General features: G+C 35.5%; 1 protein-coding gene, 1 long non-coding RNA gene and 1 other non-coding gene across 3 annotated transcripts; 1 reads left to right on the top strand and 2 right to left on the bottom strand.

The window, feature by feature from the left end:
* Positions 1 to 34,034: 34,034 nt before the first annotated feature.
* Positions 34,035 to 38,091, top strand: CSN2 (casein beta). Its single transcript, XM_045881784.1, has 6 exons — positions 34,035 to 34,085; positions 34,802 to 34,828; positions 34,943 to 34,969; positions 36,033 to 36,056; positions 36,153 to 36,197; positions 37,480 to 38,091. The coding sequence occupies exons 1-6, from the start codon at positions 34,035 to 34,037 to the stop codon at positions 38,089 to 38,091; spliced, it is 786 nt and encodes a 261-aa protein (XP_045737740.1).
* Positions 38,092 to 49,174: 11,083 nt separating this feature from the next.
* On the bottom strand, positions 49,175 to 52,232 carry LOC135362952 (uncharacterized). Its single transcript, XR_010408473.1, has 4 exons — positions 52,188 to 52,232; positions 50,827 to 50,984; positions 50,178 to 50,219; positions 49,175 to 49,350 (listed from the first exon to the last, which is right to left on the bottom strand). It is a non-coding gene; the product is annotated as an uncharacterized LOC135362952 (long non-coding RNA).
* A 5,919-nt stretch (positions 52,233 to 58,151) lies between these two features.
* Positions 58,152 to 63,063, bottom strand: LOC129045940 (uncharacterized). The gene is made up of 6 exons (XR_010408472.1): positions 62,978 to 63,063; positions 61,503 to 61,565; positions 59,933 to 59,965; positions 59,443 to 59,463; positions 58,992 to 59,030; positions 58,152 to 58,176 (listed from the first exon to the last, which is right to left on the bottom strand). It is a non-coding gene; the product is annotated as an uncharacterized LOC129045940 (transcript).
* Positions 63,064 to 72,089: the final 9,026 nt, after the last annotated feature.

The raw sequence follows: 72,089 nt of genomic DNA, 5'->3' as shown, positions 1-72,089 counted from the left end.
TCTGCCTTCGGCTCAGGTCATGATCCCAGGGTCCTGGGATCGAGCTCCACATCGGGCTCCCTGCTCGGCGGGGAGCCTGCTTCTCCCTCTCCCACTCCCCCTGCTTGTGTTCCTGCTCTCACTATGTCTCTCTCTGTCAAATAAATAAATAAAATCTTAAAAAAAAAAGAAATATTAAGGATATATTTCATTAAGAAAAATGTTAAATAAATGAATTTCTTATCTCATTTAACATGGTCAAGTTAACTTAGCCTAATGAGTTCATCACCCTCCAAAAGAATCAGAAGGTGGGAACTTACCACCTTCTATGTGTTTTTAACAGCCTCTTTTCTCCAATAGGCATATATTATACTGAATAGAATTAGAAGTTTAAGTATTCTTTAGGTCAAGGCAATTTTTTGCCAGACATAGATACTTAAGTTCTGGTTTCTTCAGGATGACATTATGAGTTTCCTTTTAAATAGTACTAGTGCACAAGACTTTTTGGTCTTTTACCAGTGCATCATAAAATAAATAAAATCACTATGTATTTTATCATTCATTGTATAGATATGTTTCAGAGATATGCTCTCCAAATCTCCCCAAAGAGATTCATTCTCCTTCTAGAATAAATACTCAGAGACAAAAATATAAAATATGTTTGTACTATACCACTTTATCAGGAAAATACTTAACATAATTTTTTCTACGCCAAGCAAATTTCTGTTAAAATGAAGAACAGATATAAATTTTAACATATGCTTTCTTTTTTTTATTATGTTCAATTAGCCAACATATAGTACATCATTAGTTTTTGATATAGTGTTCAACGATTCATTAGTTACATATAATACCCAGTGTTCATCACAACATGTGCCCCCCTCAATACCCATCACCCTGTTACCCCATCCCTCCACCCCTTCCCTTCTGTAACCCTCAGTTTGGTTCCCAGAGTCCAGAGTCTCCCTCTCTGTTTTCTTCCCATTCAGTTTTCCCTTCCTTCCCCTGTGGTCCTCTGCTCTATTCCTTATGTTCCACATATGAGTGAAACCATATGATAATTGTCTTTCTCTGCTTAACTTATTTCACTTTACATAATCCCCTCCAGGTCTCTCCATGTCGATGCAAATGGTAGGTATTCATCCTCTCTGAAGGCTAAGTAATATTCCATTAATACATGCTTTCTGATCAAGTTTTCCAGTGAATGGAAATATGTCTTACCTCATTAGATGAATCAGCTCCCTTGCAAAAAAAAAAAAAAAAAAAGAAAAAGAAAAAATTAGTGAACATCTTTATTTTATAACTCCAAATTGAATGTAAAAATGCATTAGTTGCCACATTTATGATTAAACAAAATAGAGGGAAAGTCTTAGTAACTGATACTCTAGTTTTTTTGTTTAATGACATCATTAAAAGAACTGAAGAGTAAGTTTTTTCTATAAACTTGCTACATTTTTTTAAATTAATTAATTTTTTATTATTATGTTCAATTAGCCAGCATACAGTACATCATTAGTTTTTGATATAGTGTTCAACGATTCATTAGTTGCGTATAACACCCAGGGCTCATCACCACATGTGCCCTCCTTAATACCTGTCACACAATGACCCCACCCCCTCCTAACCCCCTCCCATCTGCAACCCTCAGTTTGGCTCCCGGAGTCTGGAGTCTCTCATGGCTTCTCTCCCTCTCTGATTTCTTCCCATTCAGTTTTCCCTTGAAGGGAGGGTAAACTTGCTACATTTTAATAGCAATTCACTCTGGCACAAATTATTTTGTGTGTGTGAAAGGGAAGAAATGTAGCATGTGTGAACTGGAGTGAAGTTCAAAAGCTAAGCTTTGGAATTCTTCAAAACAGATATTTTTTATATGGATATGTTTTAAGGTGTTCAAAAGCTACTCACATTCAAATATTTATGTGGTAGTAGAATCTGGTATTATGTTTTTCTCTCTTCTTAGATTTTTATTGTTTCCACTTCTATCTTTTTATTAAAAATAATGTGATAAACTGTGTTAACCAATATTTTTTGAACCATCCCCTAGAACTTGAAGGATTAGCTAAAGTATTATTATATATCTTGATGAATTTCTCAGTAACTGAACAGTAAGAATATCAAAGTGAAAGAGACTATTAGTGTTAACAGAGTAATAAACAAATCATGGGCAGGAGGTAAAAGAGGAAGAAACAGCTTCAGAGACATCGAATTTTACCTGGTGACACACAGGTAAGGGACAATACAGGCAGGAGCTCCTGACATTTGCTTGGACTAGAGCTTATAATATTGAAGTGCCTCTCAATCTCACACCTTTATGGAACGCTTCTACCAATTTTATTTTTACATTAAAATAATTACAATTGAGTGTTTGTGTGTGTTTACTATGTGTGTGTACCCAGGATTTATTCTAAATCCCTAATGAACTTATTTAGGTTAATTCAAGGAAAATGTCCATATAAAAACATTAAAATCTATAAAGCCATGTTTGTGAAAATGCAAACATAGGCCAGAAAACAAGAAATAAGGAGAATTTTTCGATAACTACTGAGAACATATTGTTAAAAGCTTCCTGATATACTTATGATCAAGGCAACCATGAGAGCCATGATAAAGGCAAAGACAAAGATTTTCGTATTTGGCTGAGTCCCGTGAAAGCATATGTGAAAATCAGTAGCACATTCATTTCTGCATTTGCAAGTCAAACATTTACTGACCAACTACATTCCAAAGCCTTGGGAAATGTACAGGAAGACAAAGACAATGAAAACACATTGCCTGACATCAGGGAACTTAGGGACCTACAATGATAGGGGACATTGCTAAGTAAAGACAAGTGCTGTGATTTGGAAATTGGAAAGCGCTATAGAAACACCCAAAAGGGACATCTTGAAGAGACCAAGAGGATGGGGACATTAAAGTAAAGCAAAACCTAAAGTTGTGCTAGATTATATAGGATAAGTAAGGAGAGGTGTTGGGAGCCAGCCGAGAAACACAAAGGAAGGGGAGGATAGCATGCTGGAAGTGACATCCTTCAGCATGTAAGGAGGACAGTGATGGAGTCAGGCTGGCTGGCCCTTTAGGTTGTTGTGAGATTATGGGGCCCACAGAATGACATTATGAGAGTTAAGGCAAAGTGTAAAAAAATGTTTGTAAGATAGAATGACAAACAACAGGGACCGGTTTTATAACAGTGTGTGAAAATGAGCCACGTTTCAGGGTTGGGAATGGTGTAGATGATGTGACCCTGATATTAGAAAATGAATGATAGTTGGCAGAGAAAAATCAAATTGAAAAGAAGTTTCAGGGAAAATATCTGTAGATATGTTGACAAATTGAATCAACAAAAGTGATTTAGTCTTGCAAATTATCTTCTTCAACCAAATTAACATAATCTGGACTCTTTGACATGTATTTGTAATTCTTTCTATGCAAATGAACCCAATTTTATTGCTGTTGAAAAGAAATAAAGCAGATTATTCATTTCTGAATTGACAGCATATAAGTAGAAACATTTTCAAACTATAAGGTAAATATTAGGTAAAAGCATTTTTTTCTTAGCCACCAGGTTTGATAGAGCTATACAGTAACAACTTATGTGTAGAGAACAAGACTGTTCTTCTGCTAAATAACTCTAAATCTTTAACATATGAAGAAGAACTCAGGGCTGATGGCATTTTCCTTGTTCTTTTCTGCTTATTTCGCCTCATTGGCTTAAACTGAGGAGTGTGGCGTTCGACAAATCATGAAAATTAAATATTTCTTGGGGCACGTGGGTGGCTCAATCGGTTAAGTGTCTGACTTTGGCTCAGGTCAGGATCCGGGGTTCTGGAATTGAGCCCTGCCTCGGGCTCCTTGCTCAGCGGAGAGTCTGCTCCTCCCTCTGCCCCCCACCCCACTCGTGCTCTCTCTCTCTCTCGCTCTCTCTCTCAAACAAATAAATAAAATCTTTTAAAAAATTATATATTTCTGGGTTAACTTTTTCTATCATCTACTAGTTAAAGCAAATATTCAGTCATGTTATGATACAAAATCAGATGTAGCTTTTAGTGTTGTTTATACCTGGCATTTTCTTGAGAGTAGAGGATTGAGAGAAATTCACAGTAAGTGGTCTTTGATTGATAGATAGATAGATAGATAGATAGATTGACTGACTGATTTAGGGCTTTGAAAAAATATTTCCGGAAGAACACAATAATAAAATTTTGAAATAGTAAAAACTTTTTTCTCAGCCAAATTACAAATAAAATAACATGTCATAAAAAATGAAATATTACAACAAAATATATATATAATAATTTAGCAATTCTGTACATTACGGGTGCTTATCATGATAAATGTATTCTTAGTTTTCTTCACCTTTTTCACTCATTCCCCCACCCATCTCCCATCTGGGAACCATCAGTTAGTTCTCTATAATTAAGAGTCTGTTTTTAAATTTTTGAAATAATATACACATTTGCAAACAGTTTACGCTACTCAAGAGATCATTTTCTTATAAAATTTAAACTAAACCTTAAATTAAAGGTAAAAGTAATTCTTAACAAAGTCGATGTGACATATTTGGTCAAGGAAATAAAAAGGCTTTTAGAAAATCCCACCAGCAGAGATGATGGAGCACATCTCTTCCATTTTGCACATCATTCTCTTTGTACCATGATTGCTGTTAATTCAGAGGCACTGAAATCCTGAACTCACCTTCAAATCACCACCATCAGGTCATTACTTCTTTAAATTGTTTCTTTATGAGGTATTTTTAATAAGTATTATACATTTTATAGATGTTATTCAACTTATCCTAAGAAACAAAAGATTAGAATCAGATCATATTTGATTGTCCATGAATACATTACCTTTTATCCAAGATGAGACTCAAAAATCAGAGAACTCAAAATTCTGAAGCCTTAGGAGATGATGAGATTTTCCTGAGGAGTGATGTATTTAATACACTGAATTCCTCCATTTGTTTTTCCAAATCATGTCAATTGTGAAATCATATTACAGAACTGAAAGTAATGCCCAAAATCTGTCCCCACAGAAACCAAGATAAACTGAACATGGTGATTTTACAATAGAAGATTGGAAAGCATATGACCAGGAAACAAATGGACCCATCAAATCAAAAGGCATATATGCATAAGACAAAGGGAAATGTATGGTAGAGTAAACCAAGCAGAGAAGTGAATTGAAATGGAAAAATGTTTCTGTAGAACACCATCCATCCTTTTACAACAAATGCATGTCCAAGATGGAACAACTCTATGCCAAAAACGATACCATCTTATTAAAAGTTTATCTGTGTTTAGTAAGTGGTAATAACTAGCATAATAAAATAGGAGTTATCATTTATTTCAAGTATTTTTCCTACAAATTGTTAAAATGTGTTTTTATTCTATCGACTATGGGATATTTTAAGTCTTAATGTATGTTGGCCAAAATTGTGTAATCTTTTGAGTACTGTATGATAAAATAATTCTTATTTTCATATCAAATGACCTTAGAAGCTCAGCACTATACATAGTAGCTGGAGGCATATATTTTGGAATTTAATTTACTTCCTTTGATTCTTTAGAGGCTCATGTTCCTCAGTGGAAGCCATGAGTTTATATCATTACCTTAGAAGGAAAAACTGTTTTCACTTATCCCTAGTCAAAATTTATAAAAATTCACCTCTTTGCCACTAGTTGGTTAATTCAATGTGCTCAGAACTGAATATCAGAAAATCATTAGAGTTTTGCTAAATTTTATGTGGTAGTCTATTGTTACTCAAAATACGATGTGTGGGACTGTAAGAATCAGCATCACCTGAGAGCTTGTTGGAAAAACAAATTTATAGGCCCTCTTTCCAGACTCACTGCATCAGAATCTCAGATGTGCACTAGGAATCTCATCTTAACAGTATCTCCAGGTGATTAATTGTGTACCATAAATTTTTAAAACCCACATAACAGACTCATAAATGTATTATTTTTCTATACATTTGACCCCATAAATAAAACTTAAGGTTTAATTTTTAACAGGTGTTTTAAGAAAATATTTATTTATATTTAAGGTAGACCTTCTATGCTATATTTGAATAACCCCATTAGAAATTATTGTTATTCTCTGGGTAGTATACAAAGTATTATAAGAGTTTTATTAAGGCAAAAAAAGAATTAAAGTGAAATTCAATTAAATCAATTGTTATATTTTTCATTGATTTCTAAGCCTTGCAGATATAAAGTCTCTTCTCAATTGCAAAAATATCCAATCTCTAGTATATTCTCAGTGGAAAAAAGATGTATAGAGTTTAGTAAATATAGAAAGTCTGATTTCTAAAAATAAGCCCTGCTTACTCATTTTGGAATTTTCATATGACTTCCTTCCTTTTGTCTTCTCCCCCCTCCATTTCTCACTTACTTTCTTCCCTCACTTATGTATTTATGGATTCTTTTAAGCAGTGTTACTAGGCACTATTCTAATAGACCTATGAGATTCATAGCCTCAAATAAAATGCTCCAAACCTGCTACCAAATAACACTAGCAACAAAAATAAACTGCCAGGTAATGAAAATAAATAGATGTTAAAATACACATTTAAATATACATAATAAGGGGAGCCTGGATGGTTCAGTGAGTTAAGCATCCAATTCTTGTTTTCTACTCAGGGCATGATCTCAGGATGGTGGGATCAAGCCCCGGGTCGGGCTCCATGCTCAGTGTGGAGTCTGTTTGTTCCTCTCCCTCTGTCCCTCCCATACTCATGTTCTCTCTCTCTAAAATAGATAAAGTCTTTAAAATAAATAAATAAATAAACAAACACATTTAAAACTTACAATTGGGGGGCACCTGGGCAGCTTAGTCCGTCGAGTATCTGACTGTTGTTCTCAGCTCAGGTCTTGATCTCAGGGTCATGGGTTCAATCCCCATGTTGGGCTCCACACTGGGCATGGAGCCTACTTAAATAAATAAATAAATAAATAAATAAATAAATAAATAAATAAATAAAACTTACAGTTAAAACATATCTTAGGTTTAGAAACCAAATATAGGCATTATTCCACTCATCACTTTCTGCTTCAACATGATAAGAAGCATGGGGACAGTGAGAAACAAGAAGGTGGACTCTAAGCACAGAATAGCCTTCTTGTGTTAGTTATGTTGCCCTCCTCCAGGGACAGTAGGTCATTTTAGAATATTGATGACCAGAACATGTCCTGATATTTTATAGTTAAGTAAAACAGATATCATTTCCTCTATTACCAACTGTACTGTTTGAAAATGCCAGGTTTACATTTACAAGGGAAATATCAATAAAGTGCTATTGCTATATCACAAGTGTGGCATTAAATTGGTGGCATAAGCGTGCAAACAGTGAATTGGTATTTATATTGGTATTTTTGCTGGATTTTCCTGCTCCTTCTCTTCCTTTTCCTCTTATTATTTCTCTTCCTTCTCCTTCATTTGTCTTACAATAAAAACATGGTTTACAGTCTACGGCATATCCATGATGTTTATTTATTTAACTAAAAAAACATTTTTGTTGTATTCCTGTGTGAATTACTAAAATAAAAAATACTGCAACAAACAAATATAGAACAATATACGACTGCTTTCTAGATAACATCAAACCTCCGGGGCATTGGGAAAACAGTGATAATCTCCTATTCTTGCCCTTAGGGGTTCACCTTATGTTATGAATGTCTGTTTCCCCCCCAAATTCCTATGTTGAAGCCTTACTCCTGAATATGTTGTATTAGAAAGTAGGGACCTTGGGAGGCAAATTAGGTTTACAATCGTTCATGAGGGTAAAGCCCCCATGATGGGATTAGTATTCTTATAAGAAAAAAAAGAGACCCTAGAGCTTCTGTGAAGATATGGGAAGAAGGCAGGTAGCTACCTGCCAGTCAGGAAGAGGGCCTGCATCAAGAACCCAACCATGCTGCCACCCTGTTGTCAAACTTACCAAGCTCCACCCAGTTTATGGTATTTTGTTATAGCAGCTTTAGCTGACTGAGACATCTTGTCATTTGCAAAACAGACAAGGTAAAAGATGACTGCTGATGGAAAAGTCCAGGAAAGTGTTTAATATGGTATTCTAAATTTGGGAGGAAAAGGTCTAGAGTGGAACTAAAGATTTAAGAATAATCTGATGATTGGTTACAATGAAAACTACGAAAATTGAAGAGGTCCTATAGGAAAAAGTGAGAGAGATAGGTCACTGGTCATTTGGAAACAGATGTAAAACCTTTTAAGTGAAATTACAAAGTGTAATCGAAATGAAATTTACCAGTTCGTTTAGGTAGTGCTTTTCTCAGTCAGCTCAATCTTCTGTGAAGAGTAAAAAAGCACACGCTACAAAAACACACAAGAAGGTATTACATAATATTGAACTAATTTTATTGAATGAAAAAGAATTATCTCAATGACTCTTCAGATTCCTTAGGTAAAGAAGATAAGGAACAACTTTACTTCATTGATATATTAGTATTTGCAAGAAAATACTTTTCAAAATACTGTGTCAATTATCAGAAGCCATTCCACTCAGAAATAAAGGCCTAATTTACCCAACAGAGGCATTTACTAAGAATTAAATATATTAAAATCTTCATTACATGAGCCCTTACTCTGGATTGAGAAAATGACACTGAACTTTGTTTTAAAGTCAGAATAAATTTTGCATTGTTTAGACAATGTTTAATAGCTGTGGGGGCAGGTAGGTGAAATAAAGGAGCAAAAGGAGGTATGGAGCAGCTGAAATGCATGTCCTTTCCAAGGTGACAACTTCTAGCCATATATGGCCACAGACTCTCAGATTAAGGCCTCCAAATTAGAGGAAAGGTAAAGTGTGTTCACTAATTTCTATACAGGAAGCCCTTAGACACAGACCACAGATTTTGGGCCAGTCCTGGAACCCCCTTTCCAATGGTGTTCAACCACCTGGCTACTTCTCCTCCAGGTGTTTGTGTAAGTGGCCTAACTACTAACCCGCTCCTTCATTCAATAGTAAGAAAGTGTCCCAGTGAAGGCAATTTGGGCACAAACTCAAAGTCAGAGTTTAGATACCTATTGCCAAAGAGCAGAGAATAAAACAAACATGGAATATGAAATCCTGAGAATATAGCTCCAATAGCCAATTTCAGCCCTCCAATCAACTCTGATTCTGTGTATATGGCTTAAATAGCTTCTGTCTTACTGCTTCCTGATTGCAAGTTTGGTTTAGCTGAAAATTAGCAACGTGGTACCACACAAAAACAGGCAATAAGTACTCTCTGTTTATTGGTCTTTGACTTTGAAGAAGTCTTACCTCAGTAGACGAGCTGCTAGAAGTTTCCTTAAAGAATTTTTTTAAAAATTAAAATCAGGCGCCAGGGGATATTGAAATCTTAGCATTATTTGTTAACTATCATGGGGACTTGAAGTTTCTCTCATGTTATAAACATAATTGTTAGTGTAAAAAGCAAAAGGAAAGATTGAATTCATATTTTTAGCTCAGAAAAGCAACACAATCTGTTTACTTGGTTCTTGATTATTAATTGCTTTTGGAAAGGAAGGGAGAAGAAATAATAAACACCTTAGTTTTAGTGAAAGAACTATAACTGAAGGAATTCAGGACAATTGAGAAAGGATGTATTTGGTGGGGAGAGGCAGGGAGTAATTTCATTTTTAAGACAATTTAAAAATCTAGCTTATTAACAATACTATAAATATTACAAATAGATTTTAAGAATATAAATTATCTATAGTCTTCTAAAATATTTTCACAAACAGAAATGCCTTAACATATCATCTATCTTTTTTTGGGTTCCCTTAAAAAAAAAACAAAAGAAAAACTAGACCTAGTATTCTTATAGCATTTTTATAGAGTGCATCTTTTTATCACAGAGAGAAAAATTAATTCTTTTTAAAAAGAACTTCATTACTATTTGTGATGGCAGAAATTTTGTCAGTTTGTGCACTGTTGTATCTTCAGAGCATTAGAATAATGTCCGGCATGGAGCATATGCTCTATAAATATTTGTTATGTGAACAAACAAATTTACAAGATGATTTTAGGCAGCATATGAATAAAAGGATTTTTAAAAATTTTTATGTTAATATGTATTAGAAAAATATTCATATAACTACCTTCTAAACCTGTGACTCAGGTTATGATTACATAGTTACTATTTAAAATAAACTGTTTAAAGAATACTAAGTTAAAAATTTTCATTAAATATAGCCTAGGTAAGAAATGCATACAGCAAACATTTGAAATGCCGAGTTGGGGTAACAGAAGCTTACAATAATGCAGCCCACTCAATGACAAGATCGCCATTGCTTTAGAGAATTTGAGAAGTTAAATGACTAGTGGAGCTATGCAGGAATAAACCTCCATTAATTGAATTATTCAAAGAATTAAACCAAAAGGAAGTGATTTGGGGGGGTGTCCTCATAGCTAAAAAATGTACCTGTTTTAAGTTTATCCCTATTATTTAGATGCCAGACTATACTAAAAAGAAAAAACTTAATTTTCAATTGGTATGTATATATTTAAAAAGATTATGCATATATCTACATACAATAATTTATGTAAATACATACATTGGTACTATGGCCAAAAATAAGCATATCATCTTGGTTCTTCCCAATTGTAAGAATAGTTTTAGATCACAGGCTCTTAACTTATAGATGTTCAGACTTCTATGCAGTTCTGATGAACACACTGGTTTTTTATTCCTTAGGAAAAAATGCAGATATTTACAAAAGAGAAAAGTATTTAACAGCTTTTATTAATTCTGGAGTGGAATTCATCTGGGGTAGAAGTCATCTCCAGAATTAGAATTAGAAAAATCTCAGTTAAAAAATATGACTTTGTCTTAGAGCTGAGTCAGCAAACTTTTCCTATAAAGGGCTAGACAATAAATAGGTCATACTTTGTAGGACATATAGTGTCTGTCCCGTACTCAATTCCGCTGTCATAGCCACAAAAGCCAAGCCATCACAGACAACATGTAAAAGAATAGGCAAGGCTATGTGCCCATAAAACTTTGTTTATAGACACTGAAATTTGAATACCATATGCTTTCACATCTCACACAATCTTATCTTTCTTTTGACATTTTTCAACAATTTAAATAATGTTTTTTAAAAAACATATTTTTGTGGGTCAGAATAATAGGCTATAGCTACTACCCCCTGCCTTACATTTTATGGCAAATGTGTAAGAAGTAAACACAAAGTCTAAATCTATGGAGCAGATGGGGAAAAAAAAGGGAAAGAAGAATGAAGGCCAAGTGGCTGTGTGTCCTGTACACATACATTTTCTGACCCTGTTATCCAAATGATTAATAAGGATTTGTTTCCTGGAAGAATCAAGACTCTTATCCCAGCCTACAGATGTTCTGTTCAATATGCATAACATCCTTGACTGAATAATATTGTTGCTCAGCCTTTCTTTTTTTTTAAAAAAATATATTTTTAAAGATTTTATTTTTTGACAGAGAGAGACACAGTGAGAGAGGGAACACAAGCAGGGGGAGTGGGAGAGGGAGAAGCAGGCTTCCCACCGAGCAGGAAGCCCTATGTGGGGCTCGATCCCAGGACCTTGGGACCATGACCTGAGCCGAAGGCAGACGCTTAATGACTGAGCCACCCAAGCACCCTATTACTCAACCTTTCTGACAATAAATTAAAGACAACAATACCTAAAGTAAAGTAAAAAGAATAAATTAAATGTGACAAAAACTCTTGGTTTTTGAATTTGCTTTGTCTTTTATACATTTTACCCTTTATGTTAATTTAAAACCAGCTAAAATGAGAATAATATTTTTAATTTATGTTATAATGGTATGAGTCAAGGTGTTGTACCTCATGGAATGTGGAGTGAATGTCCCTCTGAAAAGAAAAGAAAGAAAAATCAGTTTATTGGTGTAACTCTGGGTTTAAGAGCAAACTATCATATACAGAAATGCTAGGATAGTATTCTTCAGTATAAAACAAAACTGTAGGTAGGAAGACACAAAACTGTGACCAAAAGAGTACAGAATTGAGAAAAAAAGTGAAGGTGGTGACCTTTAGCAATCTTTTAGAGAGGTTTTGCTGTGACAAGATTTTCCTTAGGGAAAATAACTTTATGACTTACTTTCTCATTATTTTCCATATATCCAAAAGAAACACAAAACCACGATCATTATCTGGAAACTCCAGGTAAAACATTTTGCCTATTTCATGTAAATTTGACCATACTATAAAGTCCGTGTTTTTAATACCATGAAGTCAATTTTTTCCTCTGTAACTAACTTGTTATATTCTGAAGAGCTGACTCACTCTCTTCTCAGGCTGAGCTACAGTGAGAATAATTACAGCTCTTTTTGCAAAAATCAGCAGGAACTATGGGAGGAAATTTTTTATTTTTCCTCAAATTTGTTTTCCTCTATCTTAGAGATAATGCATTTAAGCATAAAAAATGAGACCAATCCTTCAATGATATTGGAATTAACTCTTTAATGAAACCAGAAAGACAGGAGTCTTGTTTTACATTTTGTCTCTGTTTACAAGATATATTTAACATGATGGCTTGAGTGAAAACATCACTATTATTAAATGACCTCCAAAAAATTAAGGGGGAAAATTTTGAGGATTTTGACAGAGCACAAACTGATCTGCTACATTTAGAAGCATGCATTGTTGGCATACCCTATACAAATTTGCTCTACTCTGTGACAATTGAGCATTGAATCTCACAGAATGTAGTATCTGTTACTTGGTGCCAGAAAATTGTATTTAATGAACTTCTTTATCTCATTAGAGAAGGGGACCTCTATGTTCTACTAGACAGAAATAAAAAAGAAAAAAAATTAATTTTTTGGTTTATTCATAAAGCCAAACTGAATCTCTTTGGGTTTTGTTTTATTTTTATTTAATGGGAAAGACCTTCACAATATTTTACCAGGGAAACATTAATTGATGTGTGTTCATTTACAAAGTTGTCTACTATATAAATATTCAAAATTCTATATTTGGAGTAAATCCAATTCTCCTTAATACATTTTTTACTTTTTGCAATTGTTTGGGCCTTCGGAATTTTAATGAAGTCAATTAACTTGTCATGTATTTTATTTTTTTTAAAAGATTTTATTTATTTATTTGACAGAGAGAGAAACACAGCGAAAGAGGAAACACAAGCAGGGGGAGTGGGAGAGGGAGAAGCAGACTCGCTGCTGAGCAGACAGCCTGATGCCGGGCTCGATCCCAGGACCCTGGAATCATGACCTGAGCTGAAGGCAGAAGCTTAATGATTGAGCCACCCAGGCACCCCTGACATATTTTAAATAGAGAATGGTATGTGTGTAAATGTGCCATAAGACACTAAACTACTTTATATATAATAGTAACTTCTTCAGGGGAAAAACATGTTTCATTTAGTTTTATCATTTATGTTCCAGTTAATAATATTTAGTAACTATCTCCTCTCATACAAAAGTCAAAATTGAAAGCTGAAATAATTTTCTTGATGTGAATACTTGATATACAAATCCAACATTAAGTTCTTAGAAAATGATGGCAAAAGTAGTTTTTACTTCCCATTATCTTATACATGCTAGTGGCTTCATTTTATTCTAAGCTGAGTAAAAAATGTCATGACCAGAAGTGATGGAGGCCAATACTGGAATGAAAAGAAAGAAGAGAATGGTTAAAGCATAACAGAGGGGAGAAAAGAGTAAACCAACAGATTGATGTGAAAGCAATTACTAATACTTCTTTCTTGAAAGATCGATTACTAATACTTCTTTCTTTTTTTTTTTTAAGTAATCTCTACACCCAACATGGGGCTCAAACTCATGACTGTAAAATCAAGAGTTGGATTCTCTACTGACTGAGCCAGCCACACACTCTTAATACATTTTTCTTTTTATCCAAATTGTTTATGTATGGAATGCAAATCCTGCATGTTAATTATTTATTTATTTATTTATTTTTAAAGATTTTATTTATTTATTTGACAGAGAGATAGACAGAAGAGCACAAGCAGAGGGAGTGGCAGAGGGAGAGGGAGAAGCAGGCTCTGCACTGAGCAGGGAACCCGATGTGGGACTCGATCCCAGGACCCTGAGATCATGACCTGAGCCGAAGGCAGACGCTTAATCATCTGAGCCACCCAGGTGCCCCTGCATGTTAATTTTGAATTGGCTGTAAATTTAAGGAAGTGCCACAGCCCTTCAAAATGTATGTATGGGTTACAGAATGCATGAGGAACAAAGGCTCTGAGCAACATGAAACCTTGTCAAGATAATGAGTGAGCAGCTGAGGTGGGAGAAGGGGAGCATGTTCCTTGTTGGTTAAGGGACTGAGCTGCTCCTATAATCTTTAGATGATAATGAATGGAGTGATTTATTACATTGATAGAGTTTTTTATGTATAAAGCAATTTCATATCTCTTACCTAGTTAAATACTCAATGATTTGTATAAATTTCTCACATCTGAGAAAAATAAAGCTCAGAGAAATTGAAGTATTTTCATTAGGCCACATGGCTAGTAAATTGCAAAGTTCCAACTCACACTCAGATATTTTGAATGCAAGTTCAGATCTTTGGCACATATTCTTGTCTTGTGTCTAACTATCTATTTAAGCATGACCTAAATTCTATATAAAAAAATGTTTGTTACCCATACTTAAGACAAACTAGAGGCTGTGAAAGTATAAGCACTCAATTGTCTAAACTAAGATTTGTGCTGCAAAATAATTTCTAAGCAGTAAGCTGCATAATTTCTCTTTCCTAAATAATGTATTAGAGAGATAGTTTTTTTTTTTTTAAGATTTTGTTTATTTATTTATTTGACAGAGAGAGAGAAACAGCATGAGAGGGGAGAGGGTCAGAGGGAGAAGCAGGCTCCCCGCTGAGCCGGGAGCCCAATGTGGGACTCGATCCTGGGACTCCAGGATCATGACCTGAGCCGAAGGCAGTCGCTTAACCAACGGAGCCACCCAGGCGCCCTAGAGAGATAGTTTTAATATGATTATATATATGCACATTTTTTCAAAGACTTATTTATTTATTTTAGAGAGAGAGAAAGAGAGAGAGAGCAGGGGGAGGGGAAGAGGGAGAGGAGAGAAAAAGAATCTCAAGCAGAATCCCTACTGAGCATGGAGTCTGACTCAGGGTTCGATCCAACGACCATGAGATTGTGACCTGAGCTGAAATCAAGAGTCAGATGCTTAAGTGACTGAACCACTCAGGTGCCCCTATATATGCAAATTTAAGTATACAAATTGAAATGGTATTTTCCCTAACAATATGCATTCAGGTTATATTTCACATAACTAAGAACACTTTCATAAGAACATCTTTAGTTTTATCTGACATTTAACAATGGGCAATAAGTTTATTCACTATAATTTTTCCCAGTATGTTCTGTAGGCATACCTCATTTTATTGAACTTCGCTTTACTGCAAATCACAGATATTTTGTTTTTTTACAAATTGAAGGTTTATGGCAACCCTGCATCAAATGCCAATTGGTGCCATTTTTCCAACAGTATTCACTCACTTCATGTCTCTGTGTCACATTTTGGCAATCCTTAGAATATTTTAAACTTTTCCATTATATATTATTTTTTTATGGTTACTTGTGATGAGTGATCTTTGATGTTACTATTGTTATTGCTTTGGGGCACCATGAACCACATCTACATAAGATGTGAACTTAATAAATGTTGTGTGCATTCTGATTGCTCCACCAACCAGCCATTCCAACATCTCTCTCCCTCTCCTTGGGTCTCAGTGGCAAAGCAACTGGTCATCCAAGTGTTCTGATGGAGATGTGCAATAAGATTAATGTTGTTTTCATGCCTGCTAACACATCCATTCTGTAGGTAATGCATCAAGAACTAATTTTGACTTTCAAATCTTATAATTTAAGACATATATTTTGTAAGACTATCACTGCCATAGATAGTAATTTCTCTGATGGATCTGGGCAAAGTAATTTGAAAACCTTCTGGAAAGGATTCATCATTTTAAATGCCATTAAGAACACTTGTGATTCATGGGAAGGGGTTACCATATCAACATGAACAGGAGTTTAGAAGTTGATTTCAAGGGTGCCTGGGTGGTTTAGTTGGTTAAGCGACTGCCTTCGGCTCAGGTCATGATCCCAGGGTCCTGGGATCGAGCCACACATCAGGCTTCCTGCTCAGGGGGGAGTCTGCTTCTCCCCCTCCCCCTGCTCATGCTCTCTCTCTAACTCACACTCTCTCTTCCAAATAAATAAATAACATCTTAAAAAAAAAAGAAGTTGAGGGGAAAGATGGCAGATGAGTAGGGGACCCTATTTCAACTGGTGCCCGGAATTGAGCTGGATATCCACCAGACCACTCTGAGCACCCACAAAATCAGCCTGAGATGTAAGAAGATCTGGATCTCTACAAACAGAATATCGCAGGCGGTTGGTTTTGAGGTACCAAGTGGGGAGCTGTGATTTTGCGGGCAGATATTGGAGGATAAATGGCAGTGGGAGGGTGCCTGGCCGTGGGGATCCTACACCGCTGGTGTGCTGGGGACGGGGCACAGACTCGCAGACAGGTAGCATCGGGGAAAGGACTCTAGGGCAGCCCCCAGGGCAGGAACCCAGAGCAGTAGTGTCGCGCCAGGGAACTGGGAGCGGCTGGTAGTTTTAGAAGCACAAAGGGCAGAGACATGCCCCGACCTGGAGGCAGGACTGGGGGTGCTGCAGAGGGGCGCACAACCCAGGCCGCTGCAGTTTATAGCAGCACGGACAGAAATGGAGATGGTGTGGCCTGGAGAGCTCACTGAAGAACAGACTGCGATCTCTCTGCTCTGAGGCAGAGGGTTGGAAAAGGTCTCTTCTGCTCTGACTCATGAAGAGACGTGGAAAGCCACCAGGGAAAGCCACTAGAGAACAGAAGCCCCAAAAACTGATTCCCGCTGAGCCCATCCCCCGCCACAGGGGGGCAGGGCAACTCCGCCCAATAAGGGTTGCCTGAGTAACAGTGCGGCAGGCCCCTCCCGCTGAAGACAGGCTGGGAAAACAAGAGGCCAGCAACCCTAAGGTCCAAAGAAAACAAGTGTATCTTGCTTGGGTTCTGGTCAATAATTTGGACTCTATACATTCCCTCAAACACCCATCAACAGAAGGACTAGGAGGAGGAACCCCCAAAATAGAAAAGACTCAGAGATTATGACTTATGCTGCAGATTTACAAATGGATGCAGATATAACCAAGATGTCGGAGATGGAATTCAAGCTGGCAATTGTAAAGACAATGGCTAGAATGGAGAAATCAATTAATGGCAACATAGAGTCTCTAAGGGCAGAAATTAAAGCTGAATTGGCAGAACTTAAAAATGCTATCAATGAGATCCAATCCAATCTAGATAATCTAACAGCTAGGGTAACTGAGACAGAAGAGCAAATAAGCGACCTGGAAGACAATAGACAAAAAGGGAAAAGAGGAGGCCAGGGAAAAACAACTCAGAATCCATGAAAATAGAATCAGAGAAATAAGTGACACCATGAAGCATTCCAGTGTCAGAATAATTGGAATCCCAGAGGGAGTGGAGAGAGAGAGAGGGGACTAGAAGATGTATTTGAGCAAATCGTGGCTGAGAACTTCCCTAATCTAGGGAATGAAACAAACATTCACATCCTAGAGGCAGAGAGGACCCCTCCCAAGATCAAGGAAAACAGGCCAACACCCCAGCGTGTAATAGTAAAACTTGCAAATCTTAGAACCAAGGAAACCATCTTAACGGCAGTTAGGGAGAAGAGATTCCTTACGTACAGAGGGAGGAACATTAGAATAATGTCAGATCTGGCAAGCCAGAAAGGCCTGGCAAGACATATTCAGGGTACTAAATGAAAAGAACATGCAGCCAAGAATACTTTATCCAGCAAGGCTTTCATTTAGAATGGATGGAGAGATGCAGAGCTTCCACGACCAGCAGAAACTGAAAGAATATGTGACCACTAAGCTGGCCCTGCAAGAAATATTAAGGGGGGTTCTATAAAAGGAAAAATACCCCAAGAGTCATATACAACAGAAATTTACAGGGACAATCTATAAAAACAACGTCTTCAGAGGCAACATGATGACAATCAATTCATATCTTTCAATAATCACTCTCAACGTGAATGGCCTAAATGCTCCCATAAAATGGCACAGGATTGCAGATTGGATAAAAAGACAGGATCTATCCATATGCTGCCTACAAGAGACTCATTTTGTTTTTGTTTTTTTTTTTTAAGATTTTATTTATTCATTTGAGAGAGACAATGAGAGAGAGCACATGAGAGGGGGGAGGGTCAGAGGGAGAAGCAGACTCCCCGCTGAGCAGGGAGCCCGATGCGGGACTTGATCCAGGGACTCCGGATCATGACCTGAGCTGAAGGCAGTTGCTTAACCAACTGAGCCACCCAGGCGCCCAAGAGACTCATTTTGAACCTAAAGATACATCCAGACTGAAAGTGAAGGGATGGAGATCCATCTTCCATGCCAGCGGACCTCAAAAGAAAGCTGGGGTAGCAATTCTTATATCAGACAAATTAGATTTTAAACTAAAGTCTGTAATTAGAGACACAGAAAGACACTATATCATTCTTAAAGGGTCTATCCAACAAGAAGATCTAACAATTGTAAATATCTATGCCCCCAACATTGGAGCAGCCATATACATAAGCCAACTGTTAACCAAAATAAAGAATCATATTGATAACAATATGTTAATTGTAGGAGACCTCAATACTCCACTCTCAGCAATGGACAGATCATCTAAGTAGAACATCCACAAGGAAACAAGAGCTTTGAATGACACACTGGACCAGATGGACCTCCTAGATATTTACAGAACATTCCACCCTAAAACAACAGAATACTCATTCTTCTCGAGTGCACCTGGAACTTTCTCCAGAAGAGCCCATATACTGGGCCACAAATCAGGTCTCAACTGATACCAAAAGATTGAGATTTTTCCCTGCATATTCTCAGACCACAATGCTTTAAAACTAGAGCTCAATCACAAGAAAAAATTTGGCAGAAATTCAAACACTTGGAAGCTAAAGACCACTCTGCTCAAGAATGTTTGGGTCAACCAGGTAATCAAAGAAGAACTTAAACAGTTCATGGAAATCAATGAGAACGAAAACACATTGGTCCAAAACCTATGGGATACAGCAATGGCGGTCCTAAGGGGGAAATACATAGCCATCCAAGCCTCACTCAAAAAAATAGAAAAATCCTGAATTCACCAACTAACTCTACACCTTAAAGAACTAGAGAAAAAAGCAACAAACGATGCCTAAGCCACGCATTAGAAGGGAAATCATTAAAATTAGAGGAGAAATCAATGAATTAGAAACCAGAAACACAGTAGATCAGATCAACAAAACTAGAAGTTGGTTCTTTGAAAGAATTAATAATACCACTAAACCACTGGCCAGACTTATCCAAAAGAAAAGAGAAAGGACCCAAATTAATAAAATTATGAATGAAAGGGGAGAGATCATGACTAACACCAAGGAAATAGAAACAATTATTAGATTTTATTATCAACAACTATATGCCAATAAACTGAGCAATCTTGATGAAACGGAGGCCTTCCTGGAAACCAATAAGCTGCCAAGACTGAAACAGGAAGAAATTGACAACCTGAATAGGCCAATAACCAGTAACAAGATTGAAGCAGTGATCAAAAACCTCCCAAAAAACAAGAGTCCAGAGCCTGATGAATTCCCTGGGGAATTCTACCAAACATTCAAAGAAGAAATAATACCTATTCTCCTGAAGCTGTTTCAAAAAATAGAAACAGAAGGAAAACTTCCAAACTCATTCTATGAGGCCAGTATTATTTTAATCCCCAAAACAGGCAAAGACCCCATCAAAAAGGAGAATTTCAGACCAATATCCCTGATAAATATGGATGCCAAAATCCCCAACAAAATCCTAGCTAGGGTCCAACAATACATTAAAAAGATCATCCACCATGACCAAGTGGGATTTATCCCCAGGATGCAAGTGTGATTCAACATTCACCGATCAATCAATGCAATAGAACACATTAATAAGAGGAGGGAGAAGAACCATATGGTCCTCTCAATTGATGCAGAAAAAGCATTTAACAAAATACAACATCCATTATTGATTAAAACTCTTCAGAATATAGGGATAGAGGGAACATTCCTCAAGTTCATAAAATCCATCTATGAAAAACCCACAGCGAATACCATCCTCCATGGGGCAAAGCTGAGAGTCTTTCCCTTAAGTTCAGGAACACGTCAAGGATGCCCACTCTCGCCACTATTGTTCAACATAGTATTAGAAGTCCTAGCAACAGCAGTCAGACAACAAAAAGAAAAAAAGTATTCAAATTGGCAAATAAGTCAAACTCTCTCTTTTCGCAGATGACATGATACTTTATGTGGAAAACCCAAAAGACTCCACCCCCAAATTCCTAGAACTCATACAGCAATTCAGTAATGTGTCAGGATACAAAATCAATGAACAGAAATCAGTTGCTTTCTTATACACTAACAATGCAACTGTAGAAAGAGAAATGAGAGAAACGATTCCATTCACAATAGCACCAAAAACCATAAGATACCTTGGAATAAACCTAACCAAAGAGGTAAAGGATCTATACTCTAGGAACTACAAAACACTCATGAAAGAAACTGACAAAGACACAAAAAGATGGAAAAATATTCCGTGCTCATGGATCAGAAGAATAAACATTGTTAAAATGTCTATGCTACCCAGAGCAATCTATACCTTCAATGCCATCCCGATCAAAATTCCAATGACATTTTTCAAAGTGCTGGAACAAACAATCTTAAAATTTGTATGGAATCAGAAAAGACCCCGAATCACCAAGGAAATGTTGAAAAAGAAAAACAAAGCTGGGGGCATCACGTTGCCTGATTTCAAGCTGTATTACAAATCAGTGATCACCAAGACAGCATGGTACTGGCACAAAAACAGACATATAGACCAATGGAACAGAATAGAGAACCCAGATATGGACCCTCAACTCTATGGTCAAATAATCTTTGACAAAGCAGGAAAAAACATGCAGTGGAAAAAAGACAGTCTTTTCAATAAATGGTGCTGGGAAAATTGGAGAGCCACATGCAGAAGAATGAAACTCGACTATTCTTTAACACCATTCATAAAGATAAACTCGAAGTGGATGAAAGACCTCAATTGGAGACAGGAATCCATCAAAATCCTAGAGGAGAACATAGGCAGTCACCTCTTTGACATCACCCACAGCAACTTCTTTCAAGATACATCTCCAAAAGCTAGTGAAACAAAAGCAAAAATGAACTTTTGGGACTTCATCAAGATAAAAAGCTTCTGCACAGCAAAGGAAACAGTCAACAAAACAAAGAGGCAACCCACAGAATGGGAGAAGATATTTGCAAATGACACTACAGATAAAGGGCTGGTATCCAAGATCTATAAAGAACTTCTCAAACTCAACACCCCCAAAACAAATAATCAAGTCAAAAAGTGGGCAGAAGATATGAAAAGACACTACTCTGAAGAAGACATACAAATGGCTAACAGACAAATGTTCATCATTAGCCATCAGGGAAATCCAAATCAAAACCACATTGAGATACCACCTTATACCAGTTAGAATGGCAAAAATGGACAGGGAAAGAAACAACAAATGTTGGAGAGGTTGTGGAGAAAGGGGAACCCTCTTACACTGTTGGTGGGAATCCAAGTTGGTACAGCCACTTTGGAAAACAGTGTGGAGGTTCCTCAAAAAGTTAAAAATAGAGCTACCCTATGACCTAACAATTGCACTACTGGGTATTTACCTCAAAGACACAGATGTAGTGAAAAGAAGGGCCATATGCACCCCAATGTTCATAGCAGCAATGTCTGCAATAACCAAACTGTGGAAAGAACCGAGATGCCCTTCAACAGATGAATGGATAAAGAAGATGTGGTCCATATATACAATGGAATATTACTCAGCCATCAGAAAGGATGAATACCCAACTTTTACATCAACATGGATGGGACTGGAGGAGATTATGGTAAGTGAAATAAGTCAAGCAGAGAAAGTCAATTATCATATGGTTTCACTTGTTTGTGGAACATAAAGAATAGAGTGGAGGACATTAGGAGAAGGAAGGGGAAAAAGGGCGGGCGGGAATTGGAGGGAGAGATGAACCATGAAAGACTATGGACTCTGAGAAACAAACAGGGTTTTAGAGGGGAGGGGGGGATTGGTTAGCCCGGTGATGGGTATTAAGGAGGGCTCGTACTGCAAGGAGCACTGGGTGTTATACGGAAACATGGATCGTGGATCACCACATCAAAAACTAATGATGTATTGTATGGTGACTAACATAACATAGTAAAATTTAAAAAAATAAAAAAAATAAAAGAGAGGTAGCTAAAAAAAAAAGTTGATTTCAATCTTCATAGATGACTTTGAGGGTCTAAGACTTCAGTGGAAGAAGTAACTACAGATGTCCTTGAAATAGCAAAAGAACTAGAATTAAAAGTGGAGCCTGAAGATGTGACTGAATTGTGGCAAGCTTGCGATAAAACTTTAAGGAATGAGGAGCTGCTTCTTATGGATGAGCAAAGAAAGTGGTTGGTTTCTTGTTTCTTGAGATGGAATCTACTCCTGGTGAACATGCTGTGAAGATTGTTGAGATGCCAACAGAAAACTTAGAATATTACATAAACTTAATTGATAAAGTAGCAGTGGGTTTTAAGAGGATTGACTCCAATTTTGAAAGAAGTTCTACTGTGGGTAAAATGCTATCAAACAGCATCACATGTTACAGAGAAATCATTCATGAAAGGAAAAGTCAATCAATGAGGCAAATTGTTATCTTCTTTTAAGAAATGCCACATCCACCACAGCCTTCAACAGCCATCACCCAGATCAGTCAGCAGTCATCAACATCAAGGCAAAACCCTCCATCAGCAAAAAGATGACAACTCACTGAAAGCTCAGATGATGGTTTTCAATCTTTAGGAATAACGTATTTTTTAATAAAGGTATACACATTGGTTTTTAGATGTAATGCTATTGTACACTTAATAGTCTACAACATAGTGGAAACGTAACTTTTATATGCGCTGGGAAACCAAACAAGTTCATTTGGACTCTTATTGCAATATTCACTTTATTGTGTTGTTATGGAACTGAACCTGCATTATCTCCAAGGTATGCCTGTAGTTAGGAATTTCCTTTATATTAACAAAATAGATTGTGTTATAAAAAATTAAGTGACATTGTTGTGATGAGCACTGGCTATTGTATGTATGTGTTGAATCACTACATTGTATACTTGAAATCAATATTATGTTGTTTGTTAACTACCTGGAATTTAAATAAAAATTTAAATAAATAAACAAATAATAAAAAAAAGTGTCAAAGAAATATTCTTAAAATGTTTGTTTAAAAAATTAAAAAAAGATCTAATTCCTGAGCATCTGCCATTCTTCTAAACACTGTTCTAAACATATTATGTATATTATCTGCCCAAGACCATTGTAAAGTGGATTTTTTTTTTTCAGTGCATTACAGATGAAGAGTTTCTTGAATTTCAAAAATCTTCATTTTGAATGCCCTGCCATCAAAAAGCAAGATCTTGGAACATAATAATAAAATAAAACCAACACAGTATACTGCTTCCAGTTTCTATTTGTTAATTCTGCATTAAAAAACCTGATAAATAATGATAAATAAGAGTATTATGCTAATTAGAAAAAAATTCTTAAAAATATCTTATTTTAGTATCTTTAAAAATATTGTTTGGGGGACGCCTGGGTGGCTCAGTCATCTTCGGCTTAGGTCATGATCTCAGGGTCCTGGGATTGAGCCCCACATCAGGTTCTCTGCTCCGTGGGAAGCCTGCTTCTCCCTCTCCCACTCCCGCTACTTGTGTTCCTTCTCTCACTGTGTCTCTCTCTGTCAAATAAAATCTTTAAAAATATATATATATTGTTTGAATTTTTCTGCTAAGTAATATTATTTGGCTGCATAGACATTTTTCATAGGTAAAAAGTATGAGAGAAAAGATGTATGAAAATATACCTTGTTTTCTAAAAGAAAGACAAAAAGTCCAGGCAGTGGATAATCTCAACACTGTTTAAACCTTGTTTCTCCATAATATGGTCGTTGTGTGGTTTAAAATACATGTAACCCATTTGGATTCTAAGAAATTACCATGATCACCTGTTATTTTTCTGCCCAATTTTTGTACCCACATATTCTAAGGAGTGTTTTACACAGGATGATTCAGAACATGATAATAGGAAATGAAGATGTTAGTGTGTGTATTGATTATTAACATTCTGTTTTTATGTAAGCTCACCTCTGCCATGATCTAGTTCTGTGTTTCAAGGAAGTTCTTAATTCTCTGAATGACTGAAAAAATAATCTTGGTCTTCAATTTTTATGTCATAAGATGATGACAATATATATACTATTGTGTGTATGTGTTACTGCAAAGTTTAGCAGTAATGTTTATAATAGAAAATATTATTATGTAGATGAAAGATGCTAAGTCAGAAAATACAAATTCAAGGAACTGTAGAGGCCAGGTGAGTGATTTAAATTAATAAACTAGAACTAGATATTCAAAATCTATAAAGAACTCATCAAACTCAACACCCCAAAACAAATAATCCAGTTAAGAAAAGGGCAGAAGATATGAATAGACACTTTTCCGAAGAAAACATCCAGATGGCTAACAGACACATGAACAGATGGTCAATATTACTCATCATCAGGGAATACAAATCAAAGCCACAATGAGATACCACCACACACCTGTCAGAACGGCTAAAATTAACAAAACAGGAAACAACAGATGTTGGCGAAGAGGTGGAGAAAGGGGAACTGTTTGCATGGTTGGTGGGAATGCAAACTGGTGCAGCCACTGTGGAAAACAGCATGGAGGTTCCTCAAAATGTTAAAAAAAGAACTACTCTGCAACCCAGCAATTGTACTACTAGTTATTTATCCAAAAGATAAAAAAATACTGATTTGAAGGGGTACATGCACCCTGATGTTTATAGCAGCATAATCAACAATAGCCAAACTGTGGAGAGAGCCCAAATGTCCACAGATTGATGAATGGATAAAGAAGATGTGGTATATATACAATGGAATATTGCTCAGCCATCAAAAAGAATGAAATCTTGCCATTTGCAACAATGTGGGTGGAGCTAGAGAGTATTACGCTAAATGAAAAAAGTCAGAGAAAGACAATCACCATATGATTTTACTCATGTGTGGAATTTAAGAAACAAAACAAATGAACATATGGGAAGGGGGGGAAAGAAGAGAAAAAAAAAGGGAAACAAACCATAAGAGAATCTTAATGGGTTAAGAATTCTAGATTGAGAAAACAGCTAGCAGAAAGGTCTCAGGTGGTAGCTCACTTACAGAGCCCAAGGAATAACAAAGAGGTCAACAGGACAAGAGCAGGATGTATATGGGGAATATAAAACATGAGGCCAGAGAAGCATCAGGGGGCCTGATGAAGTAAGTTATTTTAGGTAATTATAATGATTTTGGATTTTAATCTGGGAGTAACAAGAAATCAATGGAAAAATTTATGGTAATAGAGTGAAATACTATGAATTGCACTTAAGAGCATCACCCTGACTTGTCCTTTAAAAATAACCTGAAGGGAAGAATCAGTGAGACAATTTGGAAGGCTATTTCTATAATTCAGGTAAGCTATAATGGTGACTTGACCATGGTGGTAACAATGGAGGTAGTGAAAGTGTCAGATTCTGGATACCATTTGAAAATAGAGCCAAAGGGGATACCCAGTAGGTTAAGCGTCCAACTCTTGGTTTCAGCTCACATCATGATCTCAGGGTCAGGAGATCGAGCCCCATGTTAGGCTCTGAGCTCAGCAAGGAGTCTCCTTGAGTTTCTCTCCCTCTCCCTCTACCCCTCCCCCCATCTAAAATAAATAAGTAAATCTTTAAAAAACAAAGAAGAAAAAGAAAATAAAGCCAAAGGAATCTGCTAGTGGATCAAATGGGGGTGTGAAAAAAAGAGAATGTGGGGCGCCTGGGTGGCTCAGTCGTTAAGCGTCTGCCTTCAGCTCAGGTCATGATCCCAGGGTCCTGGGATCGAGCCCCGCATCGGGCTTCCCGCTCGGCGGGAGGCCTGCTTCTCCCTCTCCCACTCCCCCTGCTTGTGTTTGCTCTCTCGCTGTCTCTCTCTCTGTCAAATAAATAAATAAAATCTTTAAAAAAAAAAAAGAGAATGGAGTCAAAGATGACTAGTAGTTTTGGCCTGAGCATTGACAGAAAGACAATTTTTTATTATATTCAAATAATCTCATGGAAAGAATTAAAATATTCCATCTAAATAAATAATGCTAAGATATCTATTTTTTTTAAAGATTTTATTTATTTATTTGACAGAGAGAGACACAACGAGAGAGGGAACACAAGCAGGAGGAGTGGGAAAGGGAGAAGCAGGCTTCCTGCGGAGCAGGGAGCCTGATGGGGAACTCGATCCCAGGACCCTGGGATCATGACCTGAGCCGAAGGCAGACGCTTAATGACTGAGCCACCCAGGTGCCCCTAAGATATCTGTTCTTATCTAATAATTTGTTAGAGTTAATCAATTATATGTTATATTGTTCATAAACCTGGATCGTTATACAAATCCATACTATTTGTTATTTTATTTTCCTTCTCTCACTCCTGACTGTGTTTTGGAAGTTATTAAACAGTTTCTCAAATATTACTAAGGGAAAAGGTTTTTAGGATCAGCTCTATCTCTAAATAGCTGTAGTATCCTGAGAAAATAATGCAAATTCTCAGGTCCTAAGAGTCCTCGTCTGTAATTATATTTAAAACAACATATGAATGATATCTAGAGTCTCTTCCAGTTCTTACTTTCTGAACATTTTTGGTCCCTTTATTGTACCCTTTATCCTGTTTTATTTTTTAATCTATTTTGTTTCTTCAGGATGTTATTCACATGGTTTCAGCTATTTATCTTTATGCCTCACCCAAATCTCATGCTTGCATATTTCAGATTCATCACCCAATATAGGAAAGAACTTTAGCTGAACAAATTCTGTTTATGACAAATAGTCCTAGAACATCTTACATCTTGCTTTTGTTTTGTTTTGTTTTGTGTTTAAGCAGGCTCCATGCCCAACATGGGGCTTGAACTCATAACCCTGAGATCAAGAATTGCATAGTCTATAGGCTGAGCCAGCCAGGTGCCCCACATCTTACTTTGATTGTATCTTGCTCTTCGGCCAGGGTTGTCACATAAAATTTCAATGGATGAAATTCTCATTTTACTTTTTGTAATTGGTAACTGTTAAGTTATGTTTTGGGAAAGCTTGACTTGCCCACACGATGCTTTGTTCCTTACTTGTTATTGTGTTCTGATGCTTACCGGCTGGTGGCACCAGGTGTTATCTTAAATCTCTGGCTTTTCCACTTTTCCTTGGACAAGCCTCTTTCTCTAGTGTATTTTTAGTGATTTCCTTTATCACTTGCCTATTTTTCTGGCCCAACTGAGTCCATAACTATACTGACTACTATAATTCAAAATTGGTGAGGGAGAGTTACAAGGAAATCCTGTAATTATTGCACAATATATCCAGCATATTGCTAAGAAAATAAAAAGGAAATGTTGAGTGAGTATGGCATGCTTGTTTTTCTTAGGAATTACACTTTTTTGCCAGTGGCCTTGGCGACTGAGGGCTAATACGTAAGAACACCCTGGGCAGCCAATGTCTTTTCTACTTGGACCTATGATACTGGGGTCATTTCATCATTTCTTTTTACAGCTTCCTCCTGGTTCAATATGAACATAGTTTTAGAATGGATATTAGCTAAATAATTCAAATATACAGTAGATATTGACTTAAGTTTTCTAAGCTATATAAAAGATATACGACAATCAGGAGTGTTCCCATCCCTCATACGTGTAGCATGATATGAATGCAAGTTATATTATCGTTATGCTAATACTCTCCTTGTTTACTTGTGAAGGGCATCTATCTGTGCTTAAGTCCTGAATATATCTACTATCTATTAATGATAAAAAAGAACATTGTAAAAATTAGTGTTATACACAATTAGATAATTACATTATGAACAGCAACCACTAAAGAGGCAAAGAAATTTGAAGACTGCTTTTGTAAGTAGGTACATATTAAGTACTTTTGAGGCCTGCCTCAGACTTTATTGTAGTACTTCCGGCAAATTCTCCTCTCTGCACTTTAGTTTCCTTTCTTCCTTCCATCTTCTGTTCTTCCACAAGCATTGGCTGATAAACATTGACTTACTGCAAAAGATATGGGCCCACACCTGAGCAGTCCCATTTTAATAAATGTGTACTGTTAGCATTCGTTCTCTAGAAGTAGTTACTCTCTAAATGTTACCCTCCATCCTAAAACCCTTCAAAAATTTCCATTGTCTACAGAATAGAATTCATTTTCTTTAGGAGCCCAGGATGCTTTGCCCTTCCTTATGGGACCTCTTCCTCTTTCTCTGTTCTCATCTCCATCTATTGTCTTCCTTGTACTTCATTTCCCAGATTCACTACTTGATTAATTTGTAGTTACTCATTTCTCACATCCAAGGCCCCATTCTTCCTTTCCTTTTAGCCTAAAACTTTCTTCCATCCTCAGGTCAAATTCCTCTTCATCTGGCTTCAAGATTCTGCTCAGGATTCACAGCTCCATCCTTTTTCCTTCTCCCATCCATCAGCTAAAATGAACTAGGTATTTCCTTTGTGATATCTATTATATCTTATGATAGCTTTATTTAAATATTTATTACATTTCACAATGAGTGCGTTTCCATATTTGTTTTCCCATGAAGGCTCTGATCTCCTTCACGACAAGAATTACACCTTTTTATTTACTGTTGCATTCTTGGAAACTAGCAAAATGCCTGGCAAAACATAGACATTTAATATGGAATACATTTCATTCTTTACCTTCAGCAACCACATGTCCACCTATCTTCAGCATTCTGCATGCATGACTATCCTCTGGATGTACTCATCACTCAGAAATTCTCCTCCAGAAATGTTGAAATTCCCATCTGGTCAAAAGCTCTTGCCTGTACTTCTAGAGATTGCTTACTCTCATTTGGCCTGGTTTTTGCCTTTTTTCCTACTTCTAGTCATTCGAACCCTTTTTAGTGTTCTGGTTTATTACTCAACTACTAATCTCTCTGACTTCCTAGCTCAACCAGTACTTCATGGTTAGTCATTTCAGACCAAACACAGTCAACCCCTCTCCCCACCCTGACAATTCTCTCGACCTATTGATATTATATTGCAACCATCTTGCCATACATCTACTTGGGTAAAGAAAACAATTTGGTATCTAATCTCATTTGGGTATTACTGCTATAGATACTTCTATTCATTTTTAATTTTCACATTAACCAGAATTTTCTTCTTTTTTAAATATCCCAAGCCCATAACTGTTTACCTCACTGTCAGTTGAGAACCCTCATCCTCCACCTCACTGGAAAATTAAGATCATTTAATTTCAAGTTCTCTGCCATGTACTTCAAAATATGTATTATATTGACTCATCTTCTCCTCCTCTTCTGCTGTCTCAGGAAAACTGGTACATTTTGTACAGGCCTAATTCTTTTGGCTATGACCCCAATCCTACTGGAATTTGCTTCATCAATTTATTTCCACACCTTTGGTGGTTTTCAGCTTCCTCACCATTGGCTTCTTTATTTTATTTATTTTTAAAAAGATTTTTATTTATTTATTTAGCAGAGATAGAGAGAGAGCACAGGTAGGCAGAGGGAGAGGGAGAAGCAGGCTCTCCGCTGAGCAAGGAGCCCGATGCGGGGCTCGATTCCAGGACCCTGGGATCATGACCTGAGCCGAAGGCAGATGCTTAACCGACTGAGCCGCCCAGGTGCCCCTGACCGCTTTATTTTGAGCCACAAATCTCTATCCTAAAATTACCTTCCTGTGATTCTGGTTGTCCCTATTGTTATAGATACCCTTCCATGGGTGTCCTTACTTCCTCTCCTAAAATCTAAGAAGAGTAGTGTTGCTTTTAATTCCCCCCCACATTACTTGCTTCTTAACCACTTGTAGTGCATCCCGATGATTTCAGTGATAATGACTCTTGTGTCCAAAAACCCCCTCCTTGTTTCCACCTTTGTCCCCATCTGTGTTGCATTTTCACTCTTAACTCCACTTGTTTCTTCTAGTTATTTCCTCCCATGACTTCCATGACCTTCTATTCTCTTTTCCTTGATACTTTGTATTTTTCCTATTTCCTTTTGCTCTATCAGTCCCAAATAACAAGAAACACTTGAGTTCTATTCTTAGACAATTTATTTTCTCACTTGCACACTTTCCCTAGGGAAGTTCATTTATTCCTTTGTCTGGAAAAAAAAATTCTACAGTTGTACTTATGACTTCTTTGAGCATCACATTTAACTGACAATACCTTCTGGACACCTTCAAACTTACTATGTTCAAGGTTTAACACTCTCTAATTTCAGCCTGGTTTCTTATCTTGGTTTACAATATGACCAAATTTTCAGTCACACAGGCATATGTTATTCATTAATTTTCCTGATGTCTCACATTTCTTATATTTTAATGACACATTTGTTTTCTCATTGCCTAAGAAGCCCAGTACCATCTTTCTAGTCAATGTCATTATGATGTCTGTCTTCGACTATTGTAATAACATGTTAATCACATGTTACTATAATAACCTCCTTTACTAGGTTACCCTGAGATATTGTCATAAAGTCATAAAATTCAAGAAATTTCACAATCCTCCCTTCTTTCAAATCTCTAATATCTTCCCTTATTTCCAGTGAATTATGTCACCCTGAATCATTGAAATTCAAAGGTATTAAGATCTGACTCCTGTGTATCCTGAAGTACAGAACCCATCAAACCTGGTATTTTTCTCTTCAAGCTCCTGTCTTTCCTTCAGCCAAAACACTTTATTCACATTTAGTCATCTTTTAAAATTCTACTTATTTTTTTAAGATTTAACCAAAATAGCAGCTCTTTAATGACCAGTTCCCCTGCCCACACTCAGCACCAATGCCCCATTCCTCCAATTCAGGCATAATTAAATTCTACACATTTAAGCACAAATGCTACATGGAGAGCTAAATTTTCTAACAGAATTTATAAAGGGAGTTAAAACATGGATACTGCATACGATCAAACAGAAATACATGTAGTCAGACATATCTAGTTTTAAATGGCATCTTTGCCATTAACAAACTATGATTTTTGGGCAAGTTACTCAATCTCTTGTTGTCTCAATTTCTTCAACCAAAATATGGAGAGGACAGCTACCTCATGATGTTTTTGTAAAGATTATACAAGATAATCTCTATAAAATGCACAGTGCCTGGAATAGGGGTGATACTAAGTATAAAAAATAAAGGTTATTATTATGCCTAAGATAGAAAAAGGTAATCAGTACTTACCAGGTAAATAAGTCTCCATGACATTTTGCAAAATTTTGGTGGCAGATTCACCAAGGATTTTAAATATCCCAGCTATCCAGGTAGTCTTTTTCTGTGATGTTTCATTACAGAGGAAGATTTATTCCTCTTGTGTACAGAATATTGGTTTGAAGTGAATGATTTATTTTTTCCCAATCAAGTGGTCCTGGGAGCTAAGCAGTTTGCCTTACATGACTAAACTACCATCATGGACTTGTTATCTTGTCAGTTCCTCCACTGCAGCATAAAACACTAACAACTGCTCAGGTTAGCATGAAATTGTGCCCTTTGTGAAGCCCCTGTGTATCTCTGATGTTCATATAGAATTCCCCCCACAATTAAGATCTTGAGGACCCACCAAGTGCTAAAGAGACTTAATTGCATTCACAATGAGTTGGGGATTGAGCCAGAGTCTCAATGTCTTCCAGTCATTGTTTTAGTTATTAGAAAATTACATTTCCTGAACAGATTTCCTTTATTGGTTTGTGAATTGCTCCCTTGTTAAACTGCTCCCCAGAATTTCTGGGGACAGATAATAGGCAGAAATCATATTCTAATCATGTGGACTTCTTGGAATTAAAGCTCACTATTGATTTTATCTCAAACCGCAAAATTAGCATACCACTAAATACAGTATATAAACCACCACAAAAACAGACAGACCATCATCCACTTGGCTTCCCCTTCACTTCCTGTCCCCCACCTTGGAAAACAGGTAAGAATTTCAGATTTAAATCTGATGTATTCTCTCTTCACCTTTATTTCAAACTAGGCTGAGATATATGAAGAAAATAATTGCTTAAAATATAGTCTTTGAAATAAGGGTATTTAAAGTAGTGCTGACACTATTTTCAAAATTTAGGTTAAAAAAATAGAAATGTCTATAGAGATTTGGTAAAAATTATGACTGCATGAACTTTATGAGTCTAAAAAATGTAGTAACAATGATTACTATTGTTTTAGTACAAGGCCAGTTAACAGGCTATATTAAAAAATCTATTTCTTGAATTAATAAGTCTTCCAATTTGGTTAAACATACAGCAACAATAAAAGAAGATATATTTAAATTATTTTTTGGGAATATGAATAATTAATGGGAAACCTTTATCCCACAGTAGTTTTAGAGGGAACACTGAGTCAAGATATGGCAGGACATGTTTGGGGATGTGCACTACTTGAAATGTTCATAAATATTTTTTCAGAAGTATGTATTCATTAAACTTCCTTAGTGTCTCCAACATCCCACTTTATCAATTGGTTTATAATAGTTCAAAATATTATTAAAATAGACATATGAAATACAGAATTAAGTTAAAAAATATTTTACTTTGTAAGAAAATTCTAGATGGGACAGAGATGACTTGGAAACAAAAACAAAGGAAAGAGAAGATTTGAAAGAAAGAGTACTTTAGAATCCATTGGTCAAAATGAAGTTCTGGTTAAAAAATTGGTATATAAAATGCTAATTATAAAATATAGAAAATGAGATGAGATCCTTCCTACACATAATGACCCCTAATAGGATACTATATTCTTTTTTTTTTTTTTTGAGTCCTGACAATAAGAAATTATTTGGAAACTTATGGAGCTCTTAAGCAAAGCAAAATTAAGATTTATATAGTATCCATGAAAAAGATCTAGAAAAAAATGTCTTTTCCTGAAGAAAGAGCATAATCTTCAGGCTTCAAATATTGGAAAGGATATTTTGCCGATTGATTAGGGACTTTTTTCATGAAATGTTTTTAGTTCAGAAATTTAGTTTAAATATCTGAGACTGAAGATTGCATGCTAAGTGATATTAGTGGCACAAACATTATTTTGTATAAGAAACTACAGAAATGCTACAAAATCAAGCATTTAGTACATTTTGGTTATATAGGTTAACATGTATATTAGGTTATACTACAAAAAGAAGTAGCCTGGAGTGGGGATTGGGCAAGAGGATAAATGGAGGAAATAAAGGAAATGCTCCAATGAAAATCTCAGTCTAACTGGAAATAATGAGAAATAATTAAAAAACCAATATGCATGGAAACAATTTGGTTTAGTAAAAAAAAAAAAAAGATAAAAAGATAATATGATCTTCTTTGTATACATTTTCTTTGATCAGTCTCTTCCAGATAGAACTGAGGCTCTATCAGGGCTGAGACCTTAAAATTTTGTTTGCTGCTATCATCCCAGCACCTAGACAGTGTCTGGCAATAAAAGGTGTTAGATAAATATTTTTGAACAGATGAATCGATTAATAAATGTTCCTGTAAATACCTTGAACTTTTTTCGGTCTTTCACAAAAACTCAACCATAGTGCTGTAAATGAGATAAAAAAGAATGAGATGGGGTAGAGGTGATGGCTGAAAAAATCTGAATGGTTGGCCATGAGGTAAGAAAATGATATGTAAGTAAGGATCCATAGTAGACTTTGACCCTGCCTATATGATAAAGCGTCTATTAGTATTTTTTCTAAAATGCAGTTATTTTTATTATGTATTATCTTTAGTTTCTTTAAAAGGAAAGCAATCTTAGCTAAATAAGAAAATAGATTGACCAATGTATTACCATTCTTTCATTTCCCCATTGACAAGACTTGATAGCCATGAAGATCCTAATCCTTGCCTGCCTGGTGGCTCTCGGCCTTGCAAGAGAGGTAAGCAAATGTCTAAATAATTAAGGTATAATAGAATATCTGCCTATGTTAGAGAAGAACATCAGCAACATTGTTAAAGTACAAATAAAGCAGAATTTCAACAGATTCATTTGCACTTCCTAGAAAGTCATTTACATTCATCCACTACTTCAACAGTGTGCAGTAGGGGCATAAATCTGGGTCAAATGTTTTCTATACCACTGTGCCACCAGTTCCTAAAGGAAAAGGAAATGGACAGATAAGCAAACAGACAAAACAAAAAGAGACAGATATACAAATGACAATAATAATATTGCACAGATATGATTGCATGCATGTGCAACCTAGATAAATATATCTTATTCCAATGACAAAATATATGTATCTCTTAACCTCACGGCGCTGGGCCCAATTCTACCTGTGTCTACCCAAAGACATTGAATAATTATAATCATAAATATATTTGTAATACTAATAAACTGCTTAAAACAAAGTAAAACAACTGTTACCCATCAAAAACTGTATATTCACGTAAGATAAAAATATATCAATAAAGTTACTAAATATAAAAGACATAAAAAAACTACCTTTCGAGACTCTCAATAATCATTTTTTTATTTCTTAAATTTGTGAAATAGCTCTGCATAAGAAGATAAAAATTAAACAGGAAAAATGTTTAATAATGAGTTACCTATGGAAACCAAAATGGTGTTTGTTTTTTTATTTTCCTGTTACAGAAGGAAGCACTCACTGTATCCACTGAGGTAAGGTGTTTTTATTCACAAAAAAAATTTTTAGCCACAAAATATTAACATTCTGCAATGATCTAGGAAAAGGCCGTTGTTGATTGTTTTATTTTTTTGTTTTTTCTTTTACAGACTGTGGAAAGCCTTTCAAGCAGTGAGGTAAACACAACATTTTCAGAGGCAATTTCCCAGTTTTGGAACAGTAAAATGCTGTGTTATCTTTCTATTGTGTTTCATTAGGACAGTTAGGTCAAAGCAGCTCTGTTCTGACATAAGTTTTGATGTAAATTTCTATTATTTTTTTTCCCATTGCATATGCGTAAGGACAGAATAAGTATCTGGAGAATTCAATATTCTAGCACTTCCTAAGTGGGCTCGCTACTTGAAGTTGTGTCATCGTGACCCCCTCTTTTTTTTTTTAATGAACTGTGCAGTCCTGTTTTCTGTCTTGAGCTCTCTTTACCCTGTCCTCATTCCCTATTCTGATATTTATCAAGCGCCTTCTGTGGATCAGATATTGACTAGGAGCTGTGGCACAAACGAAAAAAGGGGTGCTGCCCAAAGTAAAGAGCAGAATATGTGAGCAGACATGTGAATGGACACATTTTGTAACTACAATAGTCACTTCAGTAAATAAGAGATGGTGAGAGGTAGTGTAGTCCTAAATCTGCCTGGGAGAATCAGGTAGGTATTTTATTTACCCTGGCACCACTCTTTTGGGATATGCCATTACCTGTTAGTTAAATTGTACATCAGTATACTTTGTCTCTCTACAAGGCTATCAGTCCCTTAAGCAAGGCATTTATTTCTTACAATTAGTTTGAAGTGTAATAAGTAACCTAAGAATGATTAAAAGAATTAAAAGATGAATTCATATTATCAATGAATATTATTCTTTTAGAATCAGATAGAGTACTAGCAGTCATTTGTTGTCCTAGGAAAGGGGCATGGTGATAGAGAGAAATCAACATCTATTAAATACCTCTTTTTGTACTATGTTCACTAATTTTCTTTTCTTATGTAACTGCATTCATTTTTCTCTTATACAACAAGCTTATGCAGAACAGTGCAACATCTAAGCTTCAGCAATTATCCTGAGTTTTTAATATTATCAAACAAGGTGTGCACGTTAACCTATTACATGCCTTCATTTTCTGATTTGTATTGACAAATAAGAAACATTCATAAAACTAAAACTAATTTTATTTTTATTTTTCTGAAGGAATCTATTACACACATCAACAAGGTAATAGTTTCATATTTGCATGTACTTATTTTCAAAATTTCCTACACTTAATTTTTATAGGTGGTAACATTTCCTTATATGTGATTTGGTTTTTAGCAGAAATTTGAGAATTTCAAGCATGAGGAACAGCAGCAAAAAGAGGTAATTTATTCATGATAAGTATATTTCTAAAATTATTATGGAATATAATACATACAAAATGTGTATGTGTTCACTCTAAAGGATGATAATAAAATAAATGCCAGTGAAGAAATTAAGTTTTGACACAGTCAAAATATTTTGAAGACACAAATGCATCTTTCAAACTCACAATCAACTTACAGAGTTTAGAATCAAAACCGAAGAATAATTCTTGATTTACTCACATTTCCAGCTGGTTCCCCTTAGTCTCAAGATGGATATTCTGATGAAAGAGAATGAAAAGGCAATACGGCACCTTTATTAGCTGTGTGCCTTTGACCCCAAGTTTCTCTGTACTTAGTTTCCTTTTCTGTAAACCGAGCCTATTCCTAACCCCACAGTATTGATAAGCTGGCACACAGTGAATAGTCAATGATTTTATATAAGATTTTGTAGGTTTTATATTAACATTTACAAATACATGTTCTTAAAATAATTTCCATTACACCGATGAGAGAAGTAAGGTACAGAACAATTGAGTGACAATATCACAGTTATTAAATAGTAGAGCTTGTTTAAAATTAAGGATTTTCTTCGACAACATAAAATTCTTCATTTAATTAAATTACACTTGTGGTAACATATTTATCTAATTGTAATATTTCAACTCCCCTATTTTTATCAATGAAGTTGTATTGTTCAAAACTTAAGCCAAATATTTCCTAAATCAAAATGAATTTACAAATGGATGCCTCTCGGAAGACTCAAGATAACTAACTACCTTCTCCCAAGAGAAGTAGTGCTAGAAAGTGGCTGGTGTTAAGTAACTCCTTGAATTAAGCTGTAAAGTAAGATTTAATTGTCATTAAAACAACAGCAACCACAACAAATAAACTTTGGAGTTACCCCTCTAAGTCTTTTTAAATAGATCTTTATTATATGAACACAATTTGCTCTATTATCAAAACATTATGTTGAAAAGTCCATGAAGATCAAAGTGGACAGATACCGCTATCTAGGCGATTCAGAAAAAGGTGAAATAAGTCTTGAAATCTCCAAACACTGATTTCAGTTTGATCTGTGGACTCACCTATGAAGGGACGAGTTAATGAGAAATCCCTCAATGAGCATTTTACTCATTAGTCTTCACCTGACTGAAAATTATCTCTTAATCAAATCAGTCAAAGATTTTCCTTCTCTCTTTTCACTCAGTTATGGTTGTTCAAAAGACACGAGGTTAATTCATCACAAATGACTGTTATGGTTGAATCATGGACTCAAAGTTTCTTTTCCTTCTTTCCAGGATGAACACCAGAATAAAATCCACCCCCTTTCCCAACAACAGCCTCTAATTTATCCTTATGCTGATCCCATCCCTTACGCTGTCCTTCCACAGAATGTCCTGCCTCTTGCTCAGCCTGCTGTGGTGATGCCTTTCCCTCAGCCTGAAATAATGGAAGTCCCCAAAGTTAAGGAGAACATCTTTCCTAGGCGCCAAGTGATGCCCCTTCTTAAATCTCCAGTAGTGCCCTTTTTGAACAGCCAAATCCAGAATCTCGCTGGTCTTGAAACTCTGTACTTTCCTCAGCCTCAGCCTCAGCCTCAGCCTCATCCTCTGCCTCTGCCCCTGCCCCTTCCTCTGCCTCTGCTCCAGCCCCTATTGCACCAGATCCCCCAGTCTCTTCCTCAGACTCACATGCTTACTCCTCAGCCACTGCTGTCCCTCCCACAGTCCAAAGTCCTGCCTTTTCCCCAGCAAGTGATGCCCTACCCCCAGAAGGACATGCCCCTACAAGCCTTTCTGCTGTTCCAGGAGCCTTCCCATAAGGCCCATCCTGTGACTCAACCGATTGCCCCAGTTTACAACTCTGCTATTGTAAGTCCAAACTTACTAGCTTTGCTGTCTCACTTTTGACATGAATATGGTGATAGAGGAAGTGAGAACTCTAGAATGAAAGAATAAATGAATAATGAATGGATCTAAAATGCACTTTGTTTAGATCAGTGAATCTCAAGACTAGCAACATAATAGAATAACCTGTAGAACTTTCTCTTCCTAAAATCCCAATGTCTGGGCCTACCTGCTGAGATTCCTATGTAATTGTTCTGATCTTCTATGTAGAAGATACTATTGGGAACAAACTGTTTCAGGAGATTCTGATTTAATTGATCTGTTGAGAATTTGGATAAAGAGGATTAAGGCTTATTAAAGCTGGAATTAAATTTGATAGTCTGATTGGCTTGGAATAAAGAAGGCTTATTTTTTTCTACAATTTTGAAGTTTTCCTTGTGCATGTCTATTCTGCAGATGCCTTATTTCACATCTCGTTTTTGACATGTATACATATGATGGTAAACAATTGAGATAATTATTTCATTACTCAAAGAATTCTTAGGGAAAGTGTCTTTGTGTCTTTGCCAAAATGTGAATTGTATATTTATTTATTTTGCTTTTTATTTTTTTTTAATTTTTAAGGTTTAAGAGAATTTCAAAGCTAATGTCCCTTCCTCACTTTTGGTAAGTTTTGGGAGTTTGGAGGTTAGACTGATCATTTTAATAGATAATATCTTTTTAGATTTCATTATCCTGGATAAGTCCAAGACAGTGATAAACTTTGTCAATACACCAACTTATTTATTAATGATCAAAGTGTCATGGGTGTCTCAATGGTTGACTAACATCTACTGACCTGAAAGTGTGTATCAAATTTTAATTAAGTGCTATTGACAGATCTGCATTCAAGTGCCTGTGTTCTGATCCTTGATTATCATCATTTTTTTAGGAAAAACTGGAAATAGTTTCTCCTACTTTTATGTGAATATATTTGAGATTTTTTTAAAAGATCACTTTCATTCTCATTTCTAACTCAGGCTTCATAACTTCAATTGTTTTTGTCTCACTTAAAATTTACATATTATCCTTTAATTCATGACTCAAAATAAAATTAATTATTCCAGGTATAAGGTTTAAAAAGAGGAGAGAATATAGCTTTGGGATTCCTAAAATACAACTCTGTCTATGATCAGGATAGACTAGACATTTCACTAAAACAATATCAGGTGAGCTGTTATTTAATCATATAGGAATTTTTATATTCCTTCAAGGTAGGGCTCAACAGTTTGCATTTGTAACAAAATTTGTCTTGTAAATTAATCACACCAAAATTACAAATGAGGAGGGATGAATAATTATAGCCTATAACGTAACTAATTCTATATGTGCTTTATATTCTACAGAATTGACTGTGACTGGAAATGTGGCAGCTTTTCACTTGGCATCCTGATAGCAAAAATTAATAACTTTTAAATGAATCTACATAGAAAAAATGAAAGATTTTTCCTTTATTTATTTTATGTACTATATGGCATTCATCTTAATCTGAATTTGACTCATAAACTCTACATTTTCCAAATCAACAATACTAGAAATTTAATTTTGAGTTGGAAATACCCTACACATGGGAAAAATATGTATAGTTTCTGGAATTGTGTTTGTAATTATTTAAGTATCTATTTCCTAACCAGTCATTTCAATAAATTAATCCTTTAGGCATATTTAAGTTTTTCTGTCTTTATTATAATTTCTTAAACCTGAGTTGGCCTTAAGATTATTGTCAATTTAAGATTATTGGTGTTAAAAATAGCCATGGAAGAATTGAAATCAGATAGAATGCTTTGAATTGAATGGTAAAGAATATCAAAAAGTGGAGGAAAAGATAAGGAGATCATATACTGTGTTTGCTCTAGAAAGTCTTGGTTTATACCCATTGCCCAGTTAACCTAGTACACTCTCAAATGTACCCAACATCGGTTATTAAATTTTATGGTCACTATGGAAAAAAAAAAAAAACAACTTCAAATGTGAAAGCTGATTCACAGCTCAGCAACGTGTAGCTAAGTGGTGCTGTGAAAGTTACTCAGTCCTTCAGACCTTCAATTTCCACATCTATAAAATAGGCAATTCAAAGGTTTTTTATTGAAGTTTTAATATGATAGGTGCACTGCACAGATACAGGATAATTGCTCCCTATTGCTCCACATTACTGACCTCGCTTATACTAGAACAAGAGCCAGTATCACAATCAGAATGAACTGGGTTATGTGGTTTTGGCTGGTAATGCCCAAGAAATAAGATTTAACATGAGGCTCTGATATCCATTTTTTTTAATTGCAGAGTAATTGTTTCATTGTAATGAATAATCCCCCTACCAACTACCACACCTGTACACTCAGTCTCATCCTCTTGAGTTTACACAGTGACTCATCCTTAGCAATTATTCCATCTTTCCTGCCATCCTCAGTGATTTCCTCACCTAAGGACCAAGTGTGAGACAACTTATGCTATCTTTCCTTTTTAAAAGAAAATTCCATCTTGTGACAGTACACTTCCAAACCCCTCCCAGTCCTTTAGGCTTCTCTATGGCAACTGTTAGAGAAGAACTATCCATACTGAATATATTATGCTTTGATTAACTTGCTTCCATCAAAGTTTTGTCCCTATGGAAATCACTTTTTTCCAAGGTAACCAACAACTTTTATCTTGTTAATCTGTGTTCATTTTACCCAAACTCTCAGAGATATTTGGTAGAGTTGATCATCCCTTTTTTTTGGAAATAACATACTTCTCTTCATTTGAAATCTTAAACCCACTAAAACCCCTGGCTTCTCTCTTAATGCATTAGCCATTTCTTTGCAGTCTCCTTTCTGGCATTTCTTTTTCCAACCTTTAAGTGTTGGAGTACCCTAAGGGTTTAGCCTTACTTTGGCTGGCAGTGGTTAGTTCCATGGCTTTAAGTCCATTCATGGGTTGAAAGCTTCTAAATGTGTATCTCTGAACTCATTCTTTCCTGAACTCCAAACTCACACACTCAACTTGCCTTCTTGGCCTCCACACCCAAGTATCTAATTATCATCCTAAATCTGGCACGACCAAGCATAACTCTTCATCTGGATCCAGTCTCTGAATTGCTCAAATTTAATTGGGCATATTTCTGTAAGAGAACAAGTGATAACAGTAATATAGAAGCAATAGATTTATTTGAATAAGCACTTCACCAGAAGAGAGTTTCTTAATGGCCATTAAACATATGAAAAGGTACTCAACATCATTAGTCCTCAGGAAAATGCTAATTAAAGCTACCGTACAATATTATGACACAATCACCAGAACGATTAAAATGAAAAAAAAAATTGTCCTTACCGAATATTAGCAAAAACAAACAATAGGAATGCTAAGCAATGCTGATGTAAATGTAAACTGGCAGGAGTCCCTTGGAAACCTGTGTCAGTCTTTGTCAAAAATCAACATCTGCATATCTTATGAGTAGAGGTTTTACTCTTAAGAATATAGCCAACAGGGGTACCTGAGTGGCTCAGTTGGTTAAGAGTCTGCCTTCAGCTCGGGTCATGATCCTGGGATGGAGCCCCAAGTCCGGCTCCCTGCTGGGTGGGGAATCTGCTTCTCCCTCTCCCCCCATTCATGCCTCTCTCACTCTCTCTCAAATAAATAAAATCTTTAAAAAAAGAATATAGCCAACAGAAATAGCATATGTATGTGCACTAAAAATAAGTACCCAAGTTCCTCGCAGCATTATTTTTAATACCCCAAATTAAAATCAGCACTAATGTGAATCAACAGTATTTTCTATAAATAAATTGTGATATGCAAAAGAGTGGAACGTTACAATGCAGTTAATATGAATGAGCTACTGCTACACATGCACAACATGGATGAATTTTATGTAAATAAGATTGAAGGATAGGTAGCCAGGCCCAAACCAAACCAGACTGTACAACCCCATAAATATAACATATTAGAATCTATGAAAAATTCATTTCTAGTGCACTAAGTTAGACTAGTGGTTATCTGAGGGGAGGTAGAACTTGATAGGGAACATGAAGTGGTGCTTTCAGACGCTAGTGATATTCTTCCCCTTAACCCGGATGATGGGTACTTTGTGATAATACATTTTGATGTGTGCACTTTTCCATTTGCCTACTTGTTGCCTTGAAAATGTAAATAAATGTACAGTTCATGTGAAATCTTGTATTTCTTCATTAGTGTCTCGCCTACCTTCTTTTTCCCTAAAAGAGGGGGCTTCCCCAGTGCGGAATCACCTCTCAGCCTCTGGACTTAAATATAATTCCACAGTAGGCCAAGGGACCTGGTTTCCTCAGAAGCTGTGGAATGGCTGCGTCAAGCTACTGAAAAATGTATGGTTTGAACCCCTACTGGGGTGAAATGTGAAAAATGGGAATCAGGAGATGGGAGAGAACCTGCAGATTAATTCCTGCTTCATTTTTTTTTTCTCTGTATATTATTCAGAGGTGAGTTCTTCTGTGCAGCTTGTGTTCATTACATAATAATCATCTTCAGTTTTTTTATTGCCGAAAGGATTCGGAGGGCTCAAGCAGTTTAAACTTTTTTGCAGGCAAAAAGCAGAGGACAGCAGCAGCAAGGGAAGGATGTGCAGTAAAAGAGGTGCTAAGATGTCAGGGACAGCTTACTTGTTCTCCCACTGCTTGGTAGCCCAGGATATGCTTTCTCTCCAGGTCTGAAACCACCCACGGAGGCTGCACAAAACACCTGCATCCCGGGAAGGTCAAAACTACTTGTTGGGAGGGTCTCTTACAAAAACCTTGTCTTAACTGTTGAAAACCATCCCTGCTTCACTCCCCCACTCCTAGATTTCACTGAAATCTGGCACAGACCATATGCAATTATTACTAAACAATCCTGACAAGCTGATCTATTCTGCCCAAAGCAAAGCACAAACATATAGTTATAGTATCATTTGCCATTAGTTATTAAATACCATAGTGTTGACCAAGAGTCAGTAACTCTAGAGATAAGCATACAGTCATCCAGACCAACTGATATTGATGCTATGTTATGCTTAGCCTTTCTGGAGAAAACATGTGTGCTGAAAAAGCATACCTGCTGATATCTTTCAACTTGTAGTGGAGTGGTTCTCACGTTGTTTTGCATCTTTCCTTACCTCCAATTACTTAGGGTGTAAACATTTACATAATTCATAATTGCTTCCAAGTAAACTTCAATAAATAGAAGCTGAAGTTGTAGAAAATTATAATTATTTGCATATATACAAAGTCAATGAGCTATAAAATATTGCAAAAAGTTGATATCAACTTTAATGAAATATATCAATAGGACAGAATGTACTTTTCTCTTTAACAATTAATCAATTGGACTTTAGAAATGTTTGAGAGAACCAATCTGAAAACCAATCTAAGTACACTACAAAAATATTAAATTTTCTGCATAAGTGAATATAGTAGGTAGACTTCTGTGCCCTCAAAAGTTATATTTAAGTCCTAACCCAGGTACCTATGAATGTAACCTTACTTGAATATAGGGAGTTTGTAGATGTAATTAAATTAAGATAAAGTAATCTAGTTTAGATGGGTTCTTAATCCAATGATTATCGTCCTTATAAGAAAGGAAAATTTGGTCCTGGACATACACAGAGGAAAGATAGCCATGTGAAGTTGGAAGCAGAATTTGGAGTTTTATAGTAACAAGATGCAGCCACAAGTTAAGGGATGCCGAAGATTGCCAAGGATTGCCAACAACCACCAGACGTTAGGAAGAGCCAAGGAGGGATCTCTAGAGCCTTCAGAGGAAGCATGGCCCTACCAACACATTGATTTCAGATCTCTAGCCTCCAGACTATGAGAGAATAAGTTTCTGTTATTTTAAGCCACCCAGTTTGTGGTACTTGGTTATAGCAGCCCTAGGAAACTAGTAAAATGAAACATACAGATTTGGGTTACATTTTGTTCACAAATCATTTGAAAACCTTTGACAAAATTATTTTAAAAATGGAGAACCAAACCAAAAAATTTCTGTCTTACTGAAATTATTGAAAGCAAAGCTTGTAAATGGGAAGATGTTGAAATTTAGTGCCCAAAGGGAGAAAAAATTTTTTAATGGTGAAAGCTCGAATAATGTATGACTTAATTCTGAACTACAATTCCAATTTGGTGTATCTTAGCATGTAATCTTAGAAGATTTTAATGACTCTCAGATAAAAAAAAAAGTGAGCATATATTCCAAGCCAGGAGTGTCATCATACCAAAGGGAGAGGTCCTTGCTCCAAGCAGAGCCAATTAACATCCTTCTACTCATGCGTGAATACTCAGGGAACCTGCAGTGTGGTCATTTCCTGTGGGATTTAGGACCTGAACAACCAAGAAGCCCTGAGATGTGAGCAAGCCATCTTTCTTATCTCCTGCAAATTAAGTCAGTCCAAAGAAGAGTGATAGTGAAGGACGAGCAAAAGGGTTAGTGACCACTGTCAAGTTCCTGAGTACAACTGTACTTTCCTCTTGGAATTTTTAGTTACATGAGTTAATAAATTCCCTTTTTTTTTCCCATTAATTTGAGGTAAGGTTTAATTATATCACTTGGCACCACGATATTCCTGCCCAAATAGAATAAAATTTCTGTATATCATGGTTCTATGACAGTGGATCTTTTACTGCTTATGGCCATAGAGCTTAAATTTTTGAAGGAAAAAACCTAAGGTTGAGTTTTTAAATTACACAATGAATGCCTTAGTTCAGGTCTCCATAACAAAATACCATGCACTGAATGGCTTACATAATATTTATTTCTTACAATTCTGGGGGCTGGAAGTTCAAGTGCAAGGTACCAGCAGATTCTGTGTCTGGTAAAAGCTGTCTTCCTGCTTGCAGACAGCCACCTTCTTGCTATATCCTCACATGCAGAGAGAGAAAGAGAGCATCTCTCTCAATTCCTTTCTTATGATGACATTAATCTCACTCCTGAAGTTTCCACCCTCATGACCCAGTTGCCTCCAAACACCCCACATCCAACTACCTTCACATTGGGGATAAGGGTTTCAACATATGAATGTAGGGGAAACACAAACATTCAATATATGACAATTAAAATAACATGAATTTACAGGCTTGTAGATCTCATGTGAAATTTAGGAAAGTGAGATACCAATTATTAGGAAAAATGAAATATATTGGAAGATATGAAAGATTCAGAGCACCCCTAACTCTCAGATGCTCCTGAAACTCTCATTGTGCCTGTGTTTCATGATGAAATCATGATTTCTTTGTTTACTGTAGTTAATCGTTGCCTTAATTTCCCACTTTTCACTTTAACTTCAACCCTGATATGGCTCGGTAATAAGAATAAAAAAATTAGAAAGTTATTTCCTTAAAGCACAGTAGAGTACATAGACTAGTGTCTTAGGGGCTGGATGTGGGCAATAAAGGAAGGGGACTCTACATTTTGTATTAAAAAAAAAAAGAAACTAGACTATATTGAAAATCAGGTAATTTTGCCCACTAATTCACATTTCTAGTTTCTCCTATGAGTCCTAATTTCTGGTCAAACTTGATCTATGTATTATGCATGGCAACAAAAGATTGGAAGGAGTAGCAGAAGGAGAAGGCATATACTCTTTAGTTTACAATCAACATCATTTCCCCCCCACCATTTTCCCACTCATTCATGTTATCTTCTGGGTTCTAGGAGGTTTGTAACCATAATAAAAAGGGAAACATCCAAAAACTATCTGTAGATAGATATGCTTAATTCTAATAACCCACCACTTCCCCATGTCTACAAAGCCTAGATGACTGTCCTTTAACATTTTCCATAAAGAATGGATTTTTATAAAAGTCTTTTTTCCCTAACTACAGTTGACTGAAAACTCTATGAGGAGGCACACAGTAATTAAATTATATTTCTGACCTCAAGGAAGATGAAGAAGCCCAGTCACCAAAGTGATAGCAAGTAAACTCCTGAAGTAAGGCGATAATTAATATTTTTAGAGATTTAGTGGAGAGGGGTGGTGGTGGTAATTATTGCATGACAAATGGTCAAAACAGAGGTGACATCTGTGGGAACTAATCATTATATCCATAGGAAAAATTTAATGGCAATTTCATCAGGGTTATTTTTTATATAGAAATATAAAAATATTTTGGTGAACAGAATCTGTCTGATAAACAGACTTCTGGCTCAAGCTACCAACAGAGAGTGATGATCCACCCCAATTTCTGAATAAGAATTAATTTATGGATCTATAATTCTTGAATGTAGAAAAAAATCAAAGTTCTGTAGGAAGCATCCTCCTATAATATCGTATTTCCAATCCTGATCCTTGTATTCAACCTATGAGTTTTGGAGCATTTACATAAAGAAATAAACTAAGTGATCTTCTTACAGACTCTAGGATCCATTCTCTGTCTTACCACTCATTACTTGGAGAATGTCCTGATGATTTGTGGTTCATATTGGGATTTCTTTGAGTCAGTAATAACTGATATTGCCCCCAGTTTGTCTCCTTCCAAGCCTATCCAAATCATTAAGGTAAGTCCTCTGCTCAGAGTGGGAATAGATATACTGAGAAACTGGTTTAATCCCCATATTACCTCCCTGATATATGGAGTAAAAAGGTCAAAAACTACTGAATATAAACCATTCTTATGTCTCCTTCTGTAATAAAATAATAATTTTGCTTCTCTGGGGAAATTGCAGAAACTGTTAAAAACTAAAAGACATAAGGAAAGTGAATTGTATCATTATTCCATTTCCCCATTTGGCTTTTTTATTTTAAGATTTTATTTATTTATTTGTCAGAGAGAGAGAGAGAGAGCACAAGCTGGGGGAACAGTAGGCAGAGGGAGAGTAAGGCTCCCCACTGAGCAAGGAGTCCGATGTGGGACTTGATCCCAGGACCCTGGGATCATGACCCGAGCCGAAAGCAGATGCTTATAAGACTCAGCCACCCAGGAATCTCCCCATTTGGCCTTTTCAAAAGCTTCTTGGAAAGTAAGAGTAGATTATTACAAATTTAATGAGGTGGTGACAACTCATTTTTAAATTTTTATTATTAATGTAACTAATGTTATGTTAGTTTCAGGTCAACAACATAGTGATTGGACAACTTTATTACATTATGTTATGCTCACAAGTATAGCTACCACCTGTCACCATACAACACTATCACAATACCATTGACTGTATTCTCTGTGCTGCATCTTTTGTCCCCTCGATTTATTCATTCCATACCTGGAAGCCTGTATCTCCTCCTCCCTTTCACCCATTTTGCCCATCCTTTCCACCCAAATTATAGGTGGTATTTTAAATATAGTGTCACATAAATCCTTGATCCTTGCATTTTTGTCTCCATCCTGCCTTTCAAACTAAAGAAAGAGAGGAAAACAATACCAGAAACCGTTTGCTTTCATCTTTCAAACCGAGGCTTACACCTCATGGGACAGTTTAAGGACAAGTCTACTCTAGTCTTGCACCGCAGTTTAGACTGCAAGAAACATGACTATCTTATTCCATGGCTCACTGTGCATTCATTAAATTGATGACTTTATTTCCTTTTTAAAAAAAGATTTATATATTTATTTGAGAGAGAAAGAGAGAGAGCGTGAGAGCAGGGGGGAGGGGCGGAGGGAGCGAATCTTCAAGCAGACTCCCTGCTAAGCGCAGAGCCTGATGTGGGACTCGATCTCACAACGCATGAGATCATGACCTGAGTGGAAACCAAGAGTCAAATGCTCAACCGGCTGAGCCACCCAGGCACCCCTTGATGACCTTATTTCTATAGGATTCATAACACAAGAAATATCAAGTATCCTTGAGGGCTTGGGAAGTGATCTGATGACAGAAGCTGGTAGATAAATTTTATGAAGACACAGGGGCCTGCACTCTCCATTAATTTCTTGCAGGTCCAGTAGTCTGAGTATGTGACAAGCCTTCTCTAGATTAAAAAAGAAACAAAGTTGTTTTACCATGTACTTCTTGACACTGAGAGAAGGTGGAAGACCCAATGCTAAGTGGCTTTCTTTTCATTTTCAAGACAAAAATTTCATGTTTGGGTGTTATGCCTATATAATATATATTATAGGTAGGACGAAGAGCAGTTGATGGCTTAGGCCATGCTACAGGAAGCCTTCTCACATATGTTATCACTTGGTAGATAGAGTGGCTCTTAAAGGGTCATGGCATGTTGGGTTGGTTGGGAACCTGGAATATACCCTAAAAAGTACATCACACCTGGGGCTTCTATGATGTCAGAACAAGTGAGGATTGTCATGTTGAGAAAGAGCTCCTCCTTGGGCTCTGGAGGATACTGAAGAGCCCACCCCAGCTACTAGGTGACTGTGTGTGCTGAGGTGACTCTTTAAATGGTTCTGACCTAGTCTACCTACCTGTAAACTCAGTTATAATCAGGTGGGTTGGGCCCAAATAGGTTCTGATGGCACTGATAAATTGTATAACCGGGTCATTCAAATTCCCAGTGCACTCACAAATGCCACAGAGACGTGGGATGTCCTTATGGGAAATAGTCTGTAAACAACTGACTTCAAATGAATGATCTTGAACCACATTTATAATTTGCCAGCATCAGTCAGAAGTGACATTTTAACTTTGTTTCATTAAAATGTGATTGAAGGGGGCGCCTGGGTGGCTCAGTCGTTAAGCGTCTGCCTTCGGCTCAGGTCATGATCCCAGGGTCCTGGGATCGAGCCCCGCATGGGGCTCCCTGCTCCACAGGAAGCCTGCTCTTCCCTCTCCCACGCCCCCTGCTTGTGTTCCCTCTCTCTCTGTGTCTCTCTCTGTCAAATAAATAAAATCTTTAAAAAAAAAATGTGATTGAAGGTATCATAAAAAATTTGGTGAAAACAAAATGTTATATACATACTCTTAAAAGGATTGTGTAAATGCTGGTGAATGGAATAATGACAGAAAATATGGACTGTGCTTTAAAATTGTAATTTATTGAAAAAAAAGGAAAAAAATCTCAGTCATTGCACACAATTATATGGAATGATGGCACTTACAGAAAAAGCAATTCAAAGACTTTTTACACAAAATTTCCATAATAGAAACTTAGTAAAGACTTCAATACCTTCTGTTTCAGTGGCCTTCATACTGGCATGATACAACTGGAATTTAGACAATAAACTGTTAGGAAAATTTAGCTTAAGGAAAATAATGATAATTCTATGTAATACACAGTAGAGAACTGAAAAAGGAAGATTGCCCTCAATTTGGTATTGTCCTATTCTAAAATAACAGTCAAAGCCTTTGGATAAGATGGTTTTACATGGTAGATAGGAGAAATTTAGAGAATGGAATTTTCAGTCACATCTGTAAATAGAAAAGGAAATATGTGGTTAGCTATACTACATGTTTAGAGTTGAAGAGACACTTTTATGATATGCATATTTTAGTTGTCATTTTCTCTTCATTTTAAAATAAAGTTCACAGTGTTATTTGTGTTTTCCTGCTGCTGACAAATATATCCATTGCTCCTAATTTTTAAGTTTTGAAAATTTTTTACTAGATAGTATTTTCCTTTGCAGTAATATAAAAGATATGGCAAGGCAATTAGAAGAAAAAGCTTTCATATGGGTCAGGGTTTTATCATTTTCTTTAGTTTGATCTGTTGAAAAGGACGTTTCCGCTATTGTGAAGGGAAACACACATACATGCACACATGCACACACAACTAAAAGCTCCAATATAGAAGATGAAGGTGATTTTAAAAAAATCCATTGACGTATCAGTCTGTTTGCCTGTTGAGAGATAATCACTTGGCTTCACTATGTGACTTGCTAAGGACTTCTACTGCAGTGATCACAAAGAACAGGATACAACTGTTGGGCTCACCTGTGTCTCAAAATCACATCTTCATAGAAAATTAATAACATCCATACTCCTATACTTGAATAGGAGTTTCAGTATGATAAATTATAGTAGATAAAATTAGGTAATTTTTAAGTTGCTGTTTAAATATAGTATGACCAGGAAACAAATTTGCAAATTTCTAAGCCAATGTAATTATTTAAGTGCTAATGTGTTCACAAGTAGCTAGACTTCAGCAAAAAGAAAAAGAATTATAGCCTACAATCATATCTTTGTACTTTGTCTTCAAATGGAAATGGGATTAATGGTTAGGTAATTTCCAAACTTACCAACAGCCATAATTGTGGAGTTCCTGAGAATTCTTAATTTTTCTGGAAGAACAAAAATTGTTAAAATTATGTGATCAATGTAGTCAGCAATAAAATGTTATTAGCTCAAAAAAATGGCTGCTACTTATTTTCTGTGTCTATTTTCCCATCACTATACTTTGCAAAGATGATTATATTTAATCACCTGCAGAGTTAAGAAAAATAAACATTGTTATTTTAAGTAAACAAAAAACTCAGGATTTGAATTTAGGACTAGTGGGTACCAAAATCTGTGTTCTATCCTTATGTATATCACGGGTATAACCAAAAGAAAGGCATTCAAAGATTAATAAAAGTGCAAGGAGAATAAAATTGGGTTCTATATCAGGATTCTTTATATTTTTAATTTGGAGAAAAAGCTTTTTTTTTCTACCGTCATCAAGAATGAATTTCACTTATAGAATAGATAGCACTGCTCCACATGATCTATTAGGTTAACTTTAGCCATAGATGCCGCAGAAAATATTATCAATTTTCCATTTCAGTAGGAAGCACGAAACACTGATTTGCCATGTTGATTCTACATCTGTTTCTATGGCATGTTCTGTAAGTGATTTTCTTTTATGTCTTTTGGTAGAACATCAATATGCAGTAATTTAAATGAACTTACCACCACTCTGGCACAACAACAACGTTTTCAACGTTCTCAGAGGCAGTGGGTTTAGTGATGTCGTAGGATGGTGGATAAGCAATATACTGCATGATTTGTGGAATGTAATACCAAGCAGCAAAGGGATAAGCATCAAGTTGGTAGAATTGTTGGAAAGGCTAGAAGGAAAGACCATTGAAAAGCAACAATGTATGAACAATTGTTGTTTTGAATCTCTGAAAATGAATCATTTCATTCATTTCTGACATGGCTATTAACGACACAAGAGATGATTGTGAGATCTCTGGAAAGAAAAAGAATCAAAGTTACTTTCGAAGTCTGACTGAAGCTTCAAAGTTGGAAGAAGCAACCTGTTTGAAATACTTTTCATTTTAGAGATTTGGGAAGCAACACTGATTTTGCCAATCATATTACCTGGAGTCAATTTCTTCTGAGACATATGGGACATCTTCAACAATCTTTATAAGATTCACTAAATGGCAAGTAGTAGTTGGAGGGCTCCATGGCTGGTATGGATCTAACCTGACTGTTCACAGGAATCAGAACTGTATGGCAACAAATAGTTCATAGTGTCTGCTTATTGCCTTAAAAATGAAATCAGAATCCCTAGGAACACTGAGGAATCAATGGAATTTAGGGCAGGGGAAAAACTGGCATCTGTTATGTATTACTGACAATCTCATTTCACAGATGAGAAAACAAGATCAGAGAGTATTTTGGCAGAGACATTCAGTATCTCTCCAGATGGTTTCTTCAGAAGAAATGTGTGTCAACCAGTTTGAGTTTGAAATTCCTAAATATAAACTGAATTTTATTTTATTTTATTTATTTTATTTTATTTTTAAAGATTCCACTGATTTATTTGAGAGAGAGAGAGCATGAGAAGGGGGAGAGGGAGAAGAAGGCCCCCCACCGAGCAGGGAGCCCAATGTGGGGCTCAATCCCAGGACTCCAGGATCACGACCCTAGCCGAAGGCAGACACTCAACTGACTGAGCCACCCAGGTGGCCCTAAACTGAATTTTAGAAACAGATCATGGACATAAAGATATAAAATTAAGAAATATGTTAGAAGAGAAATTAATGTAACCATGGAGATTAACACTTCATAGTCCTTATGACTATAAATACATTGTTCCCATCAGCTGAGACACAGACTGGCACAGCTCCCATTCCAAAGAATAGTGAAAAGTAGTTCTAATCTCTCAGATCAACTAATATAAATTATCACTGAAGTTGGGAGTGAGAAAAAACTGCTGGAGAAGAAAACAATCACTTCCAAAATGTGAGGCTTTTTAAAAACAAACATATTTAAACTTGACACTATATTATTACTGTGTAATTTATTAAGCAAAATGTTACCAGTTGGAGGAGGTTGTGTTCCTTCACTCTGCGAAGGTGTTGCTGTATAAAAGGAAATAAAGTACATTCTTACTTAGACATCTGGTACAACACATTCATTTTACAATGTACCAAGAACATAGCATCATCTGTGAAATTTAGGATAAACTGTATTCTATGCCAGAATTATGAAGAAGTAGCAAAACACTTTTTATTTTTCAACTTCAGAAAAAAATATTCAAGTAAGGCTAGGATTACTATAGTTTGGAAAAACAAAGAATTTGTAAGGTTCATATACTGGGAGAAAATAAACTACCAATTTTCTAAGACTACATATTTTCTGTTCATGGCTACTTATTAATCATTTATTTAAATTTGATCTTTGGTAAATTTTTAAATATCAGGTATGGTTAGTAGAACAACTTATCTCTTGAGATATATTTCTGTTAAAAAAGAGAAGCACATAGTATAAAAACATAACACATGAAGGAAATATTAAAGTATTCTAGATTTAATAAATAATCTTACCTGGTTATGGATAGCTTCCTAAGGAAGAGAAAACATTTTATTTTAGTATATTGAGTTTATTCATTTATGAATAACAAACATTTACTAGGTACTTTCGTTCATTCAGGGATGACTATGCTAAGCACTGAGGATACAACTATGAAATACGATGAATACCATTAGCAAGACCAGTATAGTAATAATAGTTGTGAAGGTTACCGCTTAGCCATATCATAGCTAAAATAGTAAAATATATCATTCCAGTAATTTCTTAGATCAGTAATGGTGAATTCCAGTGGGGTACTGATATATTTAAATTTATTTGGACTTTATTTTAAACACAAGCAACTTGGACACCGATATAAGAGTAACAATTGAGGTCCAAATTAAATTCATTATTGGCTTTCCTCTTCCTACATTCATAACAGAAGAAAATGAAAAATGTAATTTTGCTGAACTAAGATAGAGCTTTTTCCCTAAAGTCCTAATTAAGTTGATTTGCTGTAACTAAAAGTAAGGTTTTTTTTTCTCCCAAGTGAATGACTTTATAATAATCAAAAGGATCAAAACTAAATGGTTGTGCTGATTGATATGTTTTTGATCTATTCATACACTCAGCATGAAGAGTTTAAGGCATTATAGTTCAAATGCACATCGTGATTAAAAAAAAAAACCACCTTCATAATGTTTTCAAGAAGTTCATGAGCACAGCAAATTTTATAGAGACTGAGAAGTTGGGGGAGGAGGAGAAGGAATGAACATTTTATTGGACTTGCTACAAGCCAGACTCAGGGCTAGCTGAGTAGGTGATTGCTAATTCAATATTCAGAATAACACCAGGGAGCGAGAATAACTGTATTTCCATTTCACACACATAAGGAAACAAGTCCAGAGACAATTAAGTTCAACTTGACCATCCTTTCTTAGAGAGTTTTGACAAAAACAATCTGAGGGGCGCCTGGGTGGCTCAGCTGGTTGGGCGACTGCCTTCAGCTCAGGTCATGATCCTGGAGTCCCGGGATCGAGTCCCGCGTCGGGCTCCCTGCTCAGCAGGGAGTCTGCTTCTCCCTCTGACCCTCCCCCGTCTCATGCTCTCTCTCTCTCATTCTCTCTCTCAAATAAATAAATAAATAAAATCTTTAAAAAAAAAAAACAATCTGAATGTTTAGGACTTCCGATTCCTCCTACAGAGTCTATACTATTTCCTTAAATGGAAAGTTACTTTGGCACATCTGTGCTCTCATGAGCAGGAATGTTTATGGAGTTCCCAACCAGGGCTGGCTTTGGGAAAATAAACACATGATAAAGTCCTGAATATAATGCATCATCACAGAGATTATAAAAGGATTTGTAACGGAATTTAGTCAAAGTAAATTTCTCCGTGGTTAGTAATTATGGATAGGATACACAGCATTAGTCTAGGCATAAATAGAAAAAAATGGCTTTGACAGTAAATATATAGGCGATCATATGAATACTTTTTGAATTATTATTAACTACCAAGGCTAGCATAATTTCTCGAGAAAGGTGAATACATCTTTCGAAGTGAACCCAACTTAAACTTTAATGTATTTTAATTCTGCAGAATATGATTTTGTATTATAATAAATAAAATATTACCAGCTGTTGTTTGTTGTATTTGCTCAGTCTACGAAGCTGTTCCTATTCAAAAGAAAAAATATTCTCAGTTGCTTGGATAACCATTCAGTACAACCCCATCATTTTCAAGTAATGAAGCTAGGATCCTACAATGCTTTTCCCAGAAGTAAAGAATGAGGAACTATTAATCCTACTTCAGTGTTATTTCTACCACAAATAATTTGGACTAAATCAATTATTTCCTTTCAAAACATTAGAAAAACTACTTTCTTAACTTACTTTAAGCTTAAAAAAAGTTAAAATACAGTTAGATATAAGTGAGTATTCAGGCAATTTTACTTATAAAGTATCTTGTGTCAGAATTACTAAGAAAATTAAAAATGATTTTTGCTTTCTGACCAAAGATTTAAACTTGGTCAAATGAAATAAAAATATTAGATGAACTGGGGAAGAAATTATGATGTTTCTGATATTAGCCACATTTATTTATCATTTACTTTACACTATGGATTGTATTAACTGCTTTCACATCATTTAATATTTATTACTGTCATTTTAGAATTTAGATTATAGACTTATAGCAGATAAGCAAACTGTCCAACATCACATGCTGGGAAAAGGTAAAGCTTAGGGGCAAATTCAAGTCTGGCCAAATCTACAGACTGTCACTTAAATACTAGGCTATTCAGATCCAAAGCAGACTATACAACACAAATATTCAACTGAAAGTGTGAATTAAATACCTGGGATAAAAAAGTTGTTAGTGTTATTTTCAGAGAGGAATCAGCCAATATCTAGAGTCCATCAGACTACTTGTTATGGGTTAAATTTTAGCAGATAATGAGAATGAGAAATAATTTATCAATATAACATTCTTATTCCTTGGTACATTTGCCTTTGATAAGCTTTTAATGAAATTTTACCAGATAGCGTTGGTAGAGTGTGTCTTCTCTTGGAATTTGCTTATGCTAAACAAACAAACAAAACATATATATACATATATATATATATATATATATATATAATTTGTTTATGTAAATTGTAACATATCTTGGATAATGGTATATTTTAAATTTAACAAATATATCTCACCTCAGTGTTATTGGGAACAACTTCCTTCAAAAAAATAGAAACAACACACTTTTAATTTTATGACTTATTAGTTTATATTTAAGGTAAGCATACTAATTAACCAGACACTATTACTAAATAACTGTGGTTAACTGATTTTAGCCACAAATTCCTGCATAACTGAGAGAAGATGAATAATTTGAGATACATGTTATATCAATAATTCCTTTTTTCTTCTCTGTGCTTTCACGAGGGAGGTTATTCAGAATGTTGAAGGTGGATATAAAATATTCACCTTTACTGAATTCACAGAAACTCCACATAATTGGGTTGGTTTTATTTTGCGATTTGGGTGAAAGTCTCCTAAAATTAATGGCAGGACCTCAACACCTTCTATGCCTGCAATTTTTTTTTCTTTAGGATACCAAGAGGCAAAGATTTATGATTAATTAACCTAGAATTGGTTGATTTCTACACAGGTTATAACATGTTTACATAATTGATTTAGAAGCATAGTCATTATTATAATTTTTAATGACAAGATTGAGTTCTACCAAAATCTGGCAAGGGCAAAATAACCATGAAAAAAAATGTTTGGACACCACAGATGGCCAGATATGATTGTTTGCCCAAAAGCAATTCTGTAATTTTGTCTCTGACAAATAATTGCTTTCTTAAGTCTGCTGGGCTAATAGTCACATGTGTTAAAATTAGAATCAAACCATATACATAGCACCTTGTGCAATGAGACCTCATAAAATATGTAACCTTCATGGTACAACAAGCTTTCATAAATGTTTCCTAACTAATTGGGATATTGAATTAACATAAAAATCATTTACCTCACTTGATGAACTGCTGCTAGATTGCTTTTGCTAAGAAAAAGAAAACCAGTGTTACTGATCGTGGGACTTTTACAATTGGAAGGAAACTAGTTTTACACTTTCATCCTGGGTTGCTAACTCTTGGTTTCCGGTTTGAAAAAAGCAGTTTGAAAAGCTTCAGGGCCAATATGATGTATTTTTTTGAGTGTCAATTTTATTTAAAATATTTGGAGGGAAGAGGATAATAACTTGCCCAATAACTTAAATGTTTTTTATTAAAATAAACACAGATGTATGGTGGAGTATGATGCAAAGTGGATTTTTGTGATAAAAATGAAGTTTAATTGTACATTCTTGGATATAATAGTACTATTTGAGAAGTTTAATCTTGCTCACTTTGAGAAGATAGTTTTGCTAACATAAAGCATACAGCATATACTACATATGATATATAAGTGCAGTGTTTATAAAAATAAAGGTGTCTTACCTCAGGGTCTTCCATGGCCTGTCCCTTAGGAAAAGAAAAAAGAATTAATTTTATGTTTCATGATAAATATTCAAATGTAAAATAATAATAACCAAATAGTTTTAAAACAAAGGATCGTTCCTCAGTTGATTTATTCTTATTTATTCTTAGTATTCTATCAAGAAAAGATAATCATTCGGGTATGAAGGATAGGAGATATATTTGTTTTATAAATTTTGAGCATCTGTGTGTTCTCTTTTTTTTTTAAGGTTTTTTTATTTATTTATCAGCGAGAGAGAATGGGAGACAGAGAGCATGAGAGGGGGAGGGTCAGAGGGAGAAGCAGACTCCCCACCGAGCAGGGAGCCCGATGCGGGACTCGATCCTAGGACTCCAGAATCATAACCTGAGCTGAAGGCAGTTGCTTAACCAACTGAGCCACCCAGGCACCCCTGAGTGTTCTCTTAATACTAAATCTATTAAAAATCTAGTAGACAATCCAGATTTTAAAAATCATGTTTAAATAAAGTGAATAATCAATTGTAACTATGTAAAACATTCTTGGAGCAGATATATTGCTTTATGTAATAGCCCGAATGAAGCATTTCTTCAGCTTTGGCAACAAGTACAAATAATTGACCAGTCCATAAGTGCATCCATACATGCACACATTCCTTCCTTCCTTCCTTCCTTCCTTCCTTCCTTTCTTCCTTCCTTCCTTCCTTCCTTCATCCATTCATACTAATGTTTTGTCTCCTCATAGCTATAAAGTAACAATAAAATCAGTATTCTTTAGAATTCTCCGCAAAATTCATTAGTTATTTTGAATGTCTGACTGAAAAGTTCAAGGAAACTATAAATGCCATAGAATAACTATTTTTTTTCTGAATTAAAACAGTTTTCCTATTGCAAGACTACATTTTTTTTTGCCATACTATTTAAAGAAAGTTTTTGGTACCTTGAGTACATCATTGTGTTTTTCTCTCAGAAGTTCTTTCTGCTGAAACCAATAAAGTATAGCTTATAAAATCTATTTTTGAAAGAACAAACTTTTAAAATAGTTTAAATATCATTGGTGTTCCTTACCTTGCTCAGTTCACTGAGGTATTCCTGAGGGATAAAAAAAAAAAGAGAAACAACATTCATGCACAGGGACATAAATGAATGAACATCTATAAGAAAATGTACCTTGCATTGTTCTGCTGCAACTTAAAAAATAAATGTTTCTTATGAATGTACTAATATTTCTTGCTATATTACTTCTAATATTAGTTTCTCTTTGCTAAGCCTTCTTTGCCTAAGCTGTATATAAATATGCACTTAAATAATAAAAAAAAAATTGTCCTACTACATTTTATTGTTATCTTTCATCTTGTTTTAGTCATAGTTCTGAGTTCTCTTGATCTCATCTGTCTGGTTCAATAAGCCTATTTCCATAAAAAAGCAATAAAGAAGTGGACAACACAACACTTGCTTCTCTTGGTTAACTTGACAGTGTATCTTGTGGAGACTTCCTTACCTCTCTTAGCTCTCTTGATGTAGGCTACAAAAAAAAGAAAGAAAAAAGAAAGAGAGAGATGGGGGGGCGGGAAGAAAGAAAGAAAGAAAGAGAAGAAGAAAGAGAGAAAGAGAGGAAGAGAGAAAGAAAGTGAAAGAAAGGAAGAGAGAAAGAAAGGAAGAAAGAAAAAGTGAAAGAAAGAAAAATTATGTTAAAAATCACTCAAGCAAAGTTGGGTTGCCTATCAAACTTTTAAAATAGTGGTCTTGAAGTAAAATTTCTATTTATGTTTTATTTGATAATTAAGTCACAAAACTATAGAAAACACAATACATAAAATGGTATTATTTAGAGATAGAGAATGTTCCATCAGAATGTGTATGGAAATTACGTGTTCTGACTAGGTTATGCAAAGGAAAGCATGCGTGTTTGTAAAGAGGCAAATGAACAGGTACAAATTAAAATTTAAAACAGCTCTTTAATATTTGAATATCTGGTTTTAATATTCTTTGTGGGTGCCTGGGTGACTGAATGAAGGGAAGATTTGATCAAGCCAAGTGAAAAAAAATTTATAAACCAAAATTAAAGTAAATTTCCCAGAAAAACATGTTTGTCTTTTTTTTTTTTTAAAGATTTTATTTATTTATTTATTAGAAAGCGAGTGAGAGAGAAACAGCATGAGAGGGGGGAGGGTCAGAGGGAGAAGCCGGCTCCCCGCCAAGCCGGGAGCCCGATGTGGGGCTCGATCCCAGGACTCCGGGATCATGACCTAAGCCAAAGGCAGTCGCTCAACCGACTGAGCCACCCAGGCGCCCCAAAACATGTTTGTCTTTTAAGAAGAATAAAAGGATAATACTCACCAGGGCAAACTTGGGAAACTGTCTTTCTTTGAGAACTTCCTGTAGAATTAAATTGTGAAGGATGAAAAAAAGGAAAACATACCCAAAAAGGAGCATGTTTGTCCATTTGAATGCAAGTTATCAATTTTAATTAGGTAAACCAACATATTTCTTAGGTAGAAGAAAAGATAATTAGTTTTGGTTTTATGATCTAATTTTTAAAACTAAAGAGACATTCTATTTGATTCCTTTTTGACCAGGCCTAGAGATTTAGTAAGTCTATGCTTAACAAAATGTTAAAGGAGGAATTAAATGAGGGTTTAGTCAAAACAGAGTTTTGAGAGAGTAAAGTAGCTGAGTACGTGGATACATTTGAAGATAAATAAAAACTGGAGTGAAGAAGACATTCACCGTTCATCACAGCTAACAAAAAAGGTTGGGGGCCGGAAGGGGGGAAGAGCAAGAACCTTACCTCTCTGTAGTCTGGTTCATTCTGCAAAGAATAAGAAAAATCAATAAAAAGGTATTATTCAATCAGTCAACACAGTGAAGGATCAATGGCTCTTGCAGAAACATGTGGTAGAGGTATCTAATTTAAGATCTGGTGTGCAAAATGAAATCAAATTATAAATCACATGTTAGAGTGCAAGCAGAAGAGAAGGAAGCAAGAATACATTAAAATAAATCATGTTAACATATTCTGCTTAATTATTTCTCTTGAATATTAAGGTTTTTATTAACCATGAATTTTTATCTAAGTCCATGTGCCCTCTTCTCTAACAAAGTTTGTGAAAACAAATCAAAAGTTGTCAGCACATGAACTGAAGATATTGTAGCTCAGTGACTGTGAAACTGTTTTATAGAGAAGAGAGAACAGGTCTAGGGTCAATGTGTTATCAATACATCATCGCTTAAATTCCATATTTGGAGGGAGTTCTTGGAACATAGACTAGAATACTCACTTGAATGAGTTCTGGGTGTCTAAGAGGAAGTTTCTGTGAAAAACAATAGAGAATTGTAAAACAAAACAAAAAAAGCAATCAAAATACAATAATAATAATAATACCACAATACACATATACTATGAATTTAAACATTGCTATTTAAGAAAGGTTCATATTTTAATAGCTAAATTTATCTGAAACCAAGTTTCCCTGGGAACAAAAAGGAAAAAAAAGGAACCATAACTTTTATTAACAAATATCAAAGCAAAATAGACTAATTATTTTCTCCTTAGAATATGGCAGAAAAAAAAAGACTAAAAAAAATTCTTAGTTTAAATTAATCCAAGGTGATAAGCTACTTAGTTTTCTGAACTATTTACATTACATGAGGGCTCTAAAGGTGATTTTAAACCATTATAAATTTGTGGAGTAAAATGTATGCTTTCCTAATTAAATGTTTGTCCAGATATTATTTTTATCATCAACTACATTATATAAAAATTTTTCTCAATCTACACTCTGACTCTGGGGACAAGGCTTAGGTTGATTAAATGATAGCATAAAAAAATCTGATGTTTTCTTTGGAATAAGGGGTCGAATCTGTTTTCTGAGGAAACTTGATTAATTTCATTTGTAAAAGGACAAGAGAAGAACTACTCCAATGACACATTTCTGAGGACTTGGATCTTTTTCCCTAACTTTAAGTCAGAGATCTCTTTCTATTGGTGCTTAGAGTGCAACATAAACAAAGTTCTATTGGGTAAGAAGTTCAGTTACTGGTGATTTCTCATTATCCTAATAGGGATTTAGAGAGTAAGAGTCTCATCAATAGAATCATGTGTCAGCACTTCAGAAACTTTTGCTTCTGTGTTTGATAGTTGCAATGTCCAAATACCCCAGATCATTATTTTATGAGTTACTTTCTCGTCAGGCGATCCTTGTTTATTCCTCCCTCCTTCATTAGCTCCACATCACAAGGGAACAGAATAACACGTTGCTTCATGTAACTAACGGAATAGCTTTTTTTAAAAAATTATTTTTGAGAAGAAAGGTTCTTTTCATTACATTATCTAGTTTCACTGTCTATGGTGACCACAATAACTTGACCTTTGAATCAGCAGAATCAGCCTCATTTTTTATACATTGGGAAAGAATTGGTTGACACAGGCTGTCTTAAATGAGGATTGACTTTGTTTCCAAAAGTAAAATACACTGGAACATGTGTCTTTATGTTATATTTGGTAAGGAAAACTGAGACCTATTATATGTCTACAAATATGTTAATTCTGTGATGACCCAGGGAAAGAGCCTAATTTTATTCTTTGCTCTTATTTATTATCTTGTGAATACATTCTTTTTTTTAACTTTTCATTTTTGATTTTTTTTATTGAGTAGTGCTTATATTTCAAGTCAGACATTTTATTTAGAGTTAAGGCTTGTGAAGCATTACCACAGTTTTAATACCAAGCCTTTAATTAGAGATCATCCCATGCTTTAAGATCATTATTCTCTATATTTTGTGTTTGATAAGATATCAGGTCATTTCTAACAAGAATCTACAAGCTTCTAAAGTCTCTACTATACTCACAGGCCTGGCAAGAACAACAGCCACAAGGCAGGTAAGGATGAGAAACCTCATGATTGTCAAGACCTATATAAGAGAAATAAAAAGGAGTTAGATCTTCTAATAAAATGAAAAAGAAATCCTTGATTTTCCAACAAAGGAAAATTTATGCTAAAATACGTTCATTTGAGAAGTGGTATTTTAATTAACATGATTTTTAAAATTTTGCTATTCAGTATAAATTTAGTTTCTGATTCCAGTTATCTTGCTCGGTGCTTATTTTAAGAAATACCAATTTCTTACCAATATTTTTATCCACTAACATTCTAAAACAAAACATTTGGTTCTTGAATATGGTAATATGGTTTTGTCAGAGGACTAGAGAATAATGAATATTTAAATACAATTTTAAAAAACCCAAACTTTTCCCTCTAGATCATCAGATTTGCTAGGAGGGTAATAAATTGAAATCCAGTAAGAGCTAGCATTTAATTTTATCTGAAAATTTTAGAAAATGTCTTTCTCCTTTAAATCTATCTCAGAGCATCCTGCTCTTTCAGACTCTTCAGGAGAAATGGTATCAGTGCATTATGTAGAAACTGTTAACCTCCATCAGTTATATTTTTAAAAGAATCTGGCTATCACTTCATGTTTTGCTACACTGATATATCCATGACATGACTGTATGAAGATGATTGGACAGAATCATAAGATTCAGATGTCTTGTTATGTTTGATTTCCAGAGTTCCATCAAATTGCAATAATCTATAACTACTGATACTTAAATGTGGTAGGAAAATGGTTTACAGAGAAATTTTTTAAATAAATCATGTTATACATGCAATTTGTTTATGCCTCAGTCAACAAACTAATACTGACATTTTTATATATACTACTTCAGTTTACAAACTGTATAATCTAAACATATTAATAAAGAAGGCATATTTATAAACCCAAAATGAATTTACTATCTTTATCCATTTGCATCATTTCAAATATCCAAATTAAACCATCTTTACAAAAAGTAGTCTTTTATATCTATCATTGACATACCTTTATAGAATTAATTTTGTTAGCCAAATGATATGAAATAAAATTGGCTTTGAAATACTGTACCAGAAATGGTCTCTGTTATAGTAATTAAAAAGACCAGAAATTATTTTGCATAATGAGTTTCCATGGAATTGGGCAAAATAATTCAAACTATTTTCCCACAAGTCTCTACTGAAATTATGCATCTGCTTTTTCAATATATAAGGTTTTAGTTACTAAGTCATCAAAAAATGATTTGGTCTTTATACTATATTAACTTTTCACCTAAAGATCTGAGATGGATGGTGACAAAATTTACAAATGCATCTCTAAGCTACCAGTATATCATAAGAAGGTATCAATGTTTGCAAACACTTAAAAAAGTTACAAATGCATCTTAATGAAGAATGAAAGAAAGATTGGACAATGTGAAATCATAGTAATTTTGCCAAATGTAAAGACAATACCTTGAACCCAAGACTGGGAAGAAGAAGCAACCTTGGTAGATGATCAAGGTGATGGCAGATGTCTTTGCTCCACAGCTATTTAAACCTAGTGATTAGTAAAATGTTAATTTTGTGGTTTCAGTTCAACCAATAGTTTTATTTAAATTCTAAGAATTCTCTCAAATAGGAAATTAATTTTCAGTCTAATTTCTCTCCCCAGAAATTCTGAGGAGAGTTTCCAACAATGGAGTGATTCATACTATGATAACAGATTATACAGGAAATGGAATAATAGTATTCAAAATTAAAATACAAAATTTTCTAGATTTATTGTTATGATAGGAACATGATTTTATGTTAAATGGATAATTGGAAAGACCAATATGGCAATAAAATTCTCTTTTTTATATTTGGAAAATCCAATACCTATAAAGAAAATTCTTGGGACAAATTAAGGTCTTCAAATTTTTTCAATTTTTATCAACATACTAGAACATGAGAAGAATTCATTATTTATTTCACCTTTTAAAACTCAATTTGTAACATATTATTTGTTTTAATTATTCACTTTATGGGGTAACCTACATTGTATGTGCTCAAATCTTTTTTTCCAAAAAAGAAATAAAATTATCCTATAAATTTTGGTGGCATTTTAAGTACATCACATAATTTTTTGCTTGCTTTGTTTTGGGAGTACTAGTTGTGATAGCATTCAGTAATTGAGTTATTATATTGTTTAATTAAAAGTAATCATTATTCAAGAATTAAATTTTTAATGTTGCAAAAAGTAAACCATATCTGTGATTTCTCCATCCTTTAAAGTAAATAAAAGGAGAAAAAATGAAAGTCCCTCTCTCTAATCCCTAATTCTACTCCTAGAATGAACTAGCATCATATATTCTAGAAAAAATATTACATGATGAAGAAAATATCCATACATAGAGAGGGCTTTTAAAAGTTATTACTGTTGATTATCAGTGCGTTTTTACCAGAAAGGAATCATACTATATATTTTAAAATTAAAAAAATAAACTATAATGATATTTACAGCCTAGTCACAATCATAAGACAGGAACATTATTCTGAGTTAAAAGAAATACCAGGGTGGTTCAGTCTCTCTACAACAGCAATCAGAGGAGACTGTGGTTTTCCATGCTAAAGCTCTCTTGACATAGTATCTTCCTTGCTGACTACATCATATCAATTTTAACAACTTACTAGTGTTTTCTTTTTTTTTTTAAGGTTTTATTTATTTATTTATTCTTCAGCGAGAGAGAGGGTGCACAAACAGGGGGAGCTGCAGCCAGAGAGAGAAGCAGACTTCCCGCTGAGCAAGGAGCCCAATGCGGGGCTCTATCTCAAGACCTCTGGATCATGACCTGAGTTGAAGGCAGCCACTTAACCAACTGAGCCACCTAGGCGCCCCTTACTAGCGTTTTCTATTTACAAGCATACCTTGGAGATATTACAGGTTGGGTTTCAGACCACTGCAATAAAGTGAATATTGTAATAAAGCGAGTCAAATACACTTTTGGTTTTCCAGCACATATAGATAGCAGTTATGTTTACATGGTGCTGTTGTCTGTTAAGTGTGTAATAGCATTATGTTTAAAAACCAATGTATATACCTTAATTTAAAAAATAATTAATTGCTAAAAAACACTAACCCATCATTAGACCTTTCAGCGAGTCATCATCCTTTGGCTGGTGGAAGAGGGTCTTGCCTTAATATTGTTGGCTGCTGACAGATCAAGGTGGTGGTTACCAATGGTTCGAGTGGCTCCCGTAGTCTTGCCACATCGGATGACTCTTCCTTTCACATAGGATTTTTCTGTCATGTGCAATGCTGTTTGATAGCATTTTACCCACAGTAGGGCTTCTTTCAAAATTGGAGTCAAACCCTGTTGCTGCTTTATCAACTAAGTTTATTAATATTCTAAACCCTTTGTTGTCATTTCAACAATCTTCACAGTATCTTCACCATGAGCAGATCCCATCTCAAGAAACCACTCTCTTTGTTCATCCATTAGAAGCAATTCTTCGTCTGTTTAAATTTTATCATGAGATTGCAATAATTCAAGTACAGTAATAAGGAAAAAGTTTCAATTATTGTGAGAATTACCAAAATATAACACAGAGACACGAAGCGAACAAATGCTGTTAGAGAAATGGCGCTGATGCACTTGCTTGACGTGGGGTTGCCACAACCTTTCAATTTGTAAAAAAATGCAATATCCACAAAATGCAATAAGGTGAAATGCGACAAAATGAGGTATGCCTGTACTCTGATTCATTCAAGGGAGTGAGGACAAGCATCCTCAGCTGCATTATAATGCCATACTTTTGTCTTTTCTCAGTAGTGTATCCAGAATGATTGACTAATTTTATGCCTTACTCAGAATCACACTGTAGAAAAATCTACTGTGATTTATAAAAAGCTACTGTATCTTCATTTGTTTATTTATTTTTATTCATTTATTTATTCACGGAGGTGGAGAAACTGGGCAAGGTACTGGGGATATAAAAATTGAGCAAGACAAAATAACTGGCCTAGTATAATGGTGGGTAATTAACACACAAAAAGCAAATAATTTTATTATTTTTGATAGACCAAAAATAGAGATTTGAACAGGACCTCCAGAATACCTATGAACAATTCTGTCTGGAGGCCATACTTTTTGGAAATATTTGATAGTAATAAGGCTTGTCATCAAAAGGAAACAATCAGACTTTTAGAAATATCTAAAAGTCTGCATCTAAGGCAAGGCACCTCTCAGTGAATTTGTGTATCTACCATGGGACTTCTCATGAACTCAAAATCCAAATTTTTCTATCTATAATCCCCAATGGATAAGGATTTATCTCCACATTGTCCGAAGTAGGTATTGAAAATAGTTGATTAGGTTGTAATTTTTAATAAAACATTTTATCATTATAAAATATAACTGTTTACTATATTTTGAGAAAACATGGTTTCATGTGTTCATTGTAAATTTGTACAATGCCAAGTCCTGAAAAATCTTAGCCTAAATTCACTTGCTTTTATTGATATTTTTTATTTGCTTTATCAAAAGTTAAATTTGATCAGTTCCAGCCATTAAAATAAAGCTCAGGTTTGAAACACATTTGGACCATTTATAGTCTGATGGGCCTTTGCCCTATGAGTAAAGAAAAAATGAGATTATTACCTGAATATCAATTTTCTTTTATAACAGAGTCACATGCAAGGTGAACATATAACTGATCATTATAATATTCATAATATTCATAATATTCACATTCATAATAATGAAATGTTCTGCTCTTAGTAATTATAATAGAAAACAGACATAAACAGACATAAACTAGGACAATTTTAGGCACACCACTCTAATAATATCACACAACTGGCTTTGAACTTCCACGAGTCCCTAAACAAATGAAAGTGGAAACAGGTTAGTTAAAGGGACAACTAAATAGAAAGCTTTCTTGTTTTCCAGTTTTTCAATATTGGAAAAATTTTTTCTTTCTTAAATTCATACTTATTAGTAAAACTAATTAGCGCAAAAATGAAAAGAAATATCATAGCAATAGACATAGATTTTGAAAACTTACTAAGTGGTAAACTTTACTATGCGAGGTTATTTATATTGTTGCAGCATGTTCTGGTCCAGACTCACACCTCCTTTGGACGACTCACTTGCGTGAGACAGTCAATAATTCAGAACATAAAGTTCCAAAATTAGTTTGTCACAGTTCTCTCAGGAACATTTGGCTTTATGGCTGGTGAGACTTCTAGGAAAGTGTCCGTTAACTATGTGACAAACAGCTAACCTTCCAGAAGGAAATCTACTGAGAAATGTGAAAGATACTTTTGTTTTTCTCTAGAAACCCACACGTCACTTGGAACCTACCAGAGGATTCGCAATGGATGCTTAGTAACTGCTCTCAGGTATTGTAAGAACAGAACCTTGGCGCCCAGAAATAAAATGGAGTTCTTTTCAGGAAGTTGTTGTCTAGTATGAATATGTGGTATCACTGGAAATATGGAACCTATGTTTACTTTTGTGTTTGTATTCAGACAAATTACCTTTTTAGTTCTTCAGGGGCCTGTAAATAGGTCTCTGGAGATCTAAAATAAAACATACAAGCTGAGTAAAGTGGTGTAAGTGGTGGTTGAAAGAGAGGGTTTGGGGTCAGATTGTAGGTTTAAATCTTGGCTCTCATTAACCTGCTGTTATCTGGGGTAAATCACTGTGCCTCAGTGTTCTCATCTGTTCAATAACATCCGCTTTTTACATGAGAGAAAAAAAATGAAATTACACACTTCGCAGTGTGCAGTACCGGAAACAAGGGGCTCATTTAAGATTATCCATTATTAGAACATGATTTTTTAAAGGCCTCAACTAATTATTTTGTGACCAAATTATATTCCTACCTCATAGATTTGTAAACTTTTGAGAATTTATGAATTACATTTTTATATTTGTATATGCATAGAAAACGTGTAGAAAGGTAAAGACAAAATTTCTAATAGTGACCACAACTAAAGAATGTTTGGGATGGGATATGAGAAAGGAGTAGAAAAGAGAGCTTAAAATTTTTATTAATGAAATCCTGTCCTATTTGATATTTTCACAGAACAGTGAATTAGAGGGTGCTTCGCAAATTTTAATGTGCTTATGAATCTCTAAGATATCGTGTTAAATTTCAGATTCATGCTCGGTAGGCCTGAGGTGTGTATTCTTAACTGAGATACTGCATTCTTAACAAGTTTTCGGGTGATGTCATTGTTGGTGATCTATGGGACACACTTTGAGTATCAAGCAGCTAGGAGATTTGAAAATGTAATGTATAGTCTCCTCCTTTAAACTTACCAACAGTGAAAGTTTGCATATAAAGTTTGCATACTTAACAGCATGGTAAAATTGTAAAAACATGTAACATACATAGCAAAAACAGATGTTAAAAAATGCTGAATCATATTTCCATGAGATTGTTTACCTTCATAACAATGTTTAGAATAAAGCATTTTTCTTACTCAACCCTAGATTCTTCTTGTAGGTAGGATGTTCTATTAGTAACAGTTTGTCTACGGCCAACTTCTTGCCACCTCCAACCAAAATTCATTCATTTTGCCGCTAAGGAGGCTTTTACTTACTCAAGATGTCTGGGAAAATTGAGCTAAAATTTAACTAAATGCTACCTAGTGAGTTCTTTCTAAAAGACCTTGAAATTTGATGTGTAAAGAGAGTTTTGCCTATCAGAAATATATCTTCTTCTGACTTGACAGAATGTAGCTTTCATTACTAATCTGCTTTTCTGGGTCTAATCATTAGATGTCCTTGTTTAACAATATTAAAGACATCTAATGTCTTTGACAGACTATATTACCTACCAGAACCAACTGTAGCTGCCCAGACAGAATAATAAGCTATCCACCAATAGAATGGGATGTATTTATTTATTAATTTATATGGTTCTTAACAATGCTTAAAGTCTTACAGTTATTATTCTATTTGCCCCTCACAAGAACCATGCAATGTAGGGAAAGCATGATAAGGAAACCAAACCTTCCCTACATTAAGTAAACTGATTTCCATACAAGGTCATGCATCAGCTAATGAGTAAATGGTGGCTCAGATCTTCCAACACACAAGCCTGTGTTCTTACTAATATACCACTCAACAGGAGCACTTGATGTATATAAGGTTTTGTACTTTTAGATAGGCAATAGAGGAAGTAAAATCCTAGCAAGAGAAGAATGCCTAACACGCGTGTAAGATGAACTAATTTAAGCCATCAGAGGATAGTGTGAGAGTAAGAGGAACTAGCAGAATAAAAAATGTCACAGTGTTGCTGAAGACAAACCTCACACTACTTCTGGAGAAGTCGGCGGACTGTCAGATATGCAATTTCCTAACTCCAGCATTATCCAACCACATTCTTCTGATCCTATTTCCTTTTAGTAACTACACCTTTATCAGTATTAATGTTTCTTCATTGATTAGCTAGCCATTAGTAGCTAGTAAGAATGTTTGTCATTCATATGGAAGTACAGAAGTGCCTAAAAGTAAAAATTAGAGTGGAGAGGAAAATTTTAGAATTGAAAAATTTTAAAGATAAAGAAGTTCTTGTTAATGGCAATAAGAGGCTAACTGGTGAAGTGAGGTGAAGGTCTTTTTTTTATCATTTATTATTGAAATATAGTTGACATACGATGTTATATTAGTTTCAGGTGTACAACATAGTGTTTTGACAAGTCTATACCCTTCTCAAGCTCACCACGATAAGTAGAGTCACCATCTGTCACTGAACAACATTATCACGATACTATTGACTACATTTCCTATGCTGTACTTCTCCATCACTTTACTTTATAACTAGAAGTTTGTACCTCTTTACCCCCTTCATCTCTTTCACCCATCCCTCCACTCCCCTCCCTTCTGGCAACCACCAGTTTGTTCTCTGTATGTTAAGAGTCTGTTTGGTTTTTGTTTGTTCTTTTGTTTTTTAGATTCCACATATAAGTGAAGTCATAAGGTCTTTGTCTTTCTCTGTCTGACTTCTTTCCGGGTGAAGGTTTTTTAAGTTAAAGAGGTCAGGAGGTTGATTAGACTATTTGTGTGGACACTAATATAGCCCAGATCATGACAGGTTTCAAGAGGGAATGAATAGGAAACCTGAACAAGGATAGCAGTAGGGAGCCCGAAGGACAGAAGATGGCAGCAGTGAGACAAGGAAGAGGTTGAACGGCAGAGTCTGAGACTTCAAGGTCAGGAGGCCCCTGGTATACAGTCAGTGCAGGAGGTCTTCAGGAAGTGGAAGTGGTTGTGGAATGACAATTCCTTCTCCTCTTTCGGATCTCCAGATAGAGGCGGTAACAGGGGAGGGGCACCTTCTCCGACTTGAGAGAGTTATAGGGTGTTTTTATCTGGGAAGATTCAGGTTCAAATTTCTGTCTTGGAAGTAAAGGAGATGAAGGAGTTTCTAGGAATATTAACCGAATTTTTGTAGACACAGTGCAAAGGACCATGAGGAGGCTGTGGAGCTGGAGTATTTGAGAAGAGGGATAGCTCTGAGGTAAGTAAGGAGGAGCAGAGAGCAGGCGGCGGGGTTTTAACATGGTGGGTGATTAAGTTACAGCCATGAAGGGTGTACCAGCGTGGAAAAGATTGCACAGAGGCACGTGGAAAGTCATAAAAACTTAGAAAGTAGCAGTTATTTTAGTTATTTATTTAATTTTTAGATGGCTGATACAATAAGGGAAGTACAACAGAAGTCCAGAAGATAGACTGGGATGAGGTGGTCAAAAATTTAAAACAACTACTAGTATCTGGGTGAAATTTGGAAAGTTGAGGAGTGAGAGAGGCTGACAGATGAGGGTGGTGGTAATGACACGTGGATGGAAGAATTAAAACTAAAATAACTCTGTTGGGGAAACAAACTTATAAATTATTAAATTTTATGTATTGAAAAGTGCTATAGTTGTTGAGGAATACAAGAACTTTGAAGGCACAAAAGAGGGTGTGTTCTGTTTGACTTGAAAAGATCAAGAAGGGAGTCTTGGAAGATGAGTAGAGGTGTGTGAGCTGAGGAGGTGAGGGAAGAGGGGAGGTGGGAAGGTGCGTTAATAGCCATGGTTGGACGTGACTGCGCCGACCTGAAGCAGGACACGGAAGACTGCACAGTACCAACAGGAACTTGGACTTGGTATTGAGAACCAGAATCTCTCCTTCTTAGGAGGAAGGCAGAAGCCTGAAAGGCTGGCACTCTCTCCCTGGGCCTGGAGGTGAAGCTCTGCAGTGTTCTTCACCTTTGTCCAGCCCTTCCCACCCCAGCTCTTTCCAGGATGTCATTAACTTCCTCTTGTTGTTTCAGATCAGGATGGTCATTGATAGTCCCAGCCCGAGTACCTCCAGGGCCTTCCTCTTCCTCTGCCTGCAAGCTCTCTGAGAAGGGTAGAGGAGTTCGGTCCTGCCCTGGTCCAACAAATCACATGCCAGGTTTCTGGCCTTCAGGCTCTCTCTTTTCTAAGCACTTTGCTGACATGACAAGGAAGGACATTCACTACCCTGTACTGGTGGTTATAGAGCCAGTCTTCTTTTTTTTTCTTAATTTAATTTTATTATGTTATGTTAATCACCATACATTACATTATTAGTTTTTGATGTAGTGTCCCATGATTCATTGTTTGCATATAACACCCAGTGCTCCATGCAGTACCTACCCTCTTTAATACCCATCACCAGGCTAACCCATCCTCCCACACCCCTCCTCTCTAGAACGCTCAGTTTATTTCTCAGAGTCCATAGTCTCTCATGGTTCGTCTACCCCTCTGATTCCACCCCCCTTCATTTTTCCTTTCCTACTATCTTCTTCTTCTTTTTTTTTGTTTTTTAACATGTAACGTATTATTTGTTTCAGAAGTACAGGTCTATGATTCATTATTAGTCTTACACAATTCACAGCGTAGAGCCAGTCTTCTAATGCAAGCAGATTCTTCCAACAGAAATACAACCTGACATTTGTTAAGCACTTTTTTTTTTAAAGATTTTATTTATTTATTTGAGAGAGAGAGACTGAGAGAGAGAGCATGAGATGGGGGAGGGTCAGAGGGAGAAGCAGACTCCCCGCCGAGCAGGGAGCCCGATGCGGGACTCGATCCCGGGACTCCAGGACCATGACCTGAGCCGAAGGCAGTCGCTTAACCAACTGAGCCACCCAGGCGCCCTTGTTAAGCACTTTTAATAAGCTAGGCACTCAGGCAAAAAAAAACCAAAAAACATTTTTTTTAATGTTTTTAAGTTTTTGTTTAAATTCCAGTTAGTTAATGTACAGTGTGTGTTAGCACATTTTAAAGATTTGCTCATTATGAAGATTTTTTCACATGACAATCCAAGGAAGTGAATATTATTTTTATTTCAATTTTAGAGATGGAGAAACTAGGCTTACAATAGTTATACAACTTTCTTGGGCTAAGACAAAAATGGCTAATCTGGCTTGAACCAGGTTATTTTATTCCAAAGTGTTCCCTCTTAAGTACTGCGCTTTATTGTTAAAAATTTACCCCCAAAAGTCTTTCTGTGCTCTAGATACGAATCCAACAAATGACTTTATCATAGTCTGTGTTTTATTATTTAAATTTTCATAA

Source organism: Mirounga angustirostris, unplaced genomic scaffold (genome assembly GCF_029215605.1).
Source record: "Mirounga angustirostris isolate CCGP_5_RB_7025 unplaced genomic scaffold, mMirAng1.0.hap1 SCAF_2, whole genome shotgun sequence".
NCBI classification, from domain to species: Eukaryota; Metazoa; Chordata; class Mammalia; order Carnivora; family Phocidae; genus Mirounga; species Mirounga angustirostris.
This window is presented reverse-complemented; position numbering and strand designations above follow the sequence as displayed.

Bases quoted from the DNA above. Each gene is read 5' to 3' on its own strand.
- CSN2 (XM_045881784.1), top strand. From the start codon at position 34,035: ATGAAGATCCTAATCCTTGCCTGCCTGGTGGCTCTCGGCCTTGCAAGA. The intron at 34,829-34,942 runs GTAAGGTGTTTT...TTTCTTTTACAG, and splicing joins CACTCACTGTATCCACTGAG to ACTGTGGAAAGCCTTTCAAG. The intron at 34,970-36,032 runs GTAAACACAACA...ATTTTTCTGAAG, and splicing joins AAAGCCTTTCAAGCAGTGAG to GAATCTATTACACACATCAA.